The sequence below is a fragment of the Salmo salar genome, chromosome ssa25, assembly GCF_905237065.1.
Source record: "Salmo salar chromosome ssa25, Ssal_v3.1, whole genome shotgun sequence".
Classification (NCBI taxonomy): domain Eukaryota; kingdom Metazoa; phylum Chordata; class Actinopteri; order Salmoniformes; family Salmonidae; genus Salmo; species Salmo salar.
Genome location: NC_059466.1, coordinates 32305928 through 32378016, shown reverse-complemented (window position 1 = coordinate 32378016; position 72089 = coordinate 32305928). Strand labels below are relative to the sequence as shown.

Here is a 72089-nt window from a genome sequence, read left to right as displayed (position 1 = left end):
CGCTTAAAGTTAGTGAGGGAGATATAAGTCTCCAACTTCAGAGATTTTTGCAATTCGTTCCAGTCATTGGCAGCAGAAGGAAAGGCGGCCAAAGGAGGTGTTGGCTTTGGGGATGACCAGTGAAATATACCTGCTGGAGCGAATGCTACGGATGGGAGTTGCTATGGTGACCAGTGAGCTGAGATAAGGCGGAGCTTTACCTAGCAAGGACCTATAGATGACCTGGAGCCAGTGGGTTTGGCGACGAATATGTAGCGAGGACCAGCCAACGAGAGCATACAGGTTGCAGTGGTGGGTAAAATATGGGGCTTTGGTGACAAAACGGTTGGCACTGTGATAGACTGCATCCAATTTGCTGAGTAGAATGTTGGAGGCTATTTTGTAAATGACATCGCTGAAGTCAAGGATCGGTAGGATAGTCAGTTTTACGAGGCTACGTTTGGCAGCATGAGTGAAGGAGGCTTTGTTGCGAAATAGGAAGCTGATTCTAGATTTAACTTTGGATTGGAGATGCTTAATGTGAGTCTGGAAGGAGAGTTTACAGTCTAGCCAGACATCTAGGTATTTGTAGTTGTCCACATATTCTAAGTCAGAACCGTCCAGAGTAGTGATGCTGGACAGGCGGGCAGGTGCGGGCAGCGATCGGTTGAAGAGCATGCATTTTGTTATACGAGCATTCAAGAGAAGTTGGAGGCCACGGAAAGAGTGTTGTTTATCACCAACTGAAGTGTATTTAGTGCTTCATCTAGGTAGACGGAAAGTAGAGCATGTCTAATCTAGAAGTGACAAAAGCATGGATTAATTTTTCTGCATCATTTTTGGACAGAAAGTTTCAGATTTTTGTAATGTTATGTAGATGGAAAAAAGCTGTCCTTGAAACAGTCTTGATATGTTCATCAAAAGAGAGATCAGGGTCCAGAGTAACACTGAGGTCCTTTTATTTGAGACAACTGTACAACCATCAAGATTAGTTGTCAGATCCAACAGATATCTTTTTGTTTCTTGGGACCTAGAACTAGCATCTTTGTTTTGTCCGAGTTTAAAAGTAAAACATTTGCCGCCATCCACTTCCTTATGTCTGAAACACAGTCTTCCAGGGAGGGAAATGTTGGGGCTTCACCATGTTTTAATGAAATGTACAGCTGTGTATCGTCCGCATAGCAGTGAAAGTTAACATTATGTTTCTGAATGACATCACCAAGAGGTAAAAATATATAGTGAAAACAATAGTGGTCCTAAAACGGAACCTTGAGGAACACCGAAATTTACAGTTGAATTGTCAGAGGACAAACCATCCACAGAGACAAACTGATATCTTTCTGACAGATAAGATCTAAACCAGGCCAGAACTTGTCCGTGTAGACCAATTTGGGTTTCCAATCTCTCCAAAAGAACGTGGTGATCGATGGTATCAAAAGCAGCACTAAGGTCCAGGAGCACGAGGACAGATGCAGAGCCTTGGTCTGATGCCATTGAAAGGTCATTTACCACCTTCACTAGTGCAGTCTCAGTGCTATGATGGGGTCTAAAACCAGACTGAAGTGTTTCATATACATTGTTTGCCTTCAGGAAGGCTGTGAGTTGCTGTGCAACATTTTTTTCAAAAAGTTTTGAGAGGAATGGGAGATTCGATATAGTCCGATAGTTTTTTATATTTTCTGTGTCAAGGTTTGGCTTTTTCAAGAGAGGCTTTATTACTGCCACTTTTAGTGAGTTTGGTACACATCCGGTGGATAGGGAGGCGTTTATTATGTTCAACAGTGGAGGGCCAAGCACAGGAAGCAGCTCTTTCAGTAGTTTAGTTGGAATAGGGTCCAGTATGCAGCTTGAAGGTTTAGAGGCCATGACTATTTTCATCAATGTGTCAAGAGATATAGTATTAAAAAACTTGAGTGTCTCCCTTGATCCTAGGCCCTGGCAGTGTTGTACAGACTCAGAACAACTGAGCGTCGGAGAAATACGCAGATTTAAAGAGGAGTCCGTAATTTGCTTTCTAATGATCATGATCTTTTCGTCAAAGAAGTTCATGAATTTATCACTGCTGGACTGAAAGCCATCCTCTCTTGGGGAATGCTGCTTTTTAGTTAGCTTTGCGACAGTATCAAAAATACATTTTGAATTGTTCTTATTCTCCTCAATTAATTTGGAAAAATATGATGATCGAGCGGCAGTGAGGGCTCTTCGATACTGCATGGTACTGTTTTTCCAAGCTAATCGGAAGACTTCCAGTTTGGTGTAGTGCCATTTCCATTCCAACTTTCTGGAAGCTTGCTTCAGGGCTTGGGTATTTTCTGTATACCAGGGAGCTAGTTTCTTATGACAAATGTTTTTTGTTTTTTGTGGTGCGACTGCATCTAGGGTATTACACAAGGTTAAATTTAGTTCCTCAGTTAGGTGGTTAACAGATTTTTGTACTCTGACGTCCTTGGGTAGGTGGAGGGAGTTTGGAAGGACATCTAGGAATCTTTGGGTTGTTCGAGAATTTATAGCACAGCTTTTGATGACCCTTGGTTGGGGTCTGAGCAGATTATTTGTTGCGATTGCAAACGTAATAAATGGTGGTCCGATAGTCCAGGATTATGAGGAAAAACATTAAGATCCACAATATTTATTCCACGGGACAAAACTAGGTCCAGAGTATGACTGTGGCAGTGAGTAGGTCCGGAGACATGTTGTACAAAACATGTCTCCGAAAGCCTTTTGGAGTGAGTCTGTGGACTTTTCCATGTGAATATTAAAGTCACCAAAAATTTGAATATTATCTGCCATGACTACAAGGTCTGATAGGAATTCAGGGAACTCAGTGAGGAACGCTGTATACAGTCATTTTATGGGGGGGAAGTGAAATTTGCTATCATAAATGTTAGCAACACATCCGCTTTTGCGGGAAGCGCGGGGGATATGGTCACTAGTGTAACCAGGAGGAGAGGCCTCATTTAACATAGTAAATTCATCAGGCTTATGCCATGATTCAGTTAGGCCAATCACATCAAGATTATGATCAGTGATGAGTTCATTGACTATAACTGCCTTGGAAGTGAGGGATCAAACATTAAGTAGCCCTATTTTGAGATGTGAGATACTGTATCACAATCTCTTTCAATAATGACAGGAATGGAGGTCTTTATTCCAGTGAGATTGCTAGAGCAAACACTGCCATGTTTAGTTTTATCCCAACCTAAATTGAGGCACAGACACCATCTCAATGGGGATAGCTGAGCTGACTACACTGACTGTGCTTGTGGCTGACTCCACTAAGCTGGCAGGCTGGCTACCAGCCTGGTGCCTGGCCTGCACCCTATCTCATTGTGGAGCTAGAGGAGTTAGAGCCCTGCCTATGTTCATAGATAAGATGAGAGCACCCCTCCAGCTAGGATGGAGACTGTCACTCCTCAGTAGGCCAGGCTTGGTCCTGTTTGTGGGTGAGTCCCAGAAAGAAGGCCAATTATCTACAAATTCTATCTTTTGGGAGGGGCAGAAAACAGTTTTCAACCAGAGATTGAGTTGTGAGACTGCTGTAGAGCTCATCACTCCCCCTAACTGAGAGGGGGCCAGAGACAATTACTCTATGCCGACATGTCTTTCTAGCTGATTTACACGCTGAAGCTATGTTGCGCTTGGTGACCTCTGACTGTTTCATCATAACATTGTTGGTGCCCGACGTGGATAACAATATCCCTATACTCTCTACACTCGCCAGTTTTAGCCTTAGCCAGCCCCATCTTCAGAGTAGCCTTAACGTCGGTAGCCCTGCCACCTGGTAAACAGTGTATGATCGCTGGCCGATTCTTTACTGCGGGTCTAATACTGCGGGTAATGGAGTCGCCAATGACTAGGGTTTTCAATTTGTCAGAGCTAATGGTGGGAGGCTTCGATGTCTCACCATGTGACATCTCACCATTAAATGCGCTGCATGGTCAATCTGATGTCTTTATTGGCCTTGCATCATTTACGGTGATACGGCCTCTGCAGAAGTCAGGGCATTCACACTTCTTGAGCTTTGTAGAGCAACACAGAGCTGTTGTGAAAGTATCAAAACAAATGTTATTTGTCACAACAGGTGTAGACCTTAGTGAAATGCTTACTTACAAGCCCTTAACCTGTTGGGTCTAGGGGGCAGCATTTGCACGTCTGGATAAAAAAAATGTACCCGATTTAATCTGGTTACTAATCCTACCCAGTAACTAGAATATGCATATACTTATTATATATGGATAGAAAACACTCTAAAGTTTCCAAAACTGTTTGAATGGTGTCTGTGAGTATAACAGATCTCATTTGGCAGGCAAAACCCTGAGACATTTTCTGACAGGAAGTGGATACCTGATGTGTTGTATTGACTTTAAACCTATCCCATTGAAAAACACAGGGGTTTAGGAATATTTTGGCACTTCCTATTGCTTCCACTAGATGTCACCAGCCTTTACAAAGTGTTTTGAGTCTTCTGGAGGGAGATCTGACCGAACAAGAGCCATGGAACGATGATGTCCCATTAGACACCTGGCGCGCGAGTTCATCTTGGGTACCCTCGTTCCAATACGTTATAAAAGAGTATGCATTCGTCCACCTTGAATATTATTCATGTTCTGGTTAAAAAAGGCCCTAATGATTTATGCTATACAACGTTTGACATGTTTGAACGAACGGAAATATATTTTTCCCCTCGTTCATGACGAGAAGTCCGGCTGGCTTACATCATGTGCTAACGAGACGGAGATTTTTGGACATAAATGATGAGCTTTTTTGAACAAAACTACATTCGTTATGGACCTGTGATACCTGGAAGTGACATCTGATGAAGAGAATCAAAGGTAATGGATTATTTACATAGTATTTTCGATTTTAGATCTCCCCAACATGACGTCTAGTCTGTATCGCAACGCGTATTTTTCTGGGCGCAGTGCTCAGATTATTGCAAAGTGTGATTTCCCAGTAAGGTTATTTTTAAATCTGGCAAGTTGATTGCGTTCAAGAGATGTAAATCTATAATTCTTTAAATGACAATATAATATTTTACCAATGTTTTCTAATTTTAATTATTTAATTTGTTACGCTGACTTGACTGCCGGTTATTGGAGGGAAACGATTTCCTCAACATCAATGCCATAGTAAAACGCTGTTTTTGGATATAAATATGAACTTGATAGAACTAAAAATGCATGCATTGTCTAACATAATGTCCTAGGAGTGTCATCTGATGGAGATTGTAAAAGGTTAGTGCATCATTTTAGCTGGTTTTATGGTTTTGGTGACCCTGTCTTTGACTTGACAAAACATTACACACAACTCTTGTAAATGTACTGTCCTAACATACTCTAAATTTATGCTTTCGCCATAAAACCTTTTTGAAATCGTAAAACGTGGTTAGATTAAGGAGATGTTTATCTTTCAAATGGTGTAAAATAGTTGTATTTTTGAAAAATTTGAATTTTGACATTTATTTGGATTCAAATTTGCCGCTCTTGAAATGCACCTGCTGTTGATGGAGTGCACCACGGGTGGCACGCTAGCGTCCCACCTAGCCCCAAGAGGTTAACCAACAATGCAGATTTTTTTAAAATACCTAAAAAAAGTAAGAGATAAGAATAGCAAATAATTAAAGAGCAGCAGTAAATAACAATAGCGGGGCTTTATACAGGGGGTACCGGTACAGAGTCAATGTGTCAATGTGCAGGGGCACCGGTGTCAAGCTAACTGAGATAATTATGTACATGTAGGTAGAGTTATTAAAGTGGCTATGCATAGATAATAACCGAGAGTAGCAGCAACGGGGGGGGGGGGCAATGCAAATAGTCTGGGTAGCCATTTGATTAGCTGTTCAGGAGTGTTATGGCTTGAGGGTAGAAGCTGTTTAGAAGCCTCTTGGACCTAGACTTGGCGCTCCGGTACCGCTTGCTGTGCGGTAGCAGAGAGAACAGTCTATGACTAGGGTGGCTGGAGTCTTTGACAATTTTTAGGGCCTTCCTCTGACAGCGCCTGGTATAGAGGTCCTGGATGGCAGGAAGCTTGGCCCCAGGGATGTACTGGGCCGTACGCCCTACCCTCTGTAGTGCCTTGCAGTCGGAGGCCGAGCAGTTGCCATACCAGGCAGTGATGCAACCCGTCAGGATGCTCTCAATGGTGCAGCTGTAAAACCTTTTGAGAATCTGAGGACAAATCATTTTCAGTCTCCTGAGGGGGAATAGGTTTTGTCATACTCTCTTCACGACTGTCTTGGTGTGCTTGGACCATGTTAGTTGGTGATGTGGACGCCAAGGAACTTGAAGTTCTCAACCTGTTCCACTCCACTGCAGCCATGTTGATGAGAAGGGGGACACGGTCGGTCCTCCTTTTCCTGTAGTCCACAATCATCTCCTTTGTCTTGATCACGTTGAGGGAGACGTTGTTGTCCTGGCACCACACGGTCAGGTCTCTGACCTCCTCCCTATAGGCTGTCTCATCATTGTTGGTGATCAGGCCTATCACTGTTGTGTCATCAGCAAACTTAATGATGGTGTTGGAGTCGTGCCTGGCCATGCAGTCATGAGTGAACAGGGAGTACAGGAGGGGACTGAGCACGTAGTCAATAAAACTAATTCTCACATAGGTGTTCCTTTTGTCCAAGTGGGAAAGGTCAGTGTGGAGTGCAATAGAGATTGCATCATCTGTGGATCTGTTGGGGCGGTGTACAAATTTGAGTGGGTCTAGGGTTTCTGGGATAATGGTGTTGATCTGAGCCATGACCAGCCTTTCAAAGCATTTCATGGCTACATGCGTGAGTGCTACGGGTCGGTAGTCATTTAGGCAGGTTACCTTAGTGTCAAGGAAGTGAGTTTGTATCTATACAGGACCTCCTGCCCCCACCTACCGTCAACCAATCATGTCAATTGGGAGCTATATGGAGCTATACAGAGCCCTCCGAATAGTTACAAAATTTGAAAGGCGCATGGCGATGTGCTACAGAGCTCAATTTGGCCTCTGCAATTGCGTCACATAATGCATACCTCTCTCTCTCTCTCTCTCTCTCTTCTCTCTCTAGACCAGGAGATATTGCGGCATCTGGAGAAAGACAAGATCCTTGTGTTCACTCCATCTCGTCGGGTCCAGGGCCGCCGGGTGGTCTGCTATGACGACCGCTTCATCGTCAAGCTGGCCTACGAGTCCGACGGCATAATCGTCTCTAACGACAACTACCGGGACCTGGCCAATGAGAAGCCAGAGTGGAAGAAGTTTGTTGACGAGCGGTTGCTCATGTATACGTTCGTCAATGACAAGTATGGAAGTCCCACCAACACAGTGGACAAAGAGCCAATCACTATTAGTATCTGGAGTTGTTTTTCCAAGGGGATTGATATGTGGATATCTGATGGTGTGTCTGGTATGTGGTTGTGTCCAGGTTCATGCCTCCTGATGATCCTCTGGGCCGCCATGGTCCCAGTCTGGAGAACTTCCTGAGGAAGAGACCAGTTATCCCAGAACACAGGAAGCAGCAATGCCCCTATGGTAACACCTAGCCATTCTCTCTTATGCATTATTCATTCAGCCTCTTTTGGCTTGTCTCATAATTGAGAGTTAACCATCCTGTATTCTCTCCTTAGGGAAGAAGTGCACTTACGGCCACAAGTGTAAGTTCTTCCACCCTGAGAGAGGCAGTCAGCCCCAACGCGCTGTGGCCGATGAGCTGCGTGCCAAGAACTCCTCTTCATCCTCTACCTCCTCCTCAAAAAGGGTGGGCGAGGCTCTGATGGTGAAGAGTCACAGCATGTCCAGCAGCTCCAGGGTAGACGGGCTCCCAGACCCCCACCAAGCTCCCCCAAAGAGGCAGTCGGACCCCAGCCTTTGCGCCCCCTCCTACAACGACCTCCTAGAAGAGCGTCTAGGCAGGAGGACTAAAGCAGAGGCCCGCAGAGGGAGTAGCAGCAGCAGTAGCAGCAGCTGCAGCAGCAGCCTCCTGGCTTCTGCTCCTGGGGGACCTTCTTTCAGCCACGGCTTCTCTCTTCAGGACTGGGGGAACACTTCCTCCAGAGCTCCAGGGCTGTCGGGGCTTGGTCACTCAAAGTCATACTCCACCTGTGAATCCCCGGAGCTAAGCTACCACTCCCTGATGAGGGCCTACTCCAGCCTAAGCCTGGTAGTGCCGCGGAGCCCCGATCGGCTGTTCCCGGCTGACCTACGGACGGGCTCACTGGTGTCTGACTGCAGCAGCGAGGGCAGCGTGAGCTCAGACTCCTTCTCCCCTGATCCCCTGCTGGATGACAGCCTCAAGTGCCACTATCCCCATCACCACCACCATCACTGCCCTAGCTGCTACCCACATCACCCTAACCACCCACCCCCTGGTCTGACCCAGCACCCCCATGGAGGCTCCTACCATGGCTACCCTCTAGCTCAGAGCAGCCTGGAGGATCCTCCCTCCTCCCTCCACCACTTCAAGGCCCAGCTCTCCTACCTTCCTCCTCATTTTCAGCAACCGTCTGTGGGGAGCCACTCTGGCTGTTCTGGGAAGTACCCTCCCCAACCTCTATCCCAGACCTCAAGCCCCCACTCCCACTCTCACAGCTCTCTTCTGGGGCATAACCTGGGGGGCTCCATCTGGCAGGACAACAACAACCTCTACAAGCAATCCCCTGTCCACCCAAGGAGGATCTACCCTGGGCCAGGACAGGAGCAGCGACTGGCCAGATGGGACCCCCACTACCAGCATCCCCCCCAGGCCTGCTACGAGCCCTTCACTTTCCAGTCCCTGCCTGAGGGCCGCAAACATCCCTGGCACTCGCCCTGGCCCAGGGGGATACACTCTCCCCATCCTCAATCCCTTTCCTCCTCCCATCCTCCACCTCTTACCCACACCTCCACGGCCCCCCAGCACCAGGAGCCCCCTGCCCTGGGCAGATACCAGGACGTGAGGGAGAATGTGTTTGTCAACCTGTGTAACATTTTCCCCCCAGAGCTGGTGAGGGTGGTGATGGTGAGGAACCCCCATGTGATGGACGCCCAGCAGCTGGCTGCAGCCATCCTGGCTGAGAAGTCCCAGGCTGGCTACTGAGTACTGACACTACTGTAGCAGAGGAAATAAGTGGCGTGCTCAACTCTATAGTCCCCCCAAAACATCTACGATGCAGGGGAAGATGCTTTGTCTTTTTCCATCAAATCTTTTTTCAACCTTATTGTTTTATGTCACTGCCCTGCTCGTTCATTACTGTTGTGTGGTATGAGAACACCTTCAGCACTTAAGGTCAGGATGGTTTATGGTGGGTGGGTGTGAACATGTGCCATGGTATTCCGGAGACTCTTTGAATGGGATGTGTTGCTTTAATTTATTTATTTTGTAATATATTTTAAATTATTTCTATAGCTTTTTATATTTTTTAATGGCACTTTTCATAGATTTATTTATGATTTTTTTGGGGGGGGGGGGGAAATCATATCATAGGGTAAGGAGGGCTCAAGTGTTTCAGGGTGCTTCAGAGTTAGGGAAAATCCTGAGGTGTCAAAACAGGGTGAATTCTGGGATTCCAAATCTAGGGTATGGTTTGTCGTCATAAAATTACACTTCCAAACATTTTAAACTAAATGACAAAGCAAATACATACGTCCAAGCTACACTGATTTTATTTTATCCCTGTCATTTTTCATTAGAGAATTGTTAAAACAGGTGGTGAATTTGATATCGTCGTTGAAAGGTTTGATGAATTTCCCCTTTAGAGAAGTGAAACGCAGGAACTCCAACTGTTAAAGGCCATGTGAAAACCCCAGATTATTGTTTACTCTTACATACAGGAGCTAGTTCCTCTCTGGGGAGAGATCAAAAACTTACTTCACAGCATGGAAGATTGCGATATTCATTTTCTTTTCCTTTTTTTAATCATTTTTCTTTGTCCTCCAAAAAACATTCTGGCCATTGAAATCATATCAAGATGGTTCTTGAGGATATTCAAACTAGTGCAGGTGCACTGTTCGTTGAAAAAAAAAATTGTATGTTGTTGTTTTTTACGTATGAATGTGTTAATTTATTTGTCCCTTTGTCATTTTCATTATGAGTAAGAGTATTTTAGTTAAAGAGGGTATCCTTACAAGAGAAGACATCTGGTGTAACCATCCAGACAGACAGACAAATAACGCTGCACTGTAACTTCAGTCTGTGGACAGGGTATTTCTAGCCTCTACCTCCTGGCTTAGAATCCATTGCAAGTTGTCACTATCGCTCAGTGAATAGAATAAATAGTTAGGCAATGACACCTCTGTGCCTTACTCACACACAGCAGTCCAAAACACTGGACTTGTGTTGCCAAGGTAACCTGACCACCACATACTTTAGTGAACAAGAGAATGCCTCTCCTCGTTGATACAAATTGTATCCTATTAACTTAAACCAGATCATTGTTTTATATGAGAATATTTATACAAAAGGTATTTTGAGTATATGTGCCGTAATTGGTCACATTTGTTATTGTTCTAAAATATACTGAACAAAAATACAAACGCAACATGTAAAGTATTGATCCCATGTTTCATGAGCTGAAATAAAATATCCCAGATATTTTCCATACGCTCAAGAAGCATATTTCTCTCAAATGTTTACATCCCTGTTAATGAGCATTTTTTTTTTGCCAAGATAATCCAGATGTGGCATATCAATAAGCTGATTAAACAGCATTATCATTACACAGGAGCAACTTCGCTGCGGAAAATAAAAGGCCACTAAAATGTGCAGTTTTGTCACACAACACAATGCCACAGATGTCTCATGTTTTGAGGGAGTGTGCAATTGGCATGTTGACTGCAGAATGTCCAATAGAGCTGTTGCCAGATAATTGAATGTTAATTTCTCTACCATAAGCCACCTCCAATGTTGTTTTTTTTTGTTCAGTATATATTTTCAGAGTTTTTTAAATTGTGTTTTAAGTAGTATTTGTGAAAGAAAAGGGCATCAAATGCAATTTCTTCAAACTACTGTACTGTGATTGATGATCAGCATACAGAGAGGACAGAAAAAGGTATGTGATATCCGGGTTCCGTGGGACGTCCCTACCCCATTGAAGTTGACATTTTAAATGGTTAAGGTTTGGGTTAGGTAATGGTTAGGATGGGGGTGAGGGTTTAAGGTAGGGCTGTCCCAAGGATTCCGGATAGCACTGATCGACAGGAAAAGGTGGGTTGTTTTATTATTGTTGAACTGAAATTGTGTTGTGAGGTCTCAGTCATGTGAGTGTGACTGTGGGGGTCAGCTTTACGGTGAAGCCAGGATTTATTTCTTCACCATCAGCCTCTATTGACAGTCATGATCTTTCTCTTAATATATTTCTGTACTGTGGTTCTCAGCTCTCTCTTCAAACTAAGGCTATCCCTTCAGAGGATCAGTGGAACACCGCTGACTTGACAAAGACAGTACTTAGTCTCTGGAACCAGTTTCTCAACATGACAAAAGCCAAAACATCTAGCACCTTTCTAGGACACTATGTGCCAGTGTGCTCTGGTGTGGCAGAGTATTAAATGCCTCTACATAGACATCTGATGATAGTCTGAACCATGTTCAGTTAAAAAAATGTAATATTTTTCCATATTCAGATTTTTTAAAGAGATGTTTTTGGAATTCTGTGTGATGTGTTAAATTTTTTATCAGCATTAAGATATTTGAGGGGAATTGTTTGGGTGGTTTTCCTCAGTGTCACTGGATATGGCCTGTGCTGTACTCTACTGTTCATCTCTGGTATAATGAAACACCCTTTGAGGTTACTTGTGTTCAGTTTGCAGACAGTGTATGTATACTGTGTCAGTGGAGGCTGCTGAGGGGAGGACGGCTCCTAATGATGGCTGGATGGAGTAAATGGAATGGCATCAAACATGGAAACCATGTGTTTGATACCATTCCACTTAATCTGCACCAGCCATTACCATGAGGCCGTCCTCCCCAATTGAGTTGCCACCAACCTCCTGTGGCATATGTGCAGGTTTTTGTATACAGTACTTGGTTGAATTTCTTCCACCAATTTTTTGTATAATTTTGGAATTTGGTTCATTTTATTTCATTTCATCTGACTGGTTAGTATATTATTCTATTTGACTGTTTGTTTCATTGTGTCAGTCTGTATCCAAGGCCTACAATTCAGGTTTTAAAAACAGTTTGTCAGACACTACTCCAAATACCATGTATAATTCATTTAAATATTCATCCCTGTTGTGCTTTAAATCCAACATAATTTGTGCTACAATAAAACTGTTAAATCTAATAAATGCCTTATAAAAGTGCAAAGAATAAGGTTGGGATGCAGTATTCCGTCAGGGACCAAAGCAATTGGCAAAATGATAGGGTTAGCCTATGTTATGTATGTATTATGATGATCCTCTCTTCACAGGTCAACATGGGTCATTTCAAGCCAAAATGTAATGGAGGAAAATGGAGAAGTGTGACATGATGTGATGTTGATGTAATTGCCTTAGTGACTGTACTGTATGTGAATGGTGGGGACAACGCATGTTAAAACAATGAGCTTTAAGTACCGTAACCCCAGAGCACGTGACTCTTTATAGTACTCTGGCCTGTGTAGCAGTCTTACTTGCTGATTCAGGGAACTGAGGCCAAATGGAAAATGTTGACTCCTTATGAGTTATGAATAATAAAGCAATAAAGCCTTACTCAAGCTTTCGGGTGGTGACGATGAGTCTTTTTCGTGGGGAAAGGAATGGGTTAGCTGCCAAAATTGTTCAGGTTAATTTAGATACAGTAGGATGCTAGTGAGGCATGTGTGTATCAAAATGTGATAATGAAATTTCAACACTGGGGGCATATGTCAGACATGTACTGTAACCTACACTGATTGGGATGACAGTTAATAAGAAGTTTGTCACTTCAACATCATGATAATTATGCTAGACTTTCCTCCACTTTTGCATGTCAATCCAAATAGGCCTACCTGAAATATTCTTCACAACTTTTATTTCTACTTTTTTATTGTCATACTGAACGGAATGTCTGAAGATGATGCATACATAAATCAACTCTGACATCTGAAATTAAATTTAAAATCAAACAGTTGTTACATTTCCTGTGGTGATGAAGTTCATTGAATGACCTAGTGTGTTGTCATCCACAACACTATATAAAACACTACACATGTACTTTGGAAGGGTTACCGCCACGTTAGAGTTATGGGTTTCACTTAAATGATTTGACATCTAGAAGAGATCGGTACATACTGTACTGTGGTTGACATTACTATTTTACCTAGTCTTAGAATTCCCAGACTGGAACACTGGTTACATTGTGGGAGGCAACCCGTCGGTCTAGACTAGAGAGACTGTTTTACCAGTTGTAGGAGGAGCTAGACAGATCATTCGTTACATAACCTTAGTGTCTATACCATGATTTAGACCACTAAATTGTCTAAGGTGGTTTTATGGTTATTTTCCCTTCACTCATTCTTAAAATGCCTGGAAGGTGATTCATCTGGAATGTTCAAAATAAACAGTTCCTCATACCACTCCATCCATATCATTTTGAACTGCTGCCTCCCTCCCATCCTACCCTTATCCAACCTGGGATAAATACTTTCACTGACTGGAAGTAAGCAATATACATGGATTCTTTATTGTGGACCAAAATTTATGTTAACAAAACCTTCAATGGACGGTGAACAACACATCAAACGTATAGGTTAGAAGGGACAAATAAAATGCTGTGTTCAAATTCTGGAGGAATTAAACCACTGGTTCAACATCAGCTAACCCATGACTAGAGCACAGCTAATTCACCACAGTTAAATATGAAACCAAAACTAAAGTAATGTAAATGAAATGAGACAAATAAGGCAGTTTTTTAAGAAAACCATTTAAATACTTGATGATAAACAAAAAAAGTAAGGTACGGTATTTAAAGCTTTACATACAAGCTTGCCAACAACATCAAAAAGCTACAAATGGCAATTCTCTCAATAAAAGCAAGATATTCACCAATTTCTCTCTACATTATTTTTTTAAATCCATTCTTACATCAGACATGCAAGGGCTAAATTATCCTTTGCTCAAGGAGAAGTTCATTTCGGCAGGATATGTTACTTGTCATTCCAGATTGGATGATTCCAGATGTGGTTGGGTGGAGCTCTAAGCATGGAGCGGTTTGATTGGCCAACCACTAGTGGGCAGAGCTTTGGCAAGGCGTAATGGGTGGGACATTGAATCCACACACCTCTGGCCTTTTTGCAAGTAGGGATTTGGAGGAACGGGGTGGGAACGGGCAGGTTCGGCTGTACAAGAAAGTGAGCTGTTGTCATGGCAACGCGAGGGCGCAGTCTCTTACATGGACTCGAACTCGTCAATGCGCTGCTTGGTGTTGCCCTGTCGGATCTGGCGCAGGGTTTTGTACTTGTCCCTCCCAGCCTTCACGTTCTCCGCATGTAGCATGTCATTCTGGGTCTTCTTGGTGTCGTCCCTCGCCTGAGCCAACTCTGAACTCAGAGCCTGACAAAGATGGAGAGGGGAAAACAGAGAACACTTCATTTTGACAGTTGCAGACAGATGGTGTATTGATCTACTAACCCTAGGCCTAAACATAATCCTACATTTATTTTGCAGTCGATAGCTACAAGCATTTCGCTACACCCACAATAACATCTGCTAAATATGCGTGACCAATAAAACAGTATTTGATTTTTATCTTGTTGACAGTTTGAGCCTGTAGGGGTCTATCCATCCTAATGAAGTGAGGCCACGTCTTCCTTAGCCTACCTGCAGCTGTTTCTTGACGCGTTCGTTCTTCTGGGCCTCTGTGACACGTTCCTCCTCGCTGCGGTGGCTGGTGACCCCGTCACTGTGCAGCTCGGTACTGCCTTCTGCGTTCGTCTCATCTTGCTCATCGTGCTCCGGCGCCGGGGGTGATGACATCACAGACTTCAGCTCCTCTTTAGTCTTTTCCAGGTCTTCCTGGGCTGAGATGGCCTGGCGGGAGGGTTAATGTGGGAATAACTGATTGTCACTTGGCGTTCAATAAACTACTCATCTATTGTATCATATATAACAATCATACAGTACTGACACATTTCAATATTCTATTTGGAACAGGCAACACAAAAACATTCTTGCTCACAAACTCATACACCAACACATTTCAAGACAACTTTGTCAAAAGACAGGGACCCCGTTATTTAAAGTGCATGCCGGTGTGGTACCTGAGTAGACCAGAGACTTTCCAAAAACAATAAAACGCTCACGCAGACACACACATACTAAACTAGGGGTTAACGTGCAAATAAGGGACACATTTACATCTTAAAAACATCTTGTTCTGGCTCACGCACACAATTTCAACCTCAGCTCTTACTCATACATATACTGAACAAAAATAAACGCAACATGCTACAATTTCAAAGATTTTACTGAGTTACAGTTCATATAAGGAAATCAGTCAATTTAAATAAATTCACTATGGATTTCACATGACTGAGAATACAGATATGCATCTGTTGGTCAGATACCTTAAAAAAAAAGGTAGGGGCGTGGATCAGAAAACCAGTCAGTATCTGCTGTGACCCCCTATTTGCCTCATGCAGCGCGACTCATCTCCTTTGCATAGAGTTGATCAGGCTGTTGATTGTGGCCTGTGGAATGTTGTCCCACTCCTCTTCAATGGCTGTGCTAAGTTGTTGGATATTTGGGGGAACTAGAGCATACTGATGTACATGTAGATCCAGAGCATGTTCAATGGGTGACATTCCTGGTGAGTATGCAGGCCATGGAAGAACTTCCAGGAATTGTTTACAGATCCCTGCGACATGGGGCCATGCATTATCATGCTGAAACATGAGGTGATGGCAGCGGATGAATGGAATGACAATGGGCCTCAGGATCTCATCACGGTATCTCTATGCATTCAAATTGCCATCAATAAAATGCAATCGTGTTACTTATCCATAGCTTATGCCTGCCCATACCATAACGCCACCTCTACCATGGGGCACTCTGTTCACATTGACATCAGCAAACCGCTCACCCACACAATGCCATACACGTGGTCTGCGGTTGTGAGGCCGGTTGGACGTATGGCCAAATTCTCAAAAATTATGTTGGAGGCGGCTTATGGTAGAGAAATTAACATTAATTATCTGGCAACAGTTCTGGTGGACATTCAAAATTTGAGACATCTGTTGCATTGTGTTGTGTAACAAAACTGCACCTATTAAAGTGGCCTTTTATTGTCCCCAGCACAAGGTGCACCTGTGTAAAGATCATGCTGTTTAATCAGCTTCTTGATATGCCACACCTGTCAGGTGGATGGATTATCTTGGCAAAGGCGAAATGCTCACTAACAGGGATATAAATACATTTGTGCACACAATTTGAGAGAAATAAGCTTTTTGTGCGTATAGAACATCTCTGGGATATTTTATTTCAGCTCATGGAACCAACACTTTACATGTTGCCTTCAAATTTTTGTTCAGTGTACATTAGATCTTATGAATGCTGTTAAATGATTTGGTTTGAGGGCATACAGCCCCATACATTTTGATACAGACACTATTATTTATGTGTCAGTCCCAGGGGGCAGAGCAGTGGAGGCTGCTGGGGGGAGGACGGCTCATAATAATGGCTGGGACTGAGTGTTCTGGCTGGAATGGAGTGAATGGAATGGTACCAAACACATGAAAACCATACGTTTATGTTTGATACCATTCCATTAACTCTATTCCAGACATGATTATGATCCATCCTTCCCTCAGTAGCCGCCACTGGATCAGAGAGGTAGCCGTTACTTTGTGTTGCCATTCAGTCGCCTCCTCTTCCTTCTTCCTCTTGGCCTCTTCAAGCAGAGCGATTTTGGCAGTGAATTCTCCTAGCTCAGCGGCCTGCAAGAGACAAGCATAAAGCACTCTTCTGTCAGACACACACACCAACACACTGGCCACCAGACTGCAAGAGCTGCCCATGGCGCCCATGAGGTTTAATGAACCAACCAATATGAAAATGTGATTGCCACATGGTTCCATGGTGAGTACTGTTAACCATGTAATACCACCCATGTAATACCACCCATGTAATACCACCCATGAAATATTCCCTGAAATACCAAAGAGAGAGTGGGGGTGGTGAGAGCAGAGAACTTCCCCTGGGGCACGCTGCCTGCACATTAACACCTCAATCACAGATATCTGTCAGCACCCAGAGATTATATTTAGTTATCAATGCAAAATAGGCAGGTAGCCTGGCAGATAGGAGCGTTGGGCCAGTAACTGAAAGGTTGCTGGATCAAATCCCCAAGAAGGCAGTTAACCCAATGTTCCCCGGGCGCTGATGACGTGGATGTTGATTAAGGCAGCCCCCAGCACTTCTCTGATTTAGAGGGGTTGGGTTAAACGCAGAAGACACATTTCAGTTGAATGCATTCAGTTGTACAACTGACTAGGTATCTCCTTTTACCTTAAAGGTTACTGCCTCAGGGCCTTCCAACACTGTATAAATGTTATTTCCCTACACTTAACCCAATGACAAGGTGCCTAGTCTCTTTGGCTTATGGTCTCCCTCTCTCTGTAGCTCTCCGTAACTCTACCAACTTGGCAGTACTTTTTTGGGATGTTATTTCACACCTTATTACTGTAGCTCAGAACGCTTCCTTTGCATTATTACATACAGCCGGAAATAACTTTTGGATATTAGAGTGGTGTTAACTCACCAGCATTTTGTTTTACAAGCATTTTGCTACACCTGCAATGACATCTGCTAAATATGTGTATGCGACCAATCAAATTTGATTTGATGTGGAAACAGCTACATGAGCAATAAGCCTACTGTCAGTCATTTGGAGCTATAAGCCATTACTAGAGCTATGGGATTCCAGGTTAAATACCATGAGGAACAACCAAATCACCTTTGGAATACACGTCGTGAAAGCATCCATACATTTTGTGTAAGCAAGGGAGGTGTTTACAAGAGGTCAGTCAGTGCCACTCATTTACATAGAACCATATGTATTGACGTGATAATAACTTAGCAGGTACAGTGCAGATATGATTATTATTTTTTTGACCATGCTGGTCATTTATGAACATTTTAACATCTTGACCATGTTCTGTTATAATATCCACCCTGCACAGCCAGAAGAGGACTGGCCACCCCTCATAGCCTGGTTCCTCTCTAGGTTTCTTCCTAGGTTTTTGGCCTTTCTAGGGAGTTTTTCCTAGGGAGTTTTTCCTAGCCACCGTGCTTCTTTCACATGCTTTGCTTGCTGTTTGGGGTTTTAGGCTGGGTTTCTGTACAGCACTTTGAGATATCAGCTGATGTACGAAGGGCTATATAAATACATTTGATTTGATTTTGATTTAGAGTGTTTACAAAGGTTTTAGTGTGTTGGACAATCCAGAAGAGACCGATGACTTAGAGAATTGCTGTATACCTGTCTACAGTAGGTATATGTACATGGTACATCCTTCCTTCAGGTAATCAATCAATAGGAAGTCGAGTAGGGTGTCTATTATATTGCATTCATCAGTCATTTAATATAAAACCTGTGATTTCTTCAAGGAAGGAAGGAAAGAAGGATGCACTGAAAGTATGTCAACGTGGCCCTGATCGAAAGTGGTGAAGTGTTACCAATTGTTCCTGGTTCTTCATCTGGTCAGCGGACTGTTTAGCCAGCGCTGCCTTGGCCTCCTCCGCTGCCTGTCTCTCTCCCTCCAACCTTTCCGCCTCCTCCTTCGCTCTCTTCCTCTCCTGGTCCAACTCCAGGGCCCTGCGCGTCTGCACCTCCAGCTCTGTATGAGTGTGCACAGACAGACACACACACACACAATTACTGATTACAACAATGTACTGTATAACAAATATACTCAGATCTTAGCGAGAGTTGCACCTGTAGCGTCTGCTTCCAACTCACACTCAAACACCTAGATCCCCTGAACGCAGCTCACTCTCCAGATCCCAATCACCTGAATTCTGATCACCTGTTCACACACCTGTATGTCATTATCACACACTATTTAGTTCAGTTCTTGCACCCCATCATTGTGAGGTATTGTTTGTTTTGTGACACACTTCTATTCGGAGCTCTGTTTTTCCCGTAATTGAAACCTCCCGAGTTTGATAGTTTTTGCCTGCCTCACTAACGACGCCTATTCCCTGCCTGTATTTTAGCCTATCAGATTTCCTGTTGTCTACCTATTGCCTGATCTCCCGGACGACGTTACTAGCCTTTCCCCTGCCTGTACTGTTGCCTTTTTGGACCCCCTGTGTATGACCTTCTGCCTGCCCCTGGACCCAGCTACCTGCCTCCTCCTGTGTATGACCTTCTGCCTGCCCCTGGACCCAGCTACCTGCCTCCTCCTGTGGTCCTTTACTAATAAACACCTGCTGCGCCCTGCACTTGAAACCAGCTCTCTGTCTCCCATCGTGTTCATTACAGCACCCATCTTTCCTGACACACATTCATCTCATGAAACACAAGAGGAGGACATGAATAATCTCCCATGGAACACCAGTGTTTATATAGGGAGACAGAAAGATACCTCTGAGAAAGGCCTGACCTATATTTGATGAGAGCATTTCTAGAGGCAACATTCTGTAGAAATAAATCATTCTGATTCTGATGAGAATGGCCCTTTTGGGATCAAATCATTTTTTATCTCAGCCAAGCAAATAAACTCCTGTCTTTTACCAACAGAATGGATATGCAGTGATTCGTTAGATCTGCCGGGGATTTCAGGGCTGTAGCCAACTCTCTCCCTCCAGCCCTTCACTATGTAAATACCCCCCAGGTGTGTTCTGCCCTTTTCGGTTATGATGGTCGTGGTGCTACAAGTCAAGGGCCAACACAATAAAGAATGAATGTTCATGTCCCCCTCCCTGTAACATGATAAAACAGATAGCAGTCCTCCTATGGGCTCTAAATAATAGCCCATTCCTTACTCCAGGGTGTTGGTTGCGTGGTAACCTATGACATTTAAAATAAGTGAGATGATGCAAATCAGTCCCATTTACATTGTTCCTCTGAAGTTGTATCCTTTGTTTGTGTGTGTGTGCGTATGTGCGTGTGTGTAATGCATGTAATGTCTGTACATGCATGTAATGTCTCTGTGTGTGTGTGTGTGTGTGTGTGTGTGTGTGTGTGTGTGTGTGTGTGTGTGTGTGTGTGTGTGTGTGTGTGTGTGTGTGCGTGTGTATATGTGCGTGTGTAATGCATGTGTGTAATGTACGTGTGTGCGCGTGTGTGTGAGTGTGTGTTGAGATGTACAGTTGAAGTCGGAAGTTTACATACACTTACGTTGGAGTCATTAAAACTCGTTTTTCAACCACTCCACAAATTTCTTGTTAACAAACTATAGTTTTGGCAAGTCGGTTAGGACATCTACTTTGTGCAGGACACAAGTACTTTTTCCAACAATTGCTTACAGACAGATTATTTCACTTATAAATTCACTGTATCACAATTCCAGTGGGTCAGAAGTTTACATACACTAAGTTGACTGTACCTTTAAAAAGCTCGGAAAATTCCAGAAAATGATGTCATGGCTTTAGAAGCTTCTGACAGGCTAATTGACATCATTTGAGTCAATTGGAGGTGTACCTGTGGATGTATTTCAAGGCCAACCTTCAAACTCAGTGCCTCTTTGCTTGACATCATGTACAAATCAAAAGAAATCAGCCAAGACCTCAGAAAAAAATTGTAGACCTCCACAAGTCTGGTTCATCCTTGGGAGCAATTTCCAAACGCCTGAAGGTATCACGTTCATCTGTACAAACATCATGGGACCACGCAGCATCATACCGCTCCTAGAGATGAACGTACTTTGGTGCGAAAAGTGCAAATCAATCCCAGAACAGCAGCAAAGGACCTTGTGAAGTTGCTGCAGGAAACAGGTACAAAGGTATCTATATCCACAGTAAAACGAGTCCTATATCGACATAACCTGAAAGGCCGCTCAGCAAGGAAGAAGCCACTGCTCCAAAACCAAAAGCCAGAATACGGTTTGCAACTGCACATGGGGACAAAGTCTGTACTTTCTGGAAATATGTCCTCTGGTCTGATGAAACAAAAATAGAACTGTTTGGCCATAATGACCATCGTTAAGTTTGGAGGAAAAAGGTGGAGGCTTGCAAGCCGAAGAACACCATCCCAACCGTGAAGGACGGGGGTGGCATCATGGTGTGGGGGTGCTTTGCTGCAGGAAGGACTTGTGCACTTCACAAAATAGATGGCATAATTGAGAAAGGAAAATTACGTGGATATATTGAAGCAACATCTCAAGACATCAGTCAGGAAGTTAAAGCTTGCTCGCAAATGGGTCTTCCAAATGGACAATGACCCCAAGCATACTTCCAAAGTTGTGGCAAAATGGCTTAACCTGTTAGGGCTAGGGGGCAGTATTGACACGGCCGGATAAAAAACGTACCCGATTTAATCTGGTTACTACTCCTGCCCAGTAACTAGAATATGCATATAATTATTGGCTTTGGATAGAAAACACCCTAAAGTTTCTAAAACTGTTTGAATGGTGTCTGTGAGTATAACAGAACTCATATGGCAGGCAAAAACCTGAGAAGATTCTGAACAGGAAGTGGCCTGTCTGACAAGTTGTTGTTCATCTTGGCTCTTTTTATTGAAGACTGAGGATCTTTGCTGTAACCTCTAGCCCATAGAGGTTAAGGACAACAAAGTCAAGGTATTGGAGTGGCCATCACAAAGCCCTGACCTCAATCCTATAGTTGTGGGCAGAACTGAAAAAGAGCGTGCGAGCAAGGAGGCCTACAAACCTGACTCAGTTACACCAGCTCTGTCGGTAGGAATGGGCTAAAATCCACCCAACTTATTGCGGGATTTTTGTGGATGGCTACCCGAAACGTTTGACCCAAGTTAAACAATTTAAAGGCAATGCTACCAAATACTAATTGAGTGTATGTAAACTTCTGACCCTCTGGGAATATGGTGAAAGAAATAAAAGCTGAAATAAATCATTCTCTCTACTATTATTCTGAAATTTCACAATCTTAAAATAAAGTGGTGATCCTAACTGACCAAAGACAGGGAATTTTTACTATGATTAAATGTCAGGAATTGTGACAAACTGAGTTTAAATGTATTGGCTAAGGTGTATGTAAAATTCCGACTTCAACTGTAGATACCTTTCTGGGCCTTTAGCGTCTGTTCCTCAATCTGTCTGAGCCTCTCGACAAGCTCGTCCTTCTCCTTCTCTATCTTTGCCCTCTCCTTCTCTGCATGCTCTCGTTTTCTCTTCTCGTTCTCTAGTTGGGCTCTGTAAAACAAAAGAGACATAGTTCAGTTGATGAAGATGCCTGGGCTAATAATATATTCAAATTAAATTAATTGGTGAATATCTTACTCATATCATTCAATATCAAACTATATTTTGATGTGTAAAATATGATCACAACACAGGTACAACTTTCTGCAATTTCAAGATGATTTACAAAAAGGTAAGACACAGAAATGCACATAAGAGCAATACAGCTCATTGGACACACGAGCGCAGCTGTCAGGATGGTGGATCGGGCTAATATTTCCATTGTATTTCTGTAATTCCCAATATCCGCTCTTCTCACCTCCTTTGAAGAATCAAGGGAATACAGAGATCCACCCTTTATGTGGCTCTGGTACAGACCAGACATATTTTAATACAATGCTGCCCCCTTCTGGTCAGAATCACAACTACATGTCTGCATGTGTTCCTTCTGTACCTTTCCATCTGTTTGTGGTGTTTCTCCTCCCTGGCCTGGGCCTTCATCTGCTGAACCTCGATGGTGTCAGGCTTCCTCCTCCTCATGTACAGTTCGTGGTTCCCCATGCACAGCGCCAGGATACGCTTGTTGATCCGCAACCGCGGCGCATAGAACACAAAATCCTATAGAGAGAGGAGTGGAGAGGAAAAGGGGAGAGGAGGGAGAGGCAGGGAGGAGAGAGAGGCATGGAGGAGAGAGGATGGAGAGGAGGAGGGAGAGGCAGGAAGGAGAAAGGAGGGGAGAGCGGCACAGAGGAGAGAGGCACGGAGGAGAGGAGAGGAGGGAGAGACAAGGAGGAGAGAGGATGAAGAAGAGGAGGGAGAGGCAGGGAGGAGAGAGGAGGGGAGAGGAGGAGGAGAGGAAAAGAGGAGAGGAGGGAGAGGAGGGAGCGGAGAGGCAGGGAGGAGACAGGAGGGGAGAGGCGGGGGGAGATGAGGGGAGAGGAGGAGGGAGAGGCAGGGAGGAGAGAGGATGGAGAGGAGGAGGGAGAGGCAGGGAAGAGACAGGAGAGGAGAAGCGGGGGGAGATGAGGGGAGAAGAAGAGAGGGGAGAGGAAGAGTGAGGGGAGAGGAGGAGGGAGAGGCAGGGAGGAGAGAGGAAGGGAGAGGAGGGGAGAGGAGGGAGGGGAGAAAAGGAAAAGCGGAAGGGGTTGACAAATTTTGCAGGCAATTTTACATTTAAGGAATTTAGCACTCTTTTTACTAATTTACAGATTAGTGCAATGTCTTTATTATATTATCATTGTTTATTGTACATTGTGTTGTATTGTTTCCTTCTGCCTTCCCCAACCTTCCCAGTAGACTGACTAACCCTAAACGTAACCCTACCTTCCTGGTAGACTGACTAACCCCAAACCTAACCCTACCTTCACAGTAGACTGACTTACTGGAGCTTTCTTGTCGATGGGTTTGATGACAAACTTCTTGTCGCTGAAGGAGATGTTCCTGATCTCGCTCCAGGGGAAGCCAATCTTTGGTGTCAACCTGGGGAGGAGGGAAGGAAAAACACAGACTGTCTCAACACTATGCTAGTACAGTACTATGCCATGTGAAGGTAACTACCTACCCATATCAGTGTAGTACTAAATTAAACTAGAGGTACATGGCCAGCAGAGGGCGACAGTGTCATGGAGTATATCTGACAAGGCCATGCTCAGGTAGCCACAAAGGCTCTCTTTACGTTCCACCTTAGTGGATGAATGGCATATTCCACCTTCCACTCTAAAATAACAAAAAAACTGTATATATCAGTATTGCGTACTTGTCCTCGTGTTCGTAGATATTGAGTCCCAGTGCATCCACACCCAGCCACAACTCTGTTCCCTTCTTGTTCTTGATCTCAAAGTAGTTGACTCCATACATCTCCAGGTCCTGGGCTATCTTCAGATACTCCATCACTGAGTCCTCTCTGTGGACACAAACACACATTAGAAACAGTTAGAACTTGTGTAGAGAAGCAAGTTTGACACTAACAGACTCATATAAAGAAAGACACATATAGACTCTCATACAAAGCCCTACCTGAGCATGCCTCTGTGTTCCTCATGCCAGGTCTGTATTCTGTCCTCCCACTGCTCCTTAGTCAACTTGTGCTGCTCCAAGACTCTGCAGGACACACAAAAACACACAAAGGGTTATTCAAACCAGGTTATTCAAAAAGGGCCACACTAGAGGCCTAGCATCAAAAGACAGAACAGATTTATAGTGAGGGAGGGGCAAGCCACTCTACTGAAGAACAACTCCTTTACAAAAGCACACAATCCCTCCCTCCAGCACACACTCTAACGGGGGAGTATGGAGAGAATTCATGAAGTAGAAGGACATTCCAGCCTCCTCAACCATTGTAGGGGCAATTTCAATAGAGATCCTCTGAGTTACTATGACAGCAAGACTCTTCCCCTGGTATTCTTTGAGTGGGACAGAGAGGGGCAGAGGAAGTGAAGGTGGAAATGTGGAGGTCTCTTCTGTACAGAGAGGGTAAGAGAGGGGACAGAGAGATGTGTGTGTGGGGTACGGACCTCTGTGGCAGAAGGCGGTCGGAGGTGAGATAGCCAGGCCTGTGGAGGTCTTTGTTGTAGTCTGCGTATTTGGCCTGGACAGAGTAGGAGGCCAGCAGCACGGCTGTCTCTGGAGGACAGTAGTTCTCATCATTCAGGATGGCCTCCTTTACCTGGCATGGGCAGGGAACACACACAGAAACACACACTTGTTTAAATACTTTGTTTGGATCTGCAATGTACATTGTGAGTGCAAAGGACACCAATAAACACTGAACAAAAATAAACGTAACATGCAACAATTTCAAAGATTTTACTGAGTTACAGTTCATAGAAGGAAATCAGTTAATTGAAATAATTTCATTAGGCCCTAATCTATGGATTTCACATGACTGGGAATACAGATATGCATCTGTTGGTCACAGATACCTTTAAAAAAAGGTAGGAGCGTGGATCAGAAAATCAGTCAGTATCTGGTATGACCACCATTTGCCTCATGCAGTGTGACACATCTCCTTCGCATAAAGTTAATCAGGCTGTTGATTGTGGCCTGTGGAATGTTGTCCCAGTCCTCTTTAATGGCTGTGCAAAGTTGCTGGATATTGCCGGGATCTGGAACTCACTGTCGTAGAAGTCGATCCAGAGGATCCCAAACATGCTCAATGTCTGGTGATGGAAGAACTGGGACATTTTCAGCTTCCAGGAATTGTGTACAGATCCTTGCGACATGGGGTAGTGCATTATCATGCTGAAACATGAGGTGATGGTGGCAGATGAATGGAATGACAATGGGCCTCGGGATCTCATCACAGTATCTCTGTGCATTAAAATTGCCATTAATAAAACGCAATCGTGTTCGTCGTCTGTAGCTAATGCCTGCCCATACCATAATCCCACCGCCACCATGGGGCACTATGTTCACAACGTTGACATCAGCAAACCGCTCGCCCACACAACGCCATACACACTGTCTGTCATCTGCCCGGTACAATTGAAACCGGGATTCATCCGTGAAGAGCACACTTCTCCAGCATGCCAGTGGCCATCGAAGTTCAGCATTTGCCCACTGAAGTCGGTTATGACACCTGACTGTGGTCAGGTCAAGACCCTGGTGAGGACGACGAGCACGCAAATGAGCTTCCCTTCTGACAGTTTGTGCAGAAACCTTTCGGTTGAGCAAACCCACAGCTGCCCGGATGGCTGGTCTCAGAGGATCCCGCAGGTGAAGACTCCAGATGTGGAGGTCCTGGGCTGGCATGGTTAGACGTGGTCGGTTGGACGTACTGCCAAATTCTCTAAAACAACATTGGAGGCGGCTTATGGTGGATAAATTAACATTAAATTCTCTGGCAACAGCTCTGGTGGACAATCCTGCAGTCAGCATGTCAATTGCACGCTCCCTCAAAACTTAAGACATCTTTGGCATTGTGTTGTGTGACAAAACTGACATTTTAGAGTGGCCATTTCTTGTTCCCAGCACAAGGTGCAAATAATAGTCCTGTTTAATCAGCTTATTGATATGCCACACCTGTCAAGTGGATGTGTTATCTTGGCAAAGGAGAAAAGCTCACTTACTTACGAAACATGGGACCAACAATTTACATGTTGCGTTTATATTTTTGTTCAGTATAAGTGTGTGTGTTACCTGCAGGAAGAAGAGTCTCTGTGTGATTTCCTGGATGAGTTCCTCAGACACATCCTCCGGGAAGAACTTGGCTCTGAACTTAAACTGCAGAGGGTTCTCCTTCTTCACATCCTGCTGGGTCACCTTCTTGTTGAGTTTGAGCCACGTGCTGTAGCCTTTACTGTCTGTGTACTGCAGGCCAAAGAACCACACCTCCCGGAGGCCCACTGTCTTCACCACCTGAAAACACAAACACAATATGCGTCAATGATTAGGAGGTTAGGCCTCACGTAGCACTGAGAACCCAGATTCACCCTAGCCCAAAGCCTGCTCACCATTGAGGCTCACGTGTGTGAGCCACTTCACTGTTTCACCTATAAGTGGGAGAACATCACTTTATTACAACACTCCTCTTTTCTCCATTCACACATGACCACATCTCTTTCTCTCGCCCACTTTCGCTCTCTCAGAAAGGCCCCTGAGGGTGTGTTCTCTCAGGCGCTGGCTCAACCATCAGGCCTGATGTGATTTACAGTCAATAGAGCACCACTGACCAGGGACATCATTCACTAACAACACATCATTAACTCTCCTCTCAATCTTACTCTGTCCATTTCTCGCTCACTCTGTGACCCCATTCTCTCAAACACACACTCGTACTGAACGAAGCCTGCTTGTGTTTTATTATTATTTCATTATCAACGGTCATATATATATACACACACACAACCATTCAAAAGTTTGGGGTCAGTTAGAAATGTCCTTGTTTTTTAAATCAAATTGATCAGAAATACAGTGTAGACATGGTTAATGTTGTAAATCACTATTGTAGCTGGAAACAGCTTATTTTTTATGGAATATCTACATAGGCGTACAGAGGCCCATTATCAGCAACCATCACTCCTGTGTTCCATTGGTACGTTGTGCTAGCTAATCCAAGTTTATCATTTTAAAAGTCTAATTGATCATTAGAAAACCATTTTGCAATTATGTTAGCACAGCTGAAAACTGTTTGTCTGATAAAAGAAGTAATAAAATTAGCCTTCTTTAGACAAGTTGAGTATCTGGAGCATCAGCATTTGTGGGTTCGATTACAGGCTCAAAATGGCCAGAAACAAATAACTTTCTTCTGAAACTCATCAGTCTATTCTTGTTCTGAGGAATGAATGCTATTCCATGCGAGAAATTGCCAAAAAACTGAAGCTCTCGTACAACGCTGTGTGCTACTGCCTTCACAGAACAGCGCAAACTGGCGCTAACCAGAATAGAAAAAGAGGAGTGAGAGGCCCCGGTGCAAAACTGAGCAAAAGGACAAGTACATTAGAGTGTCTAGTTTGAGAAACAGACGTCTCACAAGTCCTCAACTGGTGCAAAACACCAGTCTCAACATCAACAGTGAAGAGGCGACTGACTCCGGGATGCTGGCCTTCTAGGCAGAGTTGCAAATAAAAAGCCATCTCTCAGACTGGCCAATAAAAAGAAAAGATTAAGATGGGCAAAAGAACACAGACACTGGACAGAGGAAGATTGGAAAAAGGTGCTATGGACAGACAAGTCTAAGTTTGAGGTGAAAAGTGAAAAGATGCTGGAGGAGTGCTTGACGCCATCTGCCAAGCATGGTGGAGGCAATGTGATGGTCTGGGGGTGCTTTGGTGGTGTTAAAGTGGGAGATTTGTACAGGGTAAAAGATCTTGAAGAAGGAAGGCTATCACTCCATTTTGCAACGCCATACCCTGTGGACAGTGCTTAATTGGAGCCAATTTCTTCCAAACTATGCAATAACTATTTAGGGAAGAAGCAGTCAGCTGGTATTCTGTCTATAATGGAGTGGCCAGCACAGTCACCGGTTCTCAACCCTATTGAGCTGTTGTGGGAGAAGCTTGACTGTATGGTACGCAAGAAGTGCCCATCAAGCCAATCCAACTTGTGGGAGGTGCTTCAGGAAACATGGGGTGAAATCTCTTCAGATTACCATAAACAAATTGACAACTACAATGCCAAAGGTCTGCAAGGGTGCAATTGCTGCAAATTGAGGATTCTTTGACGAAAGCAAAGTTTGAAGAACACAATTATTATTTAAATTAAAAATCCTTATTTATAAACCATGTTAACATCTTGACTATATTTCCTATTCATTTTGCAACTAATTTCATGTATGTTCTCATGGAAAACAAGGACATTTCTAAGTGACCCCGAACTTTTGAACGGTAGTGCATATGTGTACATTATGATTCCCCTCAAAACAGGCCTCCTAGATCACAGAAAGGGAGGGGTAACTCCTGAGGTATGTTAGTACTAATATTGACATGCATAACACCAGAGCCTCTCTTTTTTTCATTTTTTTATTTCACCTTTATTTAACCAGGTAGGCTAGTTAAGAACAAGCTCTCATTTACAACTGCGAAATGGCCAAGATAAAGCAAAGCAGTTCGACATACAACAACACAGAGTTACACATGGAATAAACAAACATACAGTCAATAATACAGTAGAAAAAGTCTATATACAGTGTGTGCAAATGAGGTAAGGTAAGGGAGGTAAGGGAATATATAGGCCAATATTGGCGAAGTAAGATGAATGTGCAAGTAGAGATACTGGGGTGCAAAGGAGCAAAATAAATAAATAAATACAGTATGGGGATGAGGTAGTTGGATGGGCTGTTTACAGATGGGCTATGTACAGGTGCAGTGATCTGTGAGCTGCTCTGACAGCTGGTGATTAAAGTTAGTGAGGGAGATATGTGTCTCCAGCTTCAGTGATTTTTGCACTTCGTTCCAGTCATTGGCAGCAGAGAACTGGAAGGAAAGGCGGCCAAAGTAGGAATTGGCTTTGGGGTGACCAGTGAAATATACCTGCTGGAGCGCGTGCTACGGGTGGGTGCTGCTATGGTGACCAGTGAGCTGAGATAAGGCGGGGCTTTACCTTTACAGACTTGTAGATGACCTAGAGCCAGTGGGTTTGGCGACGAGTATGAAGCGAGGGCCAGCCAATGAGAGTGTACAGGTCGTAGTGGTGGGTAGTATATGGGGCTTTGGTGACAAAACGGATGGCCCCGTGATAGACTCCATCCAATTTGTTGAGTAGAGTGTTGGAGGCTATATTGTAAATGACATCACCGAAGTCGAAGATCGGTAGGGTAGTCAGTTTTACGAGGGTATGTTTGGTAGCATGAGTGAAGGAGGCTTTATTGCGAAATAGGAAGCCAATTCTAGATTGGAGATGCTTAATGTGAGTCTGGAAGGAGAGTTTACAGTCCACATAAGTCAGAACCGTCCAGAGTAGTGATGCTGGACGGGTGGGCAGGTGCAGGCAGCGATCGGTTGAAGAGCATGCATTTAGTTTTACTTGCATTTAAGAGCAGTTGGAGGCAATGGAAGGAGAGTTGTATAGCATTGAAGCTCGTCTGGAGGTTAGTTAACACAGTGTCCAAATAAGGGCCAGAAGTATACAGAATGGTGTCGTCAACATAGAGGTGGATCAGAGAATCACCAGCAGCAAGAGCGACATCATTGATGTATACAGAGAAGAGAGTCGGCCCGAGAATTGAACCCTGTGGCACTTAACACCCCGGCCATCCTACAATCTAAGCTTGATGCCCTCCTACAATCTAAGCGGACAACAGGCCCTCCGATTTGACACAATGAACTCTATCAGAGAAGTAGTTGGTGAACCAGGCGAGGCAGTCATTTGAGAAACCAAAGCTGTTGAGTCTGCCGATAAGAATGTGGTGATTGACAGAGTCAAAAGCCTTGGCCAGGTCGATGAATACAGCTGCACAGTAATGTCTCTTATCGATGGCAGTTATGATATCGTTTAGGACCTTGAGCGTGGCTGAAGTGCACCCATGACCAGCTCTGAAACCAGATTGCATAGCGGAGATGGTACGGTGGGATTCGAAATGGTAGGTAATCTGTTTGTTAACTTGGCTTTCGAAGACCTTAGAAAGGCAGGGTAGGATAGATATAGGTCTGTAGCAGATTGGGTCTAGAGTGTCTACCCCTTTGAAGAGGGGGATGACCGTTGCAGCTTTCCAATCTTTGGGAATCTCAGACGATATGAAAGAGGTTGAACAGGCTAGTAATAGGGGTTGCAACAATTTCGGCAGATCATTTTAGAAAGAGAGGGTCCAGATTATCTAGCCCGGCTGATTTGAAAGGGTCCAGATTTTGCAGCTCTTTCAGAACATCAGCTATCTTGATTTGGGGAAGGATAACTGGGGAGGCTTGGGCGAGTTGCTGTGGGGGGTGCTGGGCTGTTGACCGGGGTAGGGGTAGCCAGGTGGAAAGCATGGCCAGCCTTAGAAAAATGTTTATCGAAATGTTCAATTATCGTGGATTTATCGGTGGTGACAGTGTTTCCTTGCCTCAGTGCAGTGGGCAGCTGGGAGGAGGTGCTCTTATTCTCCATGGACTTTACAGTGTCCCAGAACTTTTTTGAGTTTGTGCTACAGGATGCAAATTTCTGTTTGAAAAAGCTAGCCTTAGCTTTCCTAACTGCCTGTGTATATTGGTTCCTAACTTCCCTGAAAAGTTGCATATCACGGGGGCTATTCGATGCTAATGCAGTACACCACAGGAAGTTTTTGTGCTGGTCAAGGGCAGTCAGGTCTGGAGTGAACCAAGGGCTATATCTGTTCCTGGTTCTACATTATTTTGAATGGGCATGCTTATTTATAATGGTGAGGAAGGCACTTTTAAAGAATAACCAGGCATCCTCTACTCACGGGATGAGGTCAATATCCTTCCAGGATACCCGGGCCAGATTGATTAGAAAGGCCTACTCGCTGAAGTGTTTTAGGGAGCGTTTGACATTGATGAGGGGTGGTCGTTTGACCGCAGACCCATTACGGATGCAGGCAATGAGGCAGTGATCGCTGAGATCTTGGTTGAAGACAGCAGAGGTGTATTTGGAGGGCAGTTGGTTAGGATGATATCTATGAGGGTGCCCATGTTTACGGATTTGGGGTTGTACCTGGTAGGTTCATTGATAATTTGTGTGAGATTGAGGGCATCAAGCTTAGATTGTAGGATGGCCGGGGTGTTAAGCATGTCCCAGTTTAGGTCACCTAGCAGCACGAGCTCTGAAGATAGATGGGGGGCAATCAATTCACATATGGTGTCCAGGGCACAGCTGGGGGCAGAGGGTGGTCTATAGCAAGCGGCAACGGTGAGAGACTTGTTTCTGGAAAGGTGGATTTTTAAAAGTAGAAGCTTGAATTGTTTGTGCACAGACCTGGATAGTAAGACAGAACTCTGCAGGCTCTCTCTGCTATCTCTGCAACCTCTTTGTGCTATTGGGGAAAATAAGTATAAAGGTTGATTAAATATGTTATCGAATTTTATTTGGAATTCAGTTTAATTTCAGTTTTCAGACCTGATTTTCTAGTTTTTATTTAGATTTTATTTAGTTGTCTAAAAATACATCTATTTTGTTTTTATATGATTTAGTTTCAGTTTTAGTGTTAGGTTCAGAAAGCATGCATGGGCCAGGCTAGGAGCCATGTGTGTTGTATAGTGTTTTTTGGGTTCACTACTGGGGGGCAGTAGTACAGTCGTGGCCAAACGTTTTGAGAATGACACAAATGTACATTTTCACAAAGTCTGCTGTCTCAGTTTGTATGATGGTAATTTGCATATACTCCAGAATGTTATGAAGAGTGATCAGATGAATTGCAATTAATTGCAAAGTCCCTCTTTGCATTGCAAATGAACTGAAGGCCCCCAAAAACATTTCCACTGCATTTCTGCCCTGCCACAAAAAGACCAGCTGACATCATGTCAGTGATTCTCTCGTTAACACAGGTGTGAGTGTTGATGAGGACAAGGCTGGAGATCACTCTGTCATGCTGATTGAGTTCGAAAAACAGACTCAAAGATTCAAAAGGAGGGTGGTGCTTGGAATCATTGTTCTTCCTCTGTCAACCATAGTTACCTGCAAGGAAACACGTGCTGTCATCATTGCTTTGCACAAAAAGGGTCAGGTGAAGACTTTTGGAGGATGGCCTGGTGTCAAGAAGGGCAGGAAAGAAGCCACTTCTCTCCAGGAAAAACATCAGGGACAGACTGATATTCTGTAAAAGGTACCGGGATTGGACTGCTGAGGACTGGGGTAAAGTCATTTTCTCTGAAGAATCCCCTTTCTGATTGTTCGGGGCATCTGGAAAAAAGCTTGTCCGGAGAAGACAAGGTGAGCGCTACCATCAGTCCTGTGTCATGCCAACAGTAAAGCATCCTGAGACCATTCATGTGTGGGGTTGTTTCTCAGCCAAGGGAATGGGCTCACTCACAATTTTGCCTAAGAACACAGCCATGAATAAATAATGGTACCAACACATCCTCCGAGAGCAACTTCTTCCAACCATCCAGGAACAGTTTGGTGACGAACAATGCCTTTTCCAGCATGATGGAGCACCTTGCCATAAGGCAAAAGTGATAACTAAGTTGCTCGGGGAACAAAACATCGATATTTTGGGTCCATGGCCAGGAAACTCCCCATACCTTAATCCCATTGAGAACTTGTGGTCAATCCTCAAGAGGCGGGTGGACAAATAAAAAACCACAAATTCTGACAAACTCCAAGCATTGATTATGCAAGAATGGGCTGCCATCAGTCAGGATGTGGCCCAGAAGTTAATTGACAGCATGCCATGGGCGGATTGCAGAGGCTTGAAAAAGAAGGGTCAACACTGCAAATATACTTTTTGCATGAACTTCATGTAATTGTCAATAAAAGCCTTTGACACTTATGAAATGCTTGTAATTATACTTCAGTATTCCATAGTAACATCTGACAAAAATATCTAAAGACATTGAAGCAGCAAACTTTGTGAAAATTAATATTTGTGTCATTCTCTAAACTTTTGGCCACGACTGTACATAATAAGGTGATGGGTCAGGTCATAGGTTAGGCTGAGTTTCATCTCTCGTGGACAGACCAGTTCAACAGAAATGGTACCATAGATCAGTCATGATACAACAGGATGCGTGAGATAAAAAGCACCATTAGTTCCGGTGCTTTGAACAAATCACGATTTCGGAAGAGGGAACAATTGGCCATCAGACTTGGATCAACAGTTGGCCCAGTGTAGTGTTTGAGAGAGAGAGAGAGAGAGAGAGAGAGAGAGAGAGAGAGAGAGAGAGAGAGAGAGAGAGAGAGAGAGAGAGAGAGAGAGAGAGAGCGTTAGAGAGAAATTATTTGGTAGAAAATGCAACAGAGTATCTTGTAGTGTGTGTGTGTGTATATATATATATGTGTGTGTCTTTGTGTGTGTTGTAGCGATTATGACATGGTGTGCATGCAAGAGTGTAAGTAAAGGTCATTGGAGTCCAGTGACTGAGTGTGTCATTGGAGTCCAGTGACTGAGTGTGTCATTGGAGTCCAGTGTGTCCACTGATGTGACTCTGCCTGTGTGACCAGCAGAGTCAGCAGAAGAGGATGCCTGCTGAGTCAGAGCTGGGCTCCAGTCCAGCACTACAGACATAACTCGTTTCTAACAATCTTTGGACTGGAATGGAGTTGCAAATTGAACTGACTGTCAACGTAAACCACATTACGAGTTAAAAGGTTTCAAATATCAGCATTTCCTCGACTCAAATACACAGCCATTTCCTGTCTTAATCAGCTTCCTTGGGAAACACATACAAACAATATCTGTCTCCACATCTCTCTGCCTATCCCTCTCGCTCTCTGCTGCTCCAGCAGTCTCCTGTAGCCCACCCGAGTTCTGCTTCTGAAAGCTGCCCTTTCTGCACACAACAAACACACTGGCCTCCCACCTCTCTGTCTCAGTCTCCACTGGCCTCTCTCTGTCACTGCTCTGCACAATGACTGCTCTGTTTCTCTGTCTCAGTCTCTCCCTCTCTGTTCCTGACAATACCCATACAGGCTCTAACTAGACCAGCTCCCAGCCTTGTTGACCCTCTGTAGTGTGTGTGTCTGTTCTAAGTCAACCCCATGCTTACCTGGTCAAAGAGCTGTTTGCCGGTGGTGTTGGGCTGGATGGCAAACTCCAGCTCTGCATCCATGGTGGTGACCCGCACATTGATCTACAGACAGACAGAATACCCATTAGTAACTCATATGTTCATAAACACAGACAGTACTTTAAGCAAAAGGAGAGGAAACATTTGCACAGCAGGGTAATTCTCTTCCAAGGTGCTGGTTTTGACAAGACCAATATGAAGCACAGCAAATTCAGAGGAAAGAGATACACATGTTAATGTCCCACAGATATGTGTGTTACACAGAACCCACTTGGCAGCATGCTCCCCCCTCCCTTCCCCTCCCTCCGTCAGTCTCCTTAGCTGCATCCCTCCATCTCACAGCTGAAGAGAAGAGAACACATACTGTTAATGTACAGCAGTACAAAGTGAGAATCCACTACACTGATACACCACCACTGCCGGGGACCTGAAAAGAGAGGGCCAAGGGCTTTAGCTGCATATACTGTAGCCTAATGCGTTTTCACGTGGATGTTGGAGTTATCGGACTGTGTTGACTGGGCACCTGTGCAGTCTTCTGCTGAAGACATGTAAGTGTGTGTGCTCCACTTCTTATCATTCTTCTAGAAATATCTCTAACCTCTTGTCGGACACGAGCACACTCATTCTCACTTCAGAATTTAGGTCAACTACCCCTTTAAGTGATTGCCTAGTTAAATAAAGGTTCAATAAAAAATAATTTAAAAAAAAAGTTGAGCAACAATGCATCCAAGAGGGCTGTGCCATAGACATACCCCCTGAAGACGAAACACAATAAAAAAAAACATAAACTCCTGTCAATTCACATGATGCAGCTCATAAGACACAAAATAAGCCAGAAAGTGCTCTGGGCCAGAATCTAAGTGAGTCACACTTGCTCTGTTGAAATGATCCCCTCTCTCACTCTCTCTCTCTCTGTGTCCCATTTCTCTCCCCCTCTCCTCTCGTCCCGAGGCACTGAGCTTCACAGAAAGAGGGTACAATAGCAGTCATTTGGCACCAGAATAGCAGCAGCAGCCATTTGGCTGAGGATTCTCTGATGGCCCTTTAGCGCACTGGTTCTCAATCCTGGTCCTGGGGACCCAAAGGGGTGCACATTTTTGTTTTTGCCCTAGCACTACACAGCTGATTCAAATGATCAACTCATCAAAAGGCTCTGATGATTTGAATCAGGTGTGTGGTGCTAGGGCAAAAACGTGCACCCCTTTGGGTCCCCAGGACCAGGATTGAGAACCAGTGCTTTAGCGCGTCAATGAGTAAATACCTCTGGTACAGAAACAGAACTCCATGGGTTTGAATTATTCACCGCTTTAAAAATAAATCCTCAATGCCAGCTGAACTTGAGGAGTGAATAGTGCAGTGTAGTTCTGTTCTAGGAGCTGAGATATAGGCCAAAGACAGAGACAAAACAGGAAATAAATTAAGTGTTTCAGATTTGCACCAGGGGCAATATTGGACTCAATCCAATGCAATCCAGGATATCAGAACTATGTCAGCGCCAAAGCTAAAAGTCATAAGACCCTTTAACCGTTAATGAAAACATACACCATCTTAATCACATCTATAGAACACAGAGGCCTTAGAACAGGCAGACAGCAGTAGCAATACAGAGATATAACATCTACAGAAAATACAGGAATGCCTATAGGGAGGTGTTGCGGTATATGTTCAGAGCCATATTCCTCATATTTGATCTCATGTCAAATGTTTTTGAAGTGTTGTAGTTGGAAGTTCACCTGCCCCATCTAAAGCCTATTCTTTTGTGGTGCTGCTATATGCCATCAAGTGCTAACAGCCAGTAGGTCGAACGATTATGATTTTTCAACGCTGGTACCGATAATTGGAGGACCAAAAAAAGCCGATACCGATTATAGTCGGCCGATTTTTTTATATTTGTAATAATGACAATTACAACAATACTGAATGAACACTTATTTTAACTTAATATAATACATCAAAAAAATCTATTTAGTCTCAAATAAATAATGAAACATGTTCAATTTGGTTTAAATAATGCAAAAACAAAGAGTTGGACAAGAAAGTAAAAATGCAATATGTGCCATGTAAAAAAGCTAACATTTAAGTTCCTTGCTCAGAACATGAGAACATATGGAAGCTGGTGGTTCCTTTTAACATGAGTCGTCAATATTCCCAGGTAAGAAGTTTTAGGTTGTAGTTATTATAGGACTATTTCTCTCTATACCATATGTATTTGTCACGATTCCCACCGACGGTGGCGCCCCCTCCTGCTCGGGTGGCGCTCGGCGGTCGTCGTCACCGGCCTATTAGCTGCCACCGATTCCCTTTTGCTTTTCCCTTTTTTTATTTTGTGACACCTGTGGTCAATTAGCCATTAGAGGGGCTATTTAGTTTAGCTGGCCCGCTCCTGTTCGTGCGGGATTAATGATTGTTTCTTGTGTGACGGCTTGTGTTCATGTCGACGTTGTTGTACGCCGCATGTATTTTCTCCCCTGTGTGTGGGAACATTTGTTTTTTTTGGTGAGTGTATATTAAAAACACCACTACCCTGTGTTCGCTGGTTCCTGCGCCTCATTCCTCCTCCACAATTACCAAGCCTTAACAGTATTTCATATACCTTTGACTATTGGATGTTCTAATAGGTACTTTAGTATTGCCAGCCTAATCTCGGGAGTTGATAGGCTTGAAGTCATAAACAGCGCAATGCTTGAAGCACAGCGAAGAGCTGCTGGCAAATGCACGAAAGTGCTGTTTGAATAAATGCTTACGATCCTGCTGCTGCCTACCACCGCTCAGTCAGAATGCGCTATCAAATCATAAACTTAATTAACATAATAACACACACAAATACGAGCCTTAGGTCATTAATATGGTCAAATCCGGAAACTATCATTTCGAAAACAAATCCCTAAGTCTAAATATTGCTGTTACATTGCACAACCTTCAATATTATGTCCTAATTATGTAAATAGTCTGGCAAATTAATTAGTCTTTGTTAGGAAGAAATGGTCTTCACACAGTTCGCAACGAGCCAGGCGGCCCAAACTGCTGCATATATCCTGACTCTGCTTGCACAGAACGCAAGAAAAGTGACACAATTTCCCTAGTGTCACGTCCTGACCCATGTAAGATGTCATTTTCTATAGTAGAGTAGGTCAGGGCGTGACAGGGGGTGTTTTGGGGTGGTTTTCTATGTTCTCTATTTCTATGTGGTTATTCTAGGTTTCTGTTTCTATGTTGGGTTTTTTGGGATGATCTCCAATTAGAGGCAGCCAGTCCTCATTTTCTCTAATTGGAGATCATATTTAAGTAGGGTTTTTTTCCACTTGTGTTTGTGGGTTGTTATATTTTGAGTAGTGTTTGTTTCTCTCTGCATCACAGTTTGTTGTTTTGTCATTTTCAGTTATTTGTGTATTGCAAAGTTTCACGGATTTAATAAAATGTGGAACTACAACCACGCTGCACTTTGGTCCGCTCCTTTAGACACCTAGTTAAAAGAAATTCATGTTAGCAGGCAATATTAACTAAATATGCAGGTTTAAAAATATATACTTGTGTATTGATTTTAAGAAAGGCATTGACGTTTATGGTTAGGGATACATTGGTGCAACGACAGTGCTTTTTTTGCGAATGCGCTTGTTAAATCACCTGTCTGGCGACGTAGGCTGTGATTCAATGACAAATTAACAGGCACCACATCGATTATACGCAACGCAGGACAAGCTAGATGAAGTAGTAATATCATCAACCATGTGTAGTTAACTAGTGATTATGTTAAGATATTTTATTAAAAATAATCAAAGTTTAATGCTAGCTAGCACCGGCCTTAATCGGTGTCCAAAACTGCCGATTACCGATTGTTATGAAGACTTGAAATCGGCCCTAATTAATCTGCCATTCCGATTAATTGGTCAACCTCTAATATGTGCGCAATGCTTGATAATGTGTGTAAAGTCAACAGAGAGGTCTATGTTCTGGGTGACCTGAACATTGACTGGTTAGCAACTACAGTTAAAGTCGGAAGTTTACATACACCTTAGCCAAATACATTTTAATTCAGTTTCACAATTCCTGACATTTATTTCCAAGTAAAAATGCCCTGTCTTAGGTCAGTTAGGATCACCACTTTATTTTAAGAATGTGAAATGTCAGAATAATACTAGAGAGAATGATTTATTTCAGCTTTTATTTATTTCATCACATTCCCAGTGGGTCAGAAGTTTACATACACTCAATTAGTACTTGGTAGCATTGCCTTTAAATTGTTTAACTTGGGTAAAACGTTTCGGGTAGCCTTCCACAAGCTTCCCACAATAAGTTGGGTGAATTTTGGCCTATTCCTCCTGACAAAGCTGGTGTAACTGGTCTTGTCCCATCTTGATTACTGTCTGGTAATATGGCCAAGGGTAGCAAAGAAAGACCTAGCAAAGCTGCAGCTAGCTCAAAACAGAGCAGCATGCTTTTAACTACACATGCAGAACTAACAACAACATTCATGCCAGTCTTTCCTGGTTGAGGGTTGACAATATATTAACTGCTTCTCTTCTAGTATTTATGAGAAATATTAATTTGACAAAAATTTCAGATTGTCTGCATAGTCAAAAAATTCAACTCAGTCATCCATACATACACCACCTAACATGCCACCAGGGGTCTCTTTACAGTCCTAAAGTCCAAAACGAATTCACGGCAATGCCCAGTTTTATACAGAGCAATGATCGCATGAAACTCTGTTCCATCTCCAATTTCTCAAGCAAACAGAATTACCTTTAAAAAATGTATTAAAAAACAACTAATGGAACGGCGGGGACTGTGAAGGGACAAACACAAACACACATTGTTTGTAAATCGTTGTATTTTACATTTTTGTGACTGTCCTTGTCTATCAATGTATCAGTGTTTTGTTACTTGTCATGTTCTGTGTTTTTTGTGGACCCCAGGAAAAGTAGCTGCTGCTTCTGCAAAAGCTAATGGGGATCCTAATAAACAAATAAATAACAACAAGTCTCATAACCAAACATCAATATTAATTTAGCCCATCATAACTATATGGGTAATTTGTAGCTTCAGCGCCAATATGTGGCCATCTATCTCCCTTGCAGTCAGTGTGTAATAACTTCCATTGCTTCAGTGTGTGTCTGTGACTGCAGCAAGTCAGGCTCAGCCAGTATCAACCGGATATAACCAAAGGGAGGAAGGAAGAGTAGAGGCTGGCAGAGGAAAGAGACTGGCACATGGAGAAAAAGAAAGAGAGTACAGACTCAGTGAGCATAGCCTTGCTATTGAGAAAGGTCGCCGAAGGCAGACCTGACTTTCAAGATGGCGTAGCAGTCAGACGTCTTTGTCCTTCGTCCTGTCGTGTCCCATGTATATATATATTTTTATATATTTTTCTTCGCATATCTTTTTATATTTTTCTAACCCCGTACTTCAAAATACTCTCCTGCAACCCGCCTCACCTAATGTAGTGTGGACCTGCTTTTTCTCTAAAGTATTTTTCTCTATTACTGGAATCTCTATTCTCTATTACTGGAATCTCCAACATAAGCTAGCCAGCTAACGGTCATTATATATATATATATATATATATATATATATATATATATATATATATATATATATATATATATATTTATTTCCCCACCTAGTATTATAGCAGCTAACGTCCCCTGAACGCACAGCCGCTAATCCGCGGCCTGCTAGCTATCTAAAGCACATTGGACTGCTGGCTTAAGAGGCCCATCGGACATATTTCTTTAGCCACTATACATATTTTGCCAATTGGCCTGGTTTACCACACGGAGCCCTGCTGATCCGTCCGCTGATGTAACTGCACGAGGAGGCCACAACAGACTTACCTCCGTCGCGTCGCCCCTCTAAGGCCTTTCTGTTAGCCTGCTAGCCCGCCGCTAGCTGCCTGCAGCCACGCACTGGACTCTTATGACCACCCGGCTACGCATGCCTCTCCCTAACGTCACCATGCCTTGTCCATTGCTGTTTTGGTTTGTAACTATTGTTTTATTTCACTGTAGAGCGTCTAGCACTGCTCAAAACGCCTCGGCTAACAATTTAGTTCCACCTCCCACACACGCAGTGACATCACCTGGTTTAAATGCTACTTCTAGAGACAATATCTCTTTCATTATCACTATATGCACAGGTTTACCCCCACTGTATTCACAGCCTACTATACCTTTGCCTGTATATTATGCCTTGAATATATTCTACCATGCCCAGAAATCTGCTCCTTTTACTCTCTGTTCTGAACGTGCTAGACGTCCAGTTCTGTTAGCCTTTAGCCGTACCCTTACCCTTATCCTCTGTTCCTCTGGTGATGTAGAGGTTAATCCAGGCTCTGCAGTGTCTAGCTCCATTCCCATCCCCCAGGTTCTCTCATTTGTTGACTTCTGCAACCGTAAAAGCCTTGGTTTCATGCATGTTAACATTAGAAGCCTACTGCCCTAGCACACTCCACCAATCCGGATGTCCTAGCCTTGTCTGAATCCTGGCTTAGGAAGACCACCAAAAACCTTGACATTTCCATCACTAACTATAACAGTTTCCGACAAGATAGAACTGCCAAAGGGGGCGGTGTTGCAATCTACTGCAAAGATTACCTGCAGAGTTCTGTCTTACTATCCAGGTCTGTACCCAAACAATTCGAGCTCCTACTTCTAAAAATTAACCTTTACAGAAAAAAGTCTCTCACCGTTGCCGCTTGCTATTGACCACCCTCTGCACCCAGCTGTGCCCTCGACACCATATGTGATTTGATTGCCCCCCATCTATCTTCTGAGCTCGTGCTGCTAGATTACCTAAACTGGGACATGCTTAACACCCCGGCCATCCTACAATCTACACGGGCACCCTCATAGATATCATCCTAACTAACTCGCCCTCCAAATACACCTCTGCTGTTTTCAACCAAGATCTCAGCGATCACTGCCTCATTGCCTGCATCCGTAATGGGTCTGCGGTCAAATGACCACCCCTCATCACTGTCAAATGCTCCCTAAAACACTTCTGCGAGCAGGCCTTTCTAATCGACCTGTCCGGGGTATCCTGGAATGACATCAACCTCATCCCGACAGTAGAGGATGCCTGGTTGTTCTTTAAAAGTGCATTCCTCACCATCTTAAATAAGCATGCCCCATTCAAAAAATGTAGAACCAGGAATAGATATAGCCCTTGGTTCACTCCAGACCTGACTGCCCTTGACCAGCACAAAAACATCCTGTGGCGTTCTGCATTAGCATCGAATAGCCCCCGTGATATGCAACTTTTCAGGGAAGTTAGGAACCAATATACACAGGCAGTTAGGAAAGCTAAGGCTAGCTTTTTTAAACAGAAATTTGCATCCTGCAGTACAAACCCAAAATAGTTCTGGGACACTGTAAAGTCCATGGAGAATAAGAGCACCTCCTCCCAGCTACCCACTGCTCTGAGGCTAGGAAACACTGTTACAAACGATAAATCCACAATAATTGAGAATTTCAATAAGCATTTCTCTACGGCTGGCCATGCTTTCCACCTGGCTACCCCTACCCCGGTCAACTGCCCGGCTCCCTCCACAGCAACCCGCCCAAGCCCTCCTTCACCCATATCCAGATAGCTGATGTTCTGAAAGAGCTGCAAAATCTGGACCCCGACAAATCTGCCGAGCTAGACAATCTGGACCCTCTCTTTCTAAAAGGATCTGCCAAAATTGTTGCAACCCCTATTACTAGCCTGTTCAACCTCTCTTTCGTATCGTCTGAGATTCCCAAAGATGGGAAACATACCGCGGTCATCCCCCTCTTCAAAGGGGGAGACACTCTAGACGCAAACTGCTACAGACCTATATCTATCCTACCCTGCATCTCTAAGGTCTTCGAAAGCCAAGTTAACAGATTATCAACCATTTTGAATCACACCGTACCTTCTCCGCTATGCAATCTGGTTTCAGAGCCGGTCATGGGTGCACCTCAGCCACGCTCAAGGTCCTTAACGATATCATAACTGCCATCGATAAGAGACATTACTGTGCAGCTGTATTCATCGACCTGGCCAAGGCTTTTGACTCTGTCAATCACCACATTCTTATTGGCAGACTCAACAGCCTTTGTTTCTCAAATGATTGCCTTGCCTGGTTCACCAACTACTTCTCTGATAGAGTTCAGTGTGTCAAATCGGAGGGCCTGTTGTCCGGACCTCTGGCAGTTTCTATGGGGGTGCCACAGGGTTCAATTCTCAGGCCGACTCTTTTCTCTGTATACATCAATGATGTCACTCTTGCTGCTGGTGATTCTCTGATCCACCTCTACGCAGACGCACCATTCTGTATACTTCTGGCCCTTCTTTGGACACTGTGTTAACTAACCTCCAGACGAGCTTCAATGCCATACAACTTCCGTGGCCTCCAACTGCTCTTAAATGCAAATAAAACTAAATGCATGCTATTCAACCAATCATTGCCCGCACCTGCCCGCCCATCCAGCATCACTACTCTGGACGGCTCTGACTTAGAATACGTGGATAACTACAAATACCTGGGTGTCTGGCTAGACTGTAAACTCTCCTTCCAGACTCATATTAAGCATCACCAATACAAAATTAAATCTAGAATCGGCTTCCTATTCCGCAACAAAGCATCCTTCACTCATGCTGCCAAACATACCCTTGTAAAACTGACCATCCTACTGATCCTCGACTTCGGCGATGTCATCTATAAAATAGCCTCCAACACTCTACTCAACAAACTGGATGCAGTCTATCACAGTGCCATCCGTTTTGTCACCAAAGCCCCATACACTACCCACCATTGCGACCTATACGCTCTAGTTGGCTGGCCCTCACTTCATACTCGTCGTCAAACCCACTGGCTACAGGTTATCTACAAGTCTCAACTAGGTAAAGCCCCGCCTTATCTCAGCTCGCTGGTCACCATAGCAGCACCCACTCGTAGCACGCGCTCCAGCAGGTATATCTCACTGGTCACCCCCAAAGCCAATTCCTCCTTTGCTCGCCTTTCCTTCCAGTTCTCTGCTGCCAATGACTGGAACGAACTGCAAAAATCTCTGAAGCTGGAGATTCCCATCTCCCTCACTAGCTTAAGCACCAGCTGTCAGAGCAGCTCACAGATCACTGCACCTGTTCATAGCCCATCTGTATACAGCCCATCTATCTACCTCATCCCCATACTGTATTTATTTATTTATTCTGCTCCTTTTGCACCCCAGTATCTCTACTTGCACATCCATCTTTTGCACATCTACCATTCCGGTGTTTAATTGCCATATTGTAATTACTTTGCCACCATGGCCTATTCATTGCCTTAATTCCATTATTTTACCTAATTTGCACTCACTGTATATAGACTTTTTGTTTTCTTTTTTTCTACTGTATTATTGACTGTATGTTTTGTTCATTCCATGTGTAACTCTGTGTTGTATGTGTCTAACTGCTATGCTTTATCTTGGCCAGGTCGCAGTTGCAAATGAGAACTTGTTCTCAACTAGCCTAACTGGTTAAATAAAGGTGAAATAAAAAAAATAAAAAAAAGAGAAGACAGGCTATGTGCACACTGCCCACAAAATGAGGTGGAAACTGAGCTGCACTTCCTAACCTCCTGCCAAATGTATGACCATATTAGAGCCACATATTTCCCACAGATTACACAGACCCACAAAGAATTCAAAAACAAATCCAATTTTGATAAACTCCCATATCTATTGGGTGAAATGCCACAGTGTGCAATCACAGCAGCAAGATTAGTGACCTGTTGCCACAAGAAAAGGGCAACCAGTGAAGAACAAACACCATTGTAAATACAACCTATATTTATGTTGATTTATTTTCCCTTTTGTACTAACTATTTGCACATCATTACAACACTGTATATAGACAGATGACATTTGAAAAGTATTTATTCTTTTTGAAATTTTGTGAGTGTAATGTTTACTGTACATTTGTATTGTTTATTTTACTTTTGTTAATTATCTATTTCACTTGATTTGGCAATGTAAACATATGTTTCCCAATAACGCCATTAAATTGAAATTGAATTGAGAGAGAGAGCAAGTTAGAGCAGAGTGGAGATCTGCAATAAGACATGTGACAGAGGGAGTAAATATCCCAGTGCATAGTTGGCCAACTCAGCTGACAGACTGACAGCACTGGCCTTGGTATATACAGTACATCACTGGCCAGCAGCAGCAGAGATGCAGCTGAGGACAATGCACTAGCAGTAAGAGGGGTGTGCACACCAGAGACAGAAGCTTAAAGGGCATGCACACACTTAGAGCAGTGTGCAAAAGCAGAGGATGTGCCTTTTGATTGTGCACTAGGAAGGAGGAGCAAGAAAATATGCTAAGGAAGTCAGGCTAAAGGAGTGTGCACGAGGAGAGAGGATCTATCAGAAGCGTGCACGAGGAGAGCGGATCTATCAGGAGCGTGCACGAGGAGAGTGGATCTATCAGGAGCGTGCAAGAGGTGAGCAGATCTATCAGGAGTGTGCAAGAGGTGAGCGGATCTATCAGGAGCGTGCAAGAGGTGAGCGGATCTATCAGGAGCGTGCAAGAGGTGAGCGGATCTATCAGGAGCGTGCAAGAGGTGAGCGGATCTATCAGGAGCGTGCAAGAGGAGAGCGGATCTATCAGGAGCGTGCAAGAGGAGAGCGGATCTATCAGGAGCGTGCAAGAGGAGAGCGGATCTATCAGGAGCGTGCAAGAGGAGAGCGGATCTATCAGGAGCGTGCACGAGAGCAGATCTATCAGGAGTGTGCACGAGGAGAGAGGACCTATCAAGAGTGTGCACGAGGAGAGAGGTGCAATGCTAGAAGAGCATGCACATAGAAAGCAGTAGGTCAGGTATTATTAGAGGAGGATGTTGACATGTTGGTAGTCAGTGAATTAGCAGGTCAGGACAGGGCTGTCGGAGGATTAGTGGGTTACGGCTTTGGTGTCTATATATACAGTAAGTACTGTGTCTATTTATGTGTTGTGTAAATGATGGTTACGGAGGGTTAGGATGGGGCTGTATGAAGGGTTTGGTTTGTATATAAGTGTCTTCAGAAAGTATTCATACCTCTGGACAACATTTTGCTGTGATACAGTCTGAATTCAACATTTATTAAATAGTTATTATCTTCTCACCCATCTACACACAATACCCCATAATAACAAAGTGAAAACATGTTTAAAAAAAAGAATTCTACTTTGACATTATCGGATATTGTGTGTAGGCTAGTGACAAAAAAATCTCAATTAAATCAATTTTAAATGCAGGCCTTAACACAACAAAATGTGGAAAAAGTCAAGGGGTGTATATAATACTTTCTGAAGGCACTGATATATATACAGTGCATTGGGAAAGTATTCACACCCCTTGACTTTTTCCAAATTTTGATTCGTAACTGTCACGTCCTGGCCAGTATATAAGGTTAATTGTTTTGTAGTTTGGTCAGGGCGTGGCAGGGGGTATTTGTTTTCTGTGGTTCGGGGTGGTGTGTTTTGTGTAAAGGGTGTTTGATTTAGTAATTCCGGGTTTTGGTTTATGTTTAGTAATTCTACGGTTAGTCTAGGTTGTGTGTTTCTATGTTTGGTTGATTGGGGTTGGGACTCTCAGTTGAAGGCAGGTGTTGTCTATCTGCCTTTGATTGAGAGTTCCATATATTAGGGTGTGTTTGTATGTGTGATTTGTGGGTGATTGTTCTGTGTTTCGCCTTGTGCCTTACCAGACTGTTTTTGTTGATCGTTCGTGGTTTTGTTATTTTGTATGTTCGTTTTGAAAGATAATTAAAAATCAAGATGAGCATTCACGTACCTGCTGCATATTGGTCCACATTTTCTGATGACGATTTCGCATTATCGTCAGAAGACGAAGACAACAACCGTGACAGAATCACCCACCACCAAAGGACCAAGCAGCAGAGGAAGGAGCAGACGGAGTTCGAGTTGGACTGGCGGGAGAAGTGGACTTGGGAGGAAGTTCTGGACGGGGCCGGACCCTGGCATCAGGCTGGGGATTATCGACGCCCGCAGGGGGAAATTGAGGCAGCCAAGGCAGAGAGGCGGTGGTACGAGGCCAAGTACGCGCTGAAGGAGAAGCACGAGAGGCACCCCCAAGAAAATTTTTGGGGGGGGCACACGGGTAGTTTGGCTAGGCGTAAGAAGAGCCGGAAGCCAGCTACTCGTGGTTATATGGAGGAGCGTATGGGGTGGAGAGCGCTATGTTTCGCTGAGGAGCGCACTATCTCACCCATACGCACGCACAGTCCGGTGCGCGTTATTCCAGCCCCTCGCAGGTGCCGTGCTAGAGCGGGCATCCAGCCTGGTAGGAGGATGCCTGCGCAGCGCATCTGGTCGCCGGTACGCCTCCGAGGACCAGGCTACCCAACTCCCGCTCTACGCACGGCTACCATCAGGCCCCTGCACAGCCCAGTCTGCCCTGTACGAGCACCCCGCTCGTACAGGGCTACTAGTTCCATCCAGCCAAGGCGGGTTGTGCAGGAGGTAAGATCTAGACCGGCTGTGCGCCTCCATAGCCCTGGGTTTCCAGCTCCTGTCTCTCGTGCGGACCCGGAAGTGCGTCAACCCAGTCCGACTCGTCCTGTTCCCGCTCCCCGCACTAGCCTGGAGGTGCGTGTACATAATCTGGTAAGCCCAGTACCAGCACCACGCACCAGGCTACAAGTGCGTCAACCCAGCCTCGCCAGTCAACAGTCTTCATCAGAGCTGCCCGCCAGTCAACAGTCATCATCAGAGCTGCCCGCCAGTCAACAGTCATCGTCAGAGCTGCCCGCCAGTCAACAGTCATCGTCAGAGCTGCCCGCCAGTCAACAGTCATCGTCAGAGCTGCCCGCCAGTCAACAGTCATCGTCAGAGCTGCCCGCCAGTCAACAGTCATCGTCAGAGCTGCCCGCCAGTCAACAGTCATCGTCAGAGCTGCCCGCCAGTCAACAGTCATCGTCAGAGCTGCCCGCCAGTCAACAGTCATCGTCAGAGCTGCCCGCCAGTCAACAGTCATCGTCAGAGCTGCCCGCCAGTCAACAGTCATCGTCAGAGCTGCCCGCCAGTCAACAGTCATCGTCAGAGCTGCCCGCCAGTCAACAGTCATCGTCAGAGCTGCCCGCCAGTCAACAGTATCGTCAGAGCTGCCCGCCAGTCAACAGTCGTCAGAGCTGCCCGCCAGTCAACAGTCGCCAGAGAGGTCAGACTGCGCTGAACTGCCGGAGTGGCCAGACTGCGCCGAACTGCCGGAGTGGCCAGACTGCGCCGAACTGCCGGAGTGGCCAGACTGCGCCGAACTGCCGGAGTGGCCAGACTGCGCCGAACTGCCGGAGTGGCCAGACTGCCCCGAACTGCCGGAGTGGCCAGACTGCCCCGAACTGCCGGAGTGGCCAGACTGCCCCGAACTGCCGGAGTGGCCAGACTGCCCTGAACTGCCGGAGTGGCCAGACTGCCCTGAACTGCCGGAGTGGCCAGACTGCCCTGAACTGCCGGAGTGGCCAGACTGCCCTGAACTGCCGGAGTGGCCAGACTGCCCTGAACTGCCGGAGTGGCCAGACTGCCCTGAACTGCCGGAGTGGCCAGACTGCCCTGAACTGCCGGAGTGGCCAGACTGCCCTGAACTGCCGGAGTGGCCAGACTGCCCTGAACTGCCGGAGTGGCCAGACTGCGCTGAACTGCCGGAGTGGCCAGACTGCCCTGAACTGCCGGAGTGGCCAGACTGCCCTGAACTGCCGGAGTGGCCAGACTGCGCTGAACTGCCGGAGTGGCCAGACTGCCCTGAACTGCCGGAGTGGCCAGACTGCCCTGAACTGCCGGAGTGGCCAGACTGCCCTGAACTGCCGGAGTGGCCAGACTGCCCTGAACTGCCGGAGTGGCCAGACTGCCCTGAACTGCCGGAGTGGCCAGACTGCCCTGAACTGCCGGAGTGGCCAGACTGCCCTGAACTGCCGGAGTGGCCAGACTGCCCTGAACTGCCGGAGTGGCCAGACTGCCCTGAACTGCCGGAGTGGCCAGACTGCCCTGAACTGCCGGAGTGGCCAGACTGCCCAGACTGTCCCGAATTGCCAGACTGCCCAGACTGTCCCGAATTGCCAGACTGCCCAGACTGTCCCGAATTGCCAGACTGCCCAGACTGTCCCGAATTGCCAGACTGCCCAGACTGTCCCGAATTGCCAGACTGCCCAGACTGTCCCGAATTGCCAGACTGCCCAGACTGTCCCGAATCCGATGCCCAGACTGTCCCGAATTGCCAGACTGCCCAGACTGTCCCGAATTGCCAGACTGCCCAGACTGTCCCGAATTGCCAGACTGCCCAGACTGTCCCGAATTGCCAGACTGCCCAGACTCTCCCGAATTGCCAGACTGCCCCGACTGCCCCCCCGGCGAAGCCAGAGTGGCCCGACAGCCTGGAACGGCCGGAGCCAGAGCCACCTCCAGAAATAGGTGGGTTGGGGAGGGGTGTAGCACAGTGCCGTCGTTGACGGCAGCCACCCTCCCTTCCCTCCCTTTAGAAAAGGGGACTTTTGTTGGTGTTGCTTGGGGTTATTTTTTGTTAAGGTGCTTCTGGGGTAGCACCTTTAAGGGGGGGTACTGTCACGTCCTGGCCAGTATATAAGGTTAATTGTTTTGTAGTTTGGTCAGGGCGTGGCAGGGGGTATTTGTTTTCTGTGGTTCGGGGTGGTGTGTTTTGTGTAAAGGGTGTTTGATTTAGTAATTCCGGGTTTTGGTTTATGTTTAGTAATTCTACGGTTAGTCTAGGTTGTGTGTTTCTATGTTTGGTTGATTGGGGTTGGGACTCTCAGTTGAAGGCAGGTGTTGTCTATCTGCCTTTGATTGAGAGTTCCATATATTAGGGTGTGTTTGTATGTGTGATTTGTGGGTGATTGTTCTGTGTTTCGCCTTGTGCCTTACCAGACTGTTTTTGTTGATCGTTCGTGGTTTTGTTATTTTGTATGTTCGTTTTGAAAGATAATTAAAAATCAAGATGAGCATTCACGTACCTGCTGCATATTGGTCCACATTTTCTGATGACGATTTCGCATTATCGTCAGAAGACAAAGACAACAACCGTGACAGTAACAGCCTTATTCTAAAATTGATTAAAATTGTTTCTTTTCCCTGGTACTGTATATACACACTACATGACCAAAAGTATGTAGATACCTGCTCATATTACATCTCATTCCAAAATTATGGGCATTAATATGAAGTTGGTCCCCCCTTCGCTGCTATAACAGCCTCCAATCGTCTAGGAAGGTTATCCACCCCTATACATTGCTGCTGGGACTTGCTTCCATTCAGCCACAAGAGCATTAGTGAGGTCAGGCACTTATGTTGAGCGATTAAGCCTGGCTCGCAGTCGGCTTTCCAATTAATCCCAAAGGTGTTCAATGGGGTTGAGGTCAGGGCTCTGTGTAGGTCAGTCAAGTTCTTCTACACAGATCTCCACAAACCATGTGTGTGTGTGAAGTCCCCACAAGAATAATAAACAAGCAAAAGATTTCACCAACTAGTCCCAAAAAGGTCAAACGCTATTGTATGGGGTAAAGGGTTAAGGTTAGAATTAGTGTTAGGGTTACAGTCAGGTTTAGGGTTAGTTTTAGGGTTAGGAGCTAGGTCTACTGTAGGTTTGGGGTTAAAGGTTAGGTTTTCGGGTTAAAGGTTAGGGTAAGGAGCTAGGGTTAGTTTTAGGGTTAGGGAAAATATTATTTTGAATGGGACTTTAGGTTATTTATACAAGACTGTGTGTGTGTGTGTGTGTGTGTGTGTGTGTGCGCGCGCACACGTGTACGCGTGTCTGCATGTGTGCACGTGTGTAACAGGTGGCTGACAACGTGGCAGACACCTTGCGGGCTTGGTTTAATGTAATTGTAAAAAGCTGCCCCACACCACTAAACAGGGATTTAAACACTGACTGGGGCACAGAAAACAATGACTGTAGGATTAACCTCTTAGGCTGGGAGATGGGACCTTAGTAACACTCCATCATTAACACATGATGGATCACATTAACAGAAAGGTTGCACGATATATATTCCACAAATCTAACAACGTAGATTGATTATGTTTGATCTAAACTGTCTTTATGCAAAAGTTTATAAAAATATATATAATTATACACTTCAATAGCTACAGGACCTCTACCTACAGAAGTCTTGCAGGTAGACCACTTTTTCCCTTCAAGAATGATTATGTGGCCTGGATCCTGGTATTGGAGGTAATTCTGGTGCGGTGTAAAGATAATTTCCTTTGTGTCGTAGCAGTGCCCATCCTATAGCCCATCAACAGCTTATTTCTATAAGGAAATAATTGAATATGTTTGTGTGTGCGTGTTCGAGAGCAAGAGAGAGCGAGAGAAACTGAGCAGGAGAAAGAGCGAGAGAAACTGAGCGGGAGAAAGAGCGAGAGAAACTGAGCGGGAGAGAGAGCGAGAGAAACTGAGCGGGAGAAAGAGCAAGAGAAACTGAGCGGGAGAAAGAGCAAGAGAAACTGAGCGGGAGAGAGAGCAAGAGAAACTGAGCGGGAGAGAGAGCGAGAGAAACTGAGCGGGAGAAAGAGCGAGAGAAACTGAGCGGGAGAAAGAGCGAGAGAAACTGAGCGGGAGAAAGAGCGAGAGAAACTGAGCGGGAGAAAGAGCGAGAGAAACTGAGCGGGAGAGAGAGCGAGAGAAACTGAGCAGGAGAAAGAGCAAGAGAAACTGAGCGGGAGAGAGAGCGAGAGAAACTGAGCGGGAGCGAGCGGGAGAGAAACTAAGCGGGAGAGAGAGCGAGAGAAACTGAGCGGGAGAAAGAGCGAGACAAACTGAGCAAAACTGAGCAGGAGAAACTGAGTGGGAGCGAGCGGCAGAGAAACTGAGCGGGAGAGAGAGGGAGAGAAACTGAGCAGGAGAGAGAGCGAGAGAAACTGAGCGGGAGCGAGCGGGAGAGAAACTAAGCGGGAGAGAGAGCGAGAGAAACTGAGCGGGAGAAAGAGCGAGACAAACTGAGCGGGAGCGAGAGCGAGAGAAACTGACAGATACTGTAGAGGAGAAGAGCAGACAGAGCAAGATGTCTCAGAACTGATAGGAGCTGATCACCAACTGACAAACCACGTAGAGACAGAGCACTGCACAGTGAATACTAGAACCCTCTATTCTCTGACTGCGACTCGGCTATACATACAGTAGCAACGTCTGCTAGTTCAGTTTCTGTTCAGCTAATTCAGGAAGTAAATTGGAAATGGTTTAGAAAACCAGGCAAAAAAACTGATAACACCATCTTTATGGTGGCTGTTTCTATAGGTCCAGTGACCCCCAAGGCAGAGGTAGCCCGTTACATATCCCCAACCCAAGCAAGACTTGATAAGTATTGGTAAAATTGGTTAAAGATGGACAGCTGTGACTTATAGATAGCAAAATAGTTGTGAAGACATGTACCGATTCAATGACACATGGTTTGTGAACTGATGCACAAGACAACGCTGGATTCAAAACCTTTCAGTTTAAATGATTATACAAAATTCTTGCAATCAATAGAATGTTATATACATGTATATGGGGGATAGAACCATTCCAGCTCTGCAGATTTTGCTGCGAAGAGACAGAATCATTAGATCATTTGTTTTGGTACTGTCCATATGTAGCTTGTTTTTGGTCACAGGTTCAAGAATGGCTGAAGAATTGCAACATTTACCTGGGGCTAACTCTGCAAATAGCACTGCTAGGTGATTTAAAAAGTCATAGTCAATCGATCAATAACAGAATTATACTCATAGCACATTTTTTTATCTTTAATTTAAAACATGTAGAATCTATGAAAATAAAAATATATTTTGTTTGTTTTTCAGAACTTTCATAAAAGTTAACTATTGTATACTATACTGTGTCGGTGAAAATGTATACAGTACGTATAAGACGGAACTAGAAGCATAAGTCTTGTTGTCCAGTAGTTTACTCCAATTAGGGAAGGGGTGGTAGGGTTAGGAGAAAATAATAAAGGAAAATATATAAGAAAGTTGTGGAATAATAGTGAAGACATCAAAACTATGAAATCATGTAGTAACCCAAAAACACCCTTTGCCTTGATGACAGCTTTGCACACGCTAGGCATTCTCTCAACCAGCTTCACCTGGAATGCTTTTCCAACAGTCTTGAAGGAGTTCCCACATATGCTGAGCACTTGTTGGCTGCTTTTCCTTCACTCTGCAGTCCAACTTGGGTTGAGGTCGGGTGATTCTGAAGGCGAGATCATCTGATGCAGCACCATCACTCTCCTTCTTGGTCAAATAGCCCTTACACAGCCTGGAGGTGTGTTTTGGGTCATTGTCCTGTTGAAAAACAAATGATAGTGGGACTAAGTGCAAACCAGATGGGATGGCGTATCACTGCAGAATGCTGTGGTAGCCATGCTGGTTAAGTGTGCCTTGAATTCTAAATAAATCAGACAGTGTCACCAGCAAAGCACCCCCACACCTACTCCTCCATGCTTCATGGTGGGAACCACACATGCAGAGATCTTCCATTCACCTACTCTGCGTCTCACAAAGACACGGGGTTGGAACCAAAAATAACTTATCCTCTGCAGCAGAGGTAACTATGGGTCTTCCTTTCCTGTGGCGGTCATCATGAGAGCCAGTTTCATCATAGCGCTTGATGGTTTTGCAACTGCACTTGAAGAAACGTTCAAAGTTTTTGAAATGTTCTGCATTGACTGACCTTCATGTCACAAAGTAATGATGGACTGTCATTTCTCTTTGCTTATTTGAGCTGTTCTTGACATAATATGGACTTGGTCTTTTACCAAATATGTCTATTCCCTACCTTGTCACAACACAACTGAATGGCTCAAACGCATTAATAAGGAAAGAAATTCCACAAATTAACAAAGCCCACCTGTTAATTGAAATGCATTCCAGGTGACTACCTCATGAAACTGGTTGAGAGAATGACAAGAGTGTGCAAAGCTGTCATCAAGGCAAAGGGTGGCTACTTTGAAGAATCTCAAATATAAAATATATTTTGGTTTCTTTAACACTTTTTTGGGTTACAACATGATTCCATATGTGTTATTTCATAGTTTTGATATCTTCACTAATATTCTACAATGTAGAAAATAGTAAAAATAAAGAAAAACCCTTGAATGAGTAGGTGCGTTCAAACTTCTGACTGGTACTGTATATTTACAAAAAATATATATATGGGGGGATTGGAAATTATGCAGATAATGACATTGATGGAAGCCACAATCTGCAATATTCAATCTGATCTACCCCCACCCCCACCAAAAAAAAAAATCTTGATAAGTACGGATTTTCCATATGGTAAACTGTGTGTGTGTGTGTGTGTGGTACCAGACAGGCCTAATTAAATGCACAGCTGTTTGTTGCTAAGCCGGTTACCAGGGGCTTTAAGTCACAGAGGACCAGGCTTTACCCCTCTTCACTGCCTCCTCCTCTACCTCACCTCTCTTCACCCCTCACCCATCCTCATCCACCTCACCCCTCACTCATCCTCCTCTACCTCACCCCTCTTAACCATTGACCTCCACCTCACCCCTCTTCACCCCTCACCCATCCTCCTCCTCTACCTCATCCCACTTCACCCTCTGCCTAACCCCTCTTCACCCATCCCCCTTTACCTCCAATACTTCACCCTCTCCTTCACCTCTTGCCCGGGATCTACTAGATTTGTTTTACCTAGCAAGACATATAATAGAAAAGATACAGAGACTGATGTAGGGACATACGGCCGAGAGAGCAAGGGTTGAGTGTTTCAAGAGAGTTCTTTGGGGTCATGGGTTGAGTGTTTCAAGAGAGTTCTTTGGGGTCAAGGGTTGAGTGTTTCAAGATAGTTATTTTGGGTCCAAACTGCTGCAGAAGACTCTTGATATACCACCACCAGTTGTCCTGCCAGGCACCATAACACCAAGTCCATGTTTTTCTGGGAGATGCAGCCCCCTACATGAAAAACTGATTCACCCTTATCCAGGTATGTTGATAATAGAATGTTGGAATCAATCTTTCTGTTTCTAATTTCCCTTGTTACTGCATACATGTATGCACATCTATATGAGAAATGCCATTTTATTAAGGCTTTTGGAATATGGTTCCTGGAAAATTGTATTCTTTTTTTTTTACCAAATAGGCTATATTTTATATCTAACATATATTCTCATTATCTCTCATTCACAGGTGTCCATCTCAATGAACCTGGGTGTTCCTACAACTACCGCCACTCTCGTTGTCATAGAGAATGCTTTCGGCATCATGGCTGCAAGGATGAGGACTCTTGTTCGGCTAACCGAGTGTAACCCTGAAAAGGCTAAGGACATTCTGAAGGCTTGTCTGGCCTTCCACAACTACAACTCATTTTTATGATGTCTGTGTGCATTAATTTAGATTAGATTGAACTACACCACACAAAAGATAGCCTGTAAGGTCTGCAGCACACAGCTCTTCTCAACATTGTCAGTACTTGATTATCAAATAGAATGCATTGAAACACCTTGTATCGAGATGAAGAAACAGAGCTTTTTCAGCACACAAAAAAATTAACCTTATTCTTGCATCTGGGCTCTGAAAGTAAACCACAATACAACAGTGTCTGCTAAGAACAGACATGTAAACAACACATCAATGAAATATCATTAAAGTGTCAGACAAATGCAATTATTTGTAGAATAGTACAAATGTGTCTGTGAAAAAGACATGCAAACAAAAGTGTCTATTGAATAAAATTGTCTAGAGTCTGACTCCTGAGATGTCTGAACAACAAGAACAAGTTGTTAATTTCACTGTGGTCCCAGTCGTTCGGTCCATGTCTTCTTCTTGAAGTCATGCACAAATTCATGCAGCTGGTGATCAAATTCCAACCAGAGTTTTGGCAATAGTTCATCCATGAAATCAGCTATAGGTGCCAGGGCCCTGTGGAGAGGATGAGAAGAGGGGGGGACATGTTAGGAGTGTCTGTGGAGAGCAGTGTGCATGGTGAGGAGAGGAGGAAAAAAGGACAACAGAAGAGAGGAAAGGATATCAGAATAAAGGAGGAGAGTCTGAAATTATTTACTTCTGGGTGGCTCAATGCATGACGTTCTCCAGATCTTGAAATCGGTCTTTGCAACGCCTTTGCGAGTGATGTGTCATGGGCTGAGTCTGCAGCTCTTTTCTCCCTTCTTCTCACAGTCCTGCTACTACTGCTGCTGCTCTGTGGCATTGGTGAGGAGCAAGCCAGTGGAGTAGGTATTGGATGTGGGCCCAGGATAGGGCTTCCCAGGTCCTTCATAGAGATGGTTTTCCATTCTGCACTGCAGCTCAGTGCGGGAGATGGGTTGGGGGTTAATGACCAGTCAGTGCTGGGGGCAGGTGAAGAGGCAATGCTGGGGAGCAGAGAACAAAACCTGGTGTTGTCCCCATTCACTGGTGTTTGTGCCTTGAAAAATAAAAAAGTAGAGGGCTTTTTAGTTCACATAATCAAACCATCCAAAACATTCAATGAACAACATATGAAATATCATTAACCAGGACTAAAATAGACTATAATGTTGCAAATGTTTGAGCAGAGTTGAGTTAGCTTAGCTACTCAACTCTGCTCAAACATTTGCAACATTTTAGCTAGCTGGACCTTGATACCGAACTTTGACTTAGGTGTTACCAATGTGGGAAGCTTATGATTTTCTTTCTCTGACAAAATTATGTTTGATCAAAAAGTTGTAAAGATCTTTAGTTTAGTTGGTTGGCTTGCTTGCTTTCTCTACATGAGTATGTTGCTAGGCTAGAGCTGGCTGGCTGGCTTTTGTTCGCAAACATGGCTACTCTTTTCCTCGACTACAATAGAAAATACAACATACCTCATTCTCTTGTGAAGATGGCATGTTGCTTTCCGTCTTGCTTACTTCAGTACCTCCTTGGCTAAGCAACGCTTGAAGTTGTCGTTCGCCATGTTGAATCCACACTGAGTTTTCGGACTAAATCGATAAGAAGAAACTCGCGTCACCCCTACAGTTGACCAATCGCCAACGAAGGGGTGTAGACTTCGGCTACCGAACTTTGGCTTGCTTCGTCAAAACATTTTGTGTGCACAAACAGATGAACAAAACCCTTAACGAAGACCAAAACGAACCAAAATGTCACAAAATGTCTTCATAATATATGCACAAACTGTTCCAGATGGAGAGACTAGGAGAGGATGAGAATAGAGAGGGAGGACTAGAAGGACATCAAAAGGTATTGAGAAAATAATGAGCAGGGGAGAGCGACGGTAGACGTGGAGAGCGGAGGATTATGTAGAGCCTACGTTTTTTTATGTGTTTGGGCTAAGGTAAGGTTGAGGGAAAGGGATGGGTGAGTGAACTTCACACCTGATAATTAGATTTACTGACTTGGATAATTCCCATTATATTAATGAAAACCGGCTTATGAAATATTTAAAGCCTGCCTGTGTGTCTGGCGGGTGGGCGCAGGCATGCTGGTGTGGAGCAGGGAAAGTAGTGAGGCGAACCAGAGGGGCGACATGTGCAAAACGTTTCAGTAAATCAATAATGCATTAAGTCCCTCCATGCCCCACACCATAGTCCTACAATGGTGATACATGCTTACAAGCCACACAAATATACAGATGAAGTACACACACAACAAACAAGTACTCACTAACACACAACAAACAAGTACTCACTAACACACATACAACCCCCCCCCCAAAAAAAACCTGCAGACACTCGGCCCTCCGTGGAATGAGTTTGACACCTCTAGTTTACAGTGATTGACGGACTATAGAGTGGAGGGTTTACAGTGATTATGTAAACCACAGGGAGACTCTCTGGAGCTCTCCGTCTGTCTGTCCCCAAGCTCTGAGCCTGTTACAGACAAAATAAGCCTGTGTGTGTGTGTGTGTGTGTGTGTGTGTGTGTGTGTGTGTGTGTGTGTGTGTGTGTGTGTGTGTGTGTGTGTGAGTTTGCTCAAAATAAGAGTAAAGATGCCTTTATGTTTTCTACAAACAGGTCTGAAGTGGGTAATCAGGACACTGTCTGTGTTTTTGTTTGTGTGTTGGGGGGGGGTACTGTGTGGTTGTCAGTGGAGGCTGCTGAGGGGAGTACGGAGCAAATGGAATGGCATCAAATAGGTGTGTTTGATGTACTTGATACCATTCCACTAATTCCGCTCCAGCCACTACCACGAGCCCGTCCTCCCCAATTAAGGTGCCACCAACCTCCTGCGGTGTATGTGAGTGTTTGTTACAGACAGGTTACTGTGTCCTAACATGTGGCTGCTGTTCTTGCATGGTGTGAAAGATACTTTTGGACAAAGCCTGAGGTGTTGTGGTGGAAAATACATTGTGAAATTCACAACACAACCTGAACATTCATGTCTCCTGTGAATATTGTTTTCCCCAATGTGTTTATACATCTATATTTTCATCATTTTTTCCCCGAGGTGAGTCTCACCGGTTTGGGCATCTTTGTCCTCTCTCCAGCCTTGCCCTTCTGCTGAGAAAATACAAAGAAATCGTCCTCCGTCTCGTTGACTCGCCCTGGGCTCCACTGCCTGTAGGAGAGAGCAGATAAGTTATTATTAACACTATAAATAACAAAGGAGAGCGCAGATCAGTTACCATTAACACAGAGAAAGAAAAAGATGTATCTAACATCAATGTCAGTGATAATTGACAGTTCAGGATAACAAAACTCATGTAAAAAAACATCACATTTGAATTTATTTTGTATTGAGTCAGTTGTAGTGGTTACTACACTTCCCAACTGAAAACATATGCTGGCTCCTGAACAACAACTCCAAACAGTGAAAATAGAAAATGGGAGGGAGGGAGGGAACGTACATGGCGGGAGGGAGGGGGAGGGCTCGAGCGCCAGCGTTAGGTAGGCCTTGATGTAGTCCCTGTGGTGACAGAGCCCTGAGATGGCAAAGGCCAGAAATAGGCTCTGCTAATGAAGTAATGAAAGTCAGCCCAGAGAGAGAGCAGAGAGATGTGATAGCAGCCAGCCAGGCAGGCAGGGCTGCAGAACTAAGCAGGAAATGAGGAGCAGGCTTACTGAGGGATGGTAATCTGACTCTATCTTTACCTCTCACTCTCTCTCTCTCCCTAGCAGAGACTGGGGGAACAGATATACTGCAGTGTGATAGGGGAGGTAGAGAACCCAAGCTGGGCCTGCCCCACTTACCTGGTACAGAGGAGATAAAAGAGTGGACAGAATCACGAGAGTGATGGAGGAAGAAGGGGCAGAAGCTCTACATTGCTTCCTAACTAACTTTCTCCCTCATTGAGCACGAAGGAAGAAAATAAGGTTATTCTAACTTCTGAGTAAGAATTACCCTTTTGAAGGACACAGGAACTATTTTAGATAAGGTATTGAGTCCAAATAGACATTTCATGCTATTCCTCTACCTTTTAATCTCCCTTTTATCTCCCTAATAAATTCTAGGGTGTCGTCAAGTACCTGGACTCCCTGCGTTTAGTAGGGCACAACGTTGTGGTACGCTGAGATAGAAATATATCAGGCCAGACATGCCTCGCTAACATGTAGAGGAAGCAATCATATCTATCACCGTCCTCAACGTGACACAGGTGCTTAGATTTCATCCCTAGAGCAGGACTGGTTTCTATATATTCTAGCTATATTAGTCTCTACAAGGACCTCCGGTGGGTCTTTGGGAGAAAGATGACCTGTGATTTCCCCTCCCACCTCAGGGCAGCCTTAACCGGCGACTTTGTGAGGTCATTAAATAGCATCCGGCGCCAAACATAGGTACTCCCTGTTTACCCCACTCACTTTTAAACCTGCCTGGCAGAGAAAAGCTATAATCCTGTCTGCAGTGTGTGTGTGTGTGTGTGTTACCTGACCCCTCCATTCACCAAATCCTGAGCGTCACTCTCAAACGGATACAGCTTCCAGGTCACCATTCATGCAGAAAGTAACAGGCTCTGATCTCCACACACACATTACTCTCTTTCATCTCTCTCCCTTTCTGAATTTTTCTTTTGCTCTCTCTGACGCAGTAGCGTTTAACAAGACATGGCTTATAGCTCTCATAAAACTAGTTACAGGCGTATAAGTAACAAGCCTTTTCCACACCCTGTCAGTGTACTCCTCATGAATCCTGTTTCCCTCCTCTCCATTCCCTTGTTCCTCTCTCATTTCATACTTTCACTGCAGTGGTACAAGCAAGTGCAGAAGGGCTGCTGAACACATGGGCCAATGGGTTTGCGGGGTGTGTGTGTGTTTACAGATCTGATGGCCACATCTCCAGCTGTGGTGTGAGTGATACTACAGAGGGTATACAAACAAAGGAGATGTAGAACCCACTACAACAACAAGAAACTGTACTAGGCTCTCCTTATGGGGGCATTACAACTTCCAGATAGTTGGGTGAAAGGCTCACAAGAGTGACACTGTGTACGATTTCTGTCATGACCTCGTCTGATGGTTCCAAAGAAAAGTTCACCCCCCAAAAGATATTACACATCAAACATTGTTACTTTTGCCAAGCCCATCAAGAAAGACCCTGATTGGCTAACCACTGCTCCATTCACAGCTATTTCTGTCTGTTGGCAAGGATACTCACACACACAGTGCTTTTAACAGTGTTTTCAACTTACATATTTAACACACTTTGACATACATTATTACATAGTGCATGTTCATTTACACAGTTATTAGTATTCAACATGTCCTCTTGGTTCACATCTTGCTGCTACGCCACCATGTCTATGTCAGTTATCATTTAGTTCATTTGAATATTCTCTCATCATTGATGTAAGGGCTTAGTTATCTAATATTGGTGGGGCATATTAACCTGTTTAAAGGATACTCCTGAATCAAATGAAAGTTTATTTGTCACGTGCGCCGAATACAACAGGTGTAGACCTTACAGTGAAATGCTTACTTACAGGCTCTAACCAATAGTGCAAAAAAGGTATTAGGTGAACAATAGGTAAGTAAAGAAATAAAACAACAGTAAAAAGACAGGCTATATACAGTAGCGAGGCTATAAAAGTAGCGAGGCTACATACAGACACCGGTTAGTCAGGCTGATTGAGGTAGTATGTACATGTAGATATGGTTAAAGTGATCACTATGATCAATAATAGTTTTTGTTAAGTGTACCTTTAACAGAGCTGAGATTCAAGTGCCTTCACCCTATTGCTTACCCCTATCAAGTTGTTTCAGATCTACACAAGTGCCTAGGGAGGAGGGTTTACGGTTTCTTCTGGACACGGCCTAACTGTACTGGCCCAATTACCACATGCCCTAGAGATATCCCTTACTGGGACAGTGGTTAAGGTGTTTGTCATTGGTGCTAGTGGCCTGGGTTTGCGACCCGCTTGGGGAGTCCCCCTACACTCACATTCTTAGCAATATATGTTAATGTCATTATTTGGCAACAATTATAAAAAACACCTATCTGATCTCATTAAAATGTGTTTCTCATTAAAAGACGGGAATCGGTAGAATTCTAGATAGAGTTCTTTTTGAGATGCTCAGCTATCGTCTTTTTGAAATCCACCCCACATGCACCAAATGTGTCTCTGATAAGGAATGGCATCAGTTCTCGTCATTGCATTTCCGAAACATGGCCGGGGTAGTAGTCTTGCTTCTGATATAAACATGGCCGAGGTAGTTGTGTTGCTTCTGATATAAACATGGCCGGGGTAGTAGTGTTGCTTCTGATATAAACATGGCCGAGGTAGTAGTGTTGCTTCTGATAGAAACATGGTACGAGGTAGTAGTGTTGCTTCTGATAGAAACATGGCCGGGGTAGTAGTGTTGCTTCTGATATAAACATTGTACGAGGTAGTAGTTTTGCTTCTGATATAAACATGGCCGAGGTAGTAGTGTTGCTTCTGATAGAAACATGGTTCGAGGTAGTAGTGTTGCTTCTGATATAAACATGGTTCGAGGTAGTAGTGTTGCTTCTGATATAAACATGGCCGAGGTAGTAGTGTTGCTTCTGATAGAAACATGGTTCGAGGTAGTAGTGTTGCTTCTGATATAAACATGGCAGAGATAGTAGTGTTGCTTCTGATAGAAACATGGTCCGAGGTAGTAGTGTTGCTTCTGATATAAACATGGTTCGAGGTAGTAGTGTTGCTTCTGATATAAACATGGTCCGGGGTAGTAGTGTTGCTTCTGATATAAACATGGTTCGAGGTAGTAGTGTTGCTTCTGATAGAAACATGGTCCGAGGTAGTAGTGTTGCTTCTGATATAAACATGGTCCGGGGTAGTAGTGTTGCTTCTGATATAAACATGGTTCGAGGTAGTAGTGTTGCTTCTGATAGAAACATGGTCCGAGGTAGTAATGTTGCTTCTGATAGAAACATGGTCCGAGGTAGTAGTGTTGCTTCTGATATAAACATGGTTCGAGGTATTAGTGTTGCTTCTGATATAAACATGGTTCGAGGTAGTAGTGTTACTTCTGATAGAAACATGGTCCGAGGTAGTAGTGTTGCTTCTGATAGAAACATGGTTCGAGGTAGTAGTGTTGCTTCTGATAGAAACATGGTTCGAGGTAGTAGTGTTGCTTCTGATAGAAACATGGTTCGAGGTAGTAGTGTTGCTTCTGATAGAAACATGGTTCGAGGTAGTAGTGTTGCTTTTGATATAAACATGGCCTGAGGTAGTAGTGTTGCTTCTGATATAAACATGGCCGAGGTAGTAGTGTTGCTTCTGATAGAAACATGGTTCAAGGTAGTAGTGTTGCTTCTGATAGAAACATGGTTCAAGGTAGTAGTGTTGCTTCTGTTATAAACATGGTTCGAGGTAGTAGTGTTGCTTCTGATATAAACATGGTTCGAGGTAGTAGTGTTGCTTCTGATAGAAACATGGTTTGAGGTAGTAGTGTTGCTTTTGATATAAACATGGTCTGAGGTAGTAGTGTTGCTTCTGATAGAAACATGGCCGAGGTAGTAGTGTTGCTTCTGATAGAAACATGGTTTAAGGTAGTAGTGTTGCTTCTGATAGAAACATGGTTCAAGGTAGTAGTGTTGCTTCTGTTATAAACATGGTTCGAGGTAGTAGTGTTGCTTCTGATTGAAACATGGTCCGAGGTAGTTGTGTTGCTTCTGATAGAAACATGGCCGAGGTAGTAGTGTTGCTTCTGATATAAACATGGTTCGAGGTAGTTGTGTTGCTTCTGATATAAACATGGCCGAGGTAGTAGTGTTGCTTCTGATATAAACACGGCTGAGGTAGTAGTGTTGCTTCTGATATAAACATGGCCGAGGTAGTAGTGTTGCTTCTTATATAAACATGGCCGAGGTAGTATTGTTGCTTCTGACAGAAACATACCCAGAACATGGTTGACATATTCTCAGAATTTCAGAAATGTGTATATTTACAGTAGCATGTCTGTACTCTCACATTTGCCATTTAAGCAATGATGATATCAGTTATACCAAAACAATAAACAACACAGAGTTCCATCTACAACTTTTAATGTGGAACAATAGACAAATTGCAAAAGAATCACTTCGGACCAGCATTGGGGGTAATATATTACTTTTATAGTTAGGCCCTGTCCAGAAGGAACCGTAACCCCTCCTCCATAGCAGTGGTGTAAAGTACTGAAGTATTTGATTTATTTAACCTTTATTTAACTAGGCAAGTCAGTTAAGAACAAATTCTTATTTACGATGACGGCCTACCAAAAGGCAAAAAGCCTCCTGCGAGGACGGGCGCCTGGGATTAAAATCATTTTAAAATAAATACAATATAAATATAGGACAAAACACACATCACAACAAGAGAGACAACACTACATAAAGATAGAGTAAAAAAGTAAAGTAAAAATACATTACAGTACTACTTAAGTAGTTTTTGGGGTATCTGTACTTTATACTATTTATATTTTTGACATTTTGAACGCTTAGCAGGACAGGAAAATGGTCCAATTCACACACTTATCAAGAGAACATCCCTGGTCATCCCTACTGCCTCTGATCTGATGGACTCAAACACAAATGCATCGTTTGTAAATTATGTCTGAGTTTAGGAGTGTGCTCCTGGCTATCCGTAAATTTAAAAAAAGCTGTCCGGTTTGCTTAACATAAGGAATCTGAAATGATTTATACTTTTAGTTTTGATACTTAAGTATATTCAAGTACATTTACATTTACATTTAAGTCATTTAGCAGAGCGACTTACAAATTGGTACATTCACCTTATAATATCCAGTGGAACAACCACTTTACAATAGTGCATCTAAATCTTTTAAGGGGGGGAGGGGGGGGGGGTTAGAAGGATTACTTTATCCGATCCCAGGTATTCCTTAAAGAGGTGGGGTTTCAGGTGTCTCCGGAAGGTGGTGATTGACTCCGCTGTCCTGGCGTCGTGAGGGAGCTTGTTCCACCATTGGGGTGCCAGAGCAGCGAACAGTTTTGACTGGGCTGAGCGGGAACTGTGCTTCCTCAGAGGTAGGGAGGCGAGCAGGCCAGAGGTGGATGAACGCAGTGCCCTTGTTTGGGTGTAGGGCCTGATCAGAGCCTGAAGGTACGGAGGTGCCGTTCCCCTCACAGCTCCGTAGGCAAGCACCATGGTCTTGTAGCGGATGCGAGCTTCAACTGGAAGCCAGTGGAGAGAGCGGAGGAGCGGGGTGACGTGAGAGAACTTGGGAAGGTTGAACACTAGACGGGCTGCGGCGTTCTGGATGAGTTGTAGGGGTTTAATGGCACAGGCAGGGAGCCCAGCCAACAGCGAGTTGCAGTAATCCAGACGGGAGATGACAAGTGCCTGGATTAGGACTTTCATTTTTACTTTAGTCATTTTCAATTAAGGTACGCTATAGTGAAGGGGTGTCCACAAAAGTATGTGGACACCCCTTCAAATTACTGGATTCGGCTATTTCCGCCACACCTGTTGCTGACAGGTGTATAAAATCGAGCACACCGCCATGCAATCTCCATAGACAAACATTGGCAGTAGAATGGCCCGTACTGAAGAGCTCAGTGACTTTCAACGTGGCACGCCATACTGTAGGATGCCACCTTTCCAACAAGTCAGTTTGTCAAATATCTGCCCTGGTCAACTGTGCTGTTATTGTGAAGTGGAAACGGCTCAGCCGCGAAGTCGTAGGCCACACATGCTCACAGAACAAGACTACCGAGTGCTGAAGGGAGTAGCGGGTAAAAATCGTCTGTCTTCGGTTGCGACACTCACTACCGAGTTCCAAACTGCCTCTGGAAGCAACATCAGCACAAGAACTGTTATCTGGAGCTTCATGAAATCGGTTTCCATGGCCGAGCAGCCACACACAAGACTAAGATCACAGTGTGCAATGCCAAGTGTTGTCTGGAGTGGTGTAAAGCTTGCCGCCATTGGACTCCGGAGAAGTGGAAACGCGTTCTCTGGAATGATGAATCACGCTTCACCATCTGGCGGTCCGACGGACTAAACTGGGTTTGGCAGATGCCAGGAGAACGCAACCTGCCCAAATGCATAGTACCCCATAGTGTAGTTTCTAGGATCTGAAGTATTTGGTGCCCCGAGAACAGTGTTGCCATGTTCGCTGTTTTCCCTGTTTTTTGCGGGTGAAAATGTAATTGTTGCAGGTTTTTGGGCTACTTCTAAGTTGCACCGCGGCCGTCATGGCATTCCTCTTAAATATAGATTTCACTGTGACCTGCTGCTGAGGCAGTAAGGCAGGCTGTTGATGAGTGAGTGGTGGGGAGGGCCGGAGGGGTGTGTGTGTGGGTGAGCACGTTGTGACAACTTATTACCAGTTGTCAGTGGCGGATTTAGGCATAGGCGACATGGGCGCCGCACAGGGTGGCATCTTGCCGGGAATAGCATGGGGCGCCCGCACAAAAAAAATATATATATTCCGAATGGTGACTTTTGCGTGATCGGCTTTCTATCACTCCTTTGCACATCACGTCAATGATATCATGTCACCGTGTGGGACTGTGGGTCAATTAACCTTGTCGGAGTGGGCTCCCTGATTCTAGTTTGTGAGCTAGGCAGGCTACTGCCTGGGAAGGTCTCCCACTCAGAAGTATGAGATGGGGAGGGAGTGGGGGTTGGTTGACCTCAGGTCTCCCCACTGGAAGCCTGAGGTAAGGGGAGAATCTATCACATAGCACACCTCTAACTTTGTACAGTACTAACGCAATTGGTTGTGCAATTTAGTTTGTGTGTTTCTTGTTTGAAGTGCAATAGTGTAATAATCAGGTTCTCTTCTTTATAAGTGTGTTATTCTATTTGTGTATTTGTGTGATAAGATTTGTGCAATTTAGTTTTAGGTGTGTTTTTTGTTAGCAATAGGGTAATAGTGTAATAATTTATATACTACAATTTGTTTCTATTTGTCTTTGCTACTTCTTTTTGATATTTGAGTCTTATTTTTGTATATATATTTATATAGTTTTAAATGTTATGATTATTTATTTGTGTTGTTCCAAATGTCTGAATAAAAATGAAAGTTAGTGCAGAATTTGAAGGGTGGTTCACCCAGGGAGCCATACAAGCTAGAACAGCCACTGCCAGTTGTATGTAGGCTATTTAGATTGTCATTATGGAGACACCAACTTCCAACTCTTTAAACATAAAACATGAATACACTAAAACTGATGCACATCAAGAAATAATGGAGACAAAGCACTGGAAAAACACTTTGGGCACACTAGAGCATATTAGATGAATTCGGTCGTAGTTGGTTTAAACTGCAGTCTAATGTTTACTGCTAAAAGAAAACGGTATCAAGCGAAGTGCTTATGCATGCTTAGCTCTTAGGGAAATTTGAAATGGAGGTTATGGAACTTCCTTGTATGGCTCTTTTTATGGAGAAAGTCCTAAACGAAACTGACATTAGGCAAAGTCTGAGGAATGATACATTTGCCTCTGTTGGTCATCAAGTAGCCAATTAATGTATATGCCATTGTCGGCTACCATTTGGTACAATAAATATGATGAAATGACGATATCTCTGGAGTCATTGCAAATCAATTTGTGCCACTTGTGTAGCCAATTTAATAAATAGCCTTAAACTTCAGTTTATTGTTGTTGTAGCCTTGTGTTATTATGCAATTATTAATGGACATGTTTAGTTAATTAAATTGGAAATGATCAAAGCTCTATCGCAATTGTTAGAATGCATTAGATTGACGGTAATAGCAGTCAGATTATGCTACAGGTAAAACATTCTAAAATATAAACACTGGCTGTTGACAAGCATATTCAGTTCATATACATATTATTAATATTTCATTCAGTCATTGAAATGACCCCATCCTCAGTAGCCTATTCCAGCAAGCTATTGGGAAACACAAACACTTCTTACCTCTTAAATTGCCTCGCTATTCATGTTGAATAAATTAGTCAGTTAACTTGAACTAAGCAAGCTGCTAAATTGTTCGGTTTTCATCATGCCTACATCTTGTCTAGTCTACTGTAGACTAACTGAAATGAGACATAGGCCTTGTTTAACTAAGTTTTTCTTGCTCAGAGATTTTTTTGTCCAACTCTCCTGTCGGATGTATCTATAGTTATGCACATGCGCAAAGGGGATTTATTTACAATTATAAACCTGGTTCGAGCCCTGAATGCTGATTGGTTGAAAGACGTGGTATATCAGACCATATACCATGGGTATGATTAAACATAACTTTTTACTGTTCTAATTACGTTGGTCACCATTTTATAATAGCAATAAGGTACCCCAGGGGTTTGTGGTATATGGCCAATATACCACGGCTGTCACGACTTCTGCCGAAGTCTTTTCCTCTCCTTGTTTGGGTGGTGTTCGACATCACTGGTCTTCTAGCCATCACCGATCAATTTTTCATGTTCCATTTGTTTTGTCTTGTTTTCACACACACCTGGTTTCAATTTTCTAATTACATGTTGTATATATTCCCTCTGTTTCCCCCATGTCCTTGTTGGGAATTGTTTATTTTGTAAGTACTCGTGCTATGTGTTACTGGTGTGCTATGGGTTTTGTACCCATGTCTTTGTTGTTTTGTATGCCGTTAGTTTTATATATTAAACTGCTCCGGCTATTCACCAAGTTCTGCTCTCCTGCGTTTGACTTCCCTGCCACCAGTTACGCACCCCTTACAAACAGCTAAAAGCTGTATCCAGGCACTCCACGTTACATCACGCTTAAGAACAGCCCTTAGCCGTGCTATATTTGCCATATACAATACCCCCTTGTGCAAATGATCTGGTGAGGTTAGTAAGGGTGAATTATCTTTTCTCTTGCCACATATTCAAATTCCTTTGTTACGTCATTTCATAGCTTGCTTAATGTCATAGCTTGCAATAATTATTATTTTGAAACCCAGATTTAGCTTGTAACCCAAGTTAATATGATATTCCTTCTTAGTTGTCTCGATAACGCTATGGAAAAGGGTTTATTGTATAAATATGGCAACGCCTCTCTTGATGTGAAAAAATTCATAAATGGTCTAGTTTTCAGGCCTTTTGGGACGGTTTTGAGTGGTCATTGGGCTCGACATTTTAGCTTAACCTGGCAACCCTGCCTGAGGAGACAAGTACAATTTGAATTAAGTTACTACCACAAAAAACATTTATAAAGCCAAAGAAAAACACTCCACTGGCAAGCTATTTTGAGGACCCTGGTCACAAGAGTGCAAAAAGAAACTGCTGTTACAAATGCTGCATATAATCACTTGCAACAAAGTTGCACACCGTTGTTTCCACTATGCCACAATGGGGAGCATGTCCATGAATCTCAAATAATACAATACACAAATAATACAATACACAAATATAATATATATATATATATATATATATATATATATATATATATATATATAAACACTTAACACCTTATCTATGCCAGTACAATGAATTAAATGTAACGTTTTAAAGTGAATGAAGTTGCCAATTAGCTTAATGTTGATTCACAGTAGCCTAAGGGTGCAACACTAGTCATGAAGCGCTTATCTAATTAGATAACTTTTGAAATGTTTAGCGCTTAAATGTTGTTCTATTGTCGATGGACCACAGTAATGCCCTTGAATAAAACGTGGAACATGATACCAAATGTTTACACAACTACAAAAAAAAAATGGGATTAATACCAATAGGCATATAGACAGCACGTAGGCTATACTTAGGTAGGCAACAAGCCTGCGTAACGACGACAAACAGCCACCGTCGAGCACAGGGCAAATCCTCTTCATTCTGAGCTCTTTAGGAGCCACCAGCGAAGAAATACACCCGATAAAAACTCACCTCAGTAGATGGACTGCGTTCAGAAAATGGTAAACTGCCTCCCCTGGGCCCACAGGGTAGTCTACTTTATATATCCAACGCGACCAAAATAGATCGATTTGTTTACCGTTAGACACTCCGCTGTTTCTCAGCCTCGGTATGCAGTGTGATGTATGAAGCGACTGAGCCAGTTTCACCGCCGGGCAAGAGAGGAGGTGTAGACAGTCAATATGGCCGTCGAACTTTACCGTGCGACGCGAGGCGTGGTTGAGCCGGGGGCATAACGTGTGCCGCGAAATTCAGACACGCTCCCTTCAAACTGAGTTGAGAGAGGAACACACATACACCACCCGATTAGCCACCAATCACCCCATTAACACACACAACAAAAACGTAAATATAACAAAAGAGTCAACTTCAAAATATCTAGCCTACAATAACCTGAAGGTAACCCATAGAAAGATGGACTAGACTACAGCCAATATAAAATATTTCTGAAAAGTAATTATTTTATACAGATGAAGTGTTGAGATCAGTATATCATTTCAAGGTAGTGTTGTTTCTATGAATATCCTTTTTTCAGCAGCTAAAATGTCATTATCTTTTCTATTTTTATTTAAGGTCAAATTAAATATAGCCTTCATTTTGTGAGTTACATAATCCACATACTGTAGTTTACAGACTAGACCAGTTCCAGGCATGACATATGACTGACTACCAAGATCTGCTTGTGAGGATGACACTTCAGAAACATAAGACCTACCAATTTATTCACTGACATATTGCTTTCTTCTATGAGTACCGTACTGCATTACCAGCTTATGTGTGAGCAGGAAATGTGACTCACTGATTAACGTCCTAATGATGAGAACATATGACTGCAACTTGTTGTGACACCTGTGGTTCCTAAACCTGTCTTCTTTATAGACCTAGGCCAACTCATACTCTTCTGGGAATATAATAAGCCTACATTTCATGCACTTGATCAAACATGTCCCGGTTTACACACACTTTCTTCTCCTACAGTCGTGGCCAAAGGTTTTGAGAATGACACAAATATTCATTTCCACAAAGTTTGCTGCTTCAGTGTCTTTAGATATTTTTGTCAGATGTTACTATGGAATACTGAAGTATAATTACAAGCATTTTATAAATGTCAAAGGCTTTTATTGACAATTACATGACGTTGATGCAAAGACTCAATATTTGCAGTGTTGACCCTTCTTTTTCAAGATCTCTGCAATCCGCCCTGACATGCTGTCAATTAACTTCTGGGCCACATCCTGACTGATGGCAGCCCATTCTTGCGTAATTTTTATTTATTTTACCAGGTAAGTTGACTGAGAACACATTCTCATTTACAGCAACAACCTGGAGAATAGTTACAGGGAGAGGAGGGGGATGAATGAGCCAATTGAAAGCTGGGGATGATTAGGTGACTGTATGAGGGACAGCTTGGGAATTTAGCCAGGACACCAGGGTTAACACCCTTACTCTTACAATAAGTGCCATGGGATCTTTAATGACCTCAAAGAGTCAGGACACCTGTTTAACATCCCATCCAAAAGACAGCACCCTACACAGGGGGATTGGGATATTTTTTAGACCAGAGGAAAGAATGCCTCCTACTGGCCCTCCAACACCACTTCCAGCAGCATCTGGTCTCCCATCCAGGGACTGACCAGGACCAACCGTGCTTAGCTACAGAAGCAAACCAGCAGTGGGATGCAGGGTGGTATGCTAATCAATGCTTGGAGTTTATCAGAGTTCCTGGGTTTTTGTTTGTCCATCCTCCTCTTGAGGATTGACCACAAGTTCTCAATGGGATTAAGGTCTGGGGAGTTTCCTGGCCATGGAGCCAAAATATTGATGTTTTGTTCCCTGAGCCACTTAGTTATCACTTTTGCCTTATGGCAAGGTGCTCCATCATGCTGCAAAAGGCATTGTTCATCACCAAACTGTTCCTGGATGGTTGGGAGAAGTTGCTCTCGGAGGATGTGTTGGTACCATTCTTTATTCATGGCTGTGTTCTTAGGCAAAATTGTGAGTGAGCCCACTCCCTTGGCTGAGAAGCAACCCCACACATGAATGGTCTCAGGATGCTTTACTATTGGCATGACACAGGACTGATGGTAGCGCTCACCTTGTCTTCTCCGGACAAGATTTTTTCCGGATGCCCCAAACAATCAGAAAGGGGATTCATCAGAGAAAATGACTTTACCCCAGTCCTCAGCAGTCCAATCCCTGTACCTTTTGCAGAATATCAGTCTGTCCCTGATGTTTTTCCTGGAAAGAAGTGGCTTCTTTGCTGCCCTTCTTGACACCAGGCCATCCTCCAAAAGTCTTCGCCTCACTGTGCGTGCAGATGCACTCACACCTGCCTGCTGCCATTCCTGAGAAAGCTCTCTACTGGTGGTGCTCCGATCCCGCAGCTGAATCAACTTTAAGAGATGGTCCTGGCGCTTGCTGGACTTTTTTGGGCACCCTGAAGCCGTCTTCACAACAATTGAACCGCTCTCCTTGAAGTTCTTGATGATCTGATAAATGGTTGATTTAGGTGCAATCTTACTGGCAGCAATATCCTTGCCTGTGAAGCCCTTTTTGTGCAAAGCAATGATGACGGAACGTGTTTCCTTGCAGGTAACCATGGTTGACAGAGGAAGAACAATGATTCCATGCACCACCCTCCTTTTGAAGCTTCCAGTCTGTTATTCGAACTCAATCAGCATGACAGAGTGATCTCCAGCCTTGTCCTCGTCAACACTCACACCTGTGTTAACGAGAGAATCACTGACATGATGTCAGCTGGTCCTTTTTACCATCATACAAACTGAGGCAGCAGACTTTGTGAAAATTAATATTTGTGTCGTTCTCAAAACTTTTGGCCACGACTGAAGTCACACATTCTCACATGTAGGCTACACATTCTCATTGTTACTTGGTTCGTCGCTGTTCTCTGACTGTCCCTCACACTACCACCACATCGTAACTGCCCCCATTCTTTGTTGATGAGTCATACCTAGCCTACCTACTGGTGTGGTTACTTCACACTCCATTACCACAGCCTCAATATTTCTTGATTTTGTTTTATATATTACAATTTTCTTATTATTTTTGCACTGTTTGACATCATACTGCAGTGCTTAATTCATAAATTGGAAGGTGCCGGAACAAGTGAACCCTGGATGGGGTACCTGGGGGTGTTGTCTGGGAGCCTCAGAGGTAGTGGAACACATGAAAACAAATCACCTTTATAATAAAGCATTGCATGCATTATCATCGCTTTTGCTACTGGCATAGAGCAGTAAGTAGAGTTGAGGTGCTTGCAGAACTTGCACACATGGGGAAACATTTTTGTAGCCTAAGGTCTGTGAGAAATGTGGCTTTTATAAACGCATTTCATGCAATTCTACATCATTTTAGATGACTGGAGACTTTAGCAGAATATATACCTCACATGATCGAAATGAGAGGCTACTTTGATACTGACAAACTGAGAATCTGAGATCAATAAATCCAATAAATCCATATTCAATCTATCAATAGCCTAGGCGTGTGAACAATGTAAAAATTGATATATATCATTGCATTAATAAAGCTGCATACAAACATGGCCTTTTATTGTTTTCTTGACTAAGGCAGCTCCAAAATGCAGGTGTTTCAG

The 72089-nt window shown here is 44.0% G+C and overlaps 2 protein-coding genes and 1 long non-coding RNA gene across 5 annotated transcripts in view; 1 reads left to right on the top strand and 2 right to left on the bottom strand.

Annotated features, from left to right (window-relative positions):
• Positions 1-9359, top strand: part of LOC106586615 (probable ribonuclease ZC3H12C) — an 18417-nt gene extending 9058 nt beyond the window's left edge. The window contains exons 4-6 of the mRNA XM_014174097.2: positions 7019-7253; positions 7376-7482; positions 7578-9359. Coding sequence (XP_014029572.1) covers positions 7019-7253; positions 7376-7482; positions 7578-9025 — 1790 coding nt within the window. The 3' untranslated portion in view covers positions 9026-9359. The remainder of the gene's footprint in view (positions 1-7018; positions 7254-7375; positions 7483-7577) is intronic.
• A 4185-nt stretch (positions 9360-13544) lies between these two features.
• On the bottom strand, positions 13545-68732 carry LOC106586613 (radixin). 3 transcript variants are annotated; one of them, XM_045707423.1, is made up of 14 exons: positions 68447-68732; positions 57681-57780; positions 34280-34363; positions 26340-26558; positions 24716-24867; positions 24219-24302; positions 23959-24105; positions 23585-23681; positions 22657-22820; positions 22084-22214; positions 18559-18719; positions 16725-16817; positions 14704-14913; positions 13545-14436 (listed from the first exon to the last, which is right to left on the bottom strand). In XM_045707423.1, exons 2-14 carry the CDS (start codon positions 57690-57692, stop codon positions 14272-14274), a joined length of 1719 nt encoding a protein of 572 aa, XP_045563379.1. In that variant the 5' UTR covers positions 57693-57780; positions 68447-68732; the 3' UTR covers positions 13545-14271. The 3 variants fall into 3 exon arrangements, with proteins under 3 accessions (XP_045563379.1, XP_045563380.1, XP_045563381.1); XM_045707424.1 differs by having other exon boundaries at positions 68553-68698; XM_045707425.1 differs by lacking the exons at positions 57681-57780; positions 68447-68732 and adding an exon at positions 52371-52395.
• On the bottom strand, positions 53840-56865 carry LOC123730496 (uncharacterized). Its single transcript, XR_006761941.1, has 3 exons — positions 56088-56865; positions 55307-55669; positions 53840-55164 (listed from the first exon to the last, which is right to left on the bottom strand). It is a non-coding gene; the product is annotated as an uncharacterized lncRNA (long non-coding RNA).
• Positions 68733-72089: the final 3357 nt, after the last annotated feature.

Excerpts from the sequence above, each read along its gene's own strand:
- LOC106586613 (XM_045707423.1), bottom strand. Across the intron at positions 22,821-23,584 it reads CCATCGACAAGAAAGCTCCA|GATTTTGTGTTCTATGCGCC; the intron begins GTAAGTCAGTCT and ends CTCTCTCTATAG. Across the intron at positions 14,914-16,724 it reads CGACTGAATGGCAACACAAA|GCCATCTCAGCCCAGGAAGA; the intron begins GTAACGGCTACC and ends CCCTCCCGCCAG.